This window comes from Haemorhous mexicanus, chromosome 1 (genome assembly GCF_027477595.1).
Source record: "Haemorhous mexicanus isolate bHaeMex1 chromosome 1, bHaeMex1.pri, whole genome shotgun sequence".
In the NCBI taxonomy this organism is placed as follows: Eukaryota; Metazoa; Chordata; class Aves; order Passeriformes; family Fringillidae; genus Haemorhous; species Haemorhous mexicanus.
The window spans coordinates 18,371,807-18,435,175 of record NC_082341.1 but is presented as its reverse complement, the minus strand read 5'-3'; the positions used below and the strand labels follow the sequence as shown (position 1 = coordinate 18,435,175).

General features: G+C 41.9%; 1 protein-coding gene across 1 annotated transcript; it reads left to right on the top strand.

Annotated features, from left to right (window-relative positions):
* The first annotated feature begins 2,864 nt into the window (after positions 1 to 2,864).
* Positions 2,865 to 39,703, top strand: SPAG6 (sperm associated antigen 6). The gene is made up of 11 exons (XM_059841874.1): positions 2,865 to 2,983; positions 3,076 to 3,171; positions 13,850 to 14,016; positions 17,460 to 17,643; positions 24,300 to 24,505; positions 25,361 to 25,534; positions 27,889 to 28,041; positions 30,169 to 30,360; positions 31,513 to 31,629; positions 34,367 to 34,512; positions 36,706 to 39,703. Exons 1-11 carry the CDS (start codon positions 2,959 to 2,961, stop codon positions 36,770 to 36,772), a joined length of 1,527 nt encoding a protein of 508 aa, XP_059697857.1. The 5' UTR covers positions 2,865 to 2,958; the 3' UTR covers positions 36,773 to 39,703.
* Positions 39,704 to 63,369: the final 23,666 nt, after the last annotated feature.

Below are 63,369 nucleotides of genomic sequence, written 5' to 3'. Positions count from 1 at the left end.
CAAAGTCTGAGATTAAAGAACACCCACCAGAAAGCGAAGGCACATTATTCATTTAGGTAACTGTTGCCTATTCCCCTGGTCTCCGCTTTATTTTTTAAGCTGACGTGTGCGGTAACGCAGTCATTACTAACGCCACCCGCTTAAGGATACAGGTTTCCTACTAATGAGCACCCCAGCAGTAGGCAATGAAGTCTCACAACTACGTCATTTCCATAAATGATTTTCCGTCTTCAGTACTTTTGCGAGAACCGGTGACATTTCCGTAGACCGCATTTGCATGGTGTTTATTCCTCATTATTATTATTAACCATGAGAACAGACTTAGTATCAAGCAACGAAGTGTAACAGCAAGTCTTGGTGGCACTCAGGGTGCGTTTTGTTGTTCCTTATCTAAACATTAGATTTAATTAGACAGATAAATCAATTTATCTGTAATCGACACATCTGCTTTTTTTTTTTTTTAAGAACCTCTGGAAGTAATTAATCACCATTTGTTTATTTTTTATTTAACTTAGGAACAGAAATAAGTATAAAGAAATGTGTTTAACAGCTGTTCCCTTCTCAAGTACACATGGTGATAATTTCCCAAAATATTTTCTGTGGCAAACGACCTTCTCACCAATCTGATTTTATTTGTCTCCTTTATTTGTAAAGAATAGCACACCACCTGTTTAATTTGTTTGCTGAAAGAGATTTTTTTTTCCCCCGCACTAAATACTCTTGGAAACACGTAGCTCATTTTAGACCATGATATTGTGTATGTTAGCTCCTCTTTTTTCAGCTGAGCAAACGCAGACAGGAGTTTTAAAAAATTCAGACGTCTCTCTTGCACTTTTCTAAACTTTAAAAAGGCAGCTGAAGTACTTTCAGCAGTCCAACTTTAAGGTATGAGACAAAACTTTATATTACCTAGCAGATAATACGTTTATATAGTGTCAGTCGTCTGATTTTTGTACATTTGCAGGTTTTCAGGACAAATAGCCCGCCTATGAAATCTTGAAGCCGCTATGCAATAATGTGTGGCTACAGAAAGAGACATTCTTTATTGACTATTAACTCTGATTTTCTGTTGTGGATCACAATTTCACTTGGAGCAGCCTGATCGATAGCAGAGCTAACTATTACCTTCGTTCACAAGTATCCTGCGTCTTGGGAATCACCCTCAAAAGATACTGGGGGAGATGTAGAGTCTATTTCTCTTCAAACCCTTACAGTACTGATTTCATTTTCCAGTCCCACCGTTTGCACTAGCTGCTATACAGACCTCCAAGGTTGTGTTTACTCGTAGATGCAACCATGTCTTTGCCAACCAGTAATGAAGAGAATTATTCGTAATTTAATCCTTATGGCCCAACCAAGATGGGAAAAAGTGGAAGGAAGTGAGCAGGTTATCTACCAGAATGATACGCTGGTGGGGGAAAAAAAAAAAATACTCCCCCCTCCCATTATAGTGCACAGGAATAACTTGTGTCTGTGCCAGGCAGAGCCAGAGGGCTGCTGCCGGAGCATCCTTCCCCACAGTGCCCCTTCTCGCGGTGCTCCCCCTGCACCGAGAGAGCGGATGCTGCTCCCGGCCACCTGAGGCCGAGCGGGGCGGGGAGCAGCCCCTGCGCGAGTGTTCCGCGGATGGGTGCGCTCGGGCACATCATTCACTGCGCTCTGCATCGTCTGAGAAAAGTCTTCCCTTCAGCGGGGCACGGCGCTTCTTCTGCCGCACTCCCGTGGCTCCCGGCGGAGGCTGTAGCCCACGGGCTCGCCCCGGCGCGTCCGCGCTGCCCACACCGCCCCGGCGCCGCCGCGCTCCGCGGCCTTGCGCGGGACAAGTTTACTCCCCATGAGGCACAAAAACCCCCTGCGTGGGTCGTCGCGGCGGCGAAGGCAAGAGCGGAGATCCCCGAGGAGGAATCGAGTCGGTGGTGAGACAGGAAAGAAAAAACTAAAATCAAAGGACACCACGAAGAATAAAGGCGCGGCGCAGGGCGAGCAGCTTCGAGCTGTCCTTATTTTTCTTATTTGGTTTTTATTTTCCCTCCGCACCCAGGGAGCGGAGGGAAGCGGAAGCCAAGCAGGTGGACCCTCTTTTTGCCGGGAGATGTGCTGGATTTCGCCAGAGCGGCGAGTCTCTCCCCGTCTGCCCGCCGAGCCCTTGGCAAGTTGCGCAGCAGCGGAGCGGGACAAGGGACGCGCCCCCGGGGGAGCAGCGCGTCCCACCGATACGCACCGGTGGGGCGGCCGCGGCGCCGCTCCCAAATGTCAGCGGGGGCGGACAGGCTCCGGTCCGGCCGTCCGACATCTCCCCGCCAGCCTCCGCTGCGCGGCACTCGGAGATGCGCGGCGGCTGTGGCCCGGACACGTTCCTGCGCTGAGCCCGGCGCCGTCCCGCGGGCGCTGCGCCTTCCCTGCCTGCCTTCCCCATCCTTCCCCGGCGCCCCCGAGAGCAGCGGCTGCCTGCCGGTGAGAGGTGAGTGCGCACAGTGGCTGTACGCGTTCTCATGTCACGTTGTGTCGATACCGTCCCTCAGGGGCTGTGCTGTGTTTGTGTTATAGACGTGACACAGCGGCACTCCCCTCTCCGCGGAGCTGCCGGTCTGCCCGCCCCCGCGAGCATCTGTAGGTGCCGATCCCCACACCTGTGCCGGCAGCGAGCAAGTGACACACGTGTGCGGGCCGCTGCCGGCCGCCGCCAGCCGGGCACAGGCCGCCGGGCACAGGCCGCCGGGCACAGGCCGCCGGGCACAGCCGCCGCTCGTCCCATCCTGTCCGGTCCGGTTCCCGCGGGCACGGCCCGAGCACAGCGCGCGGAGCCCGCGGGGCGGGGCGGGACCGGGCGCGGCGGGCGGGCGCGACAACGTCACTACCGAGGCCCCGCCCCCGGCGGCTCCGCTTCCGCCCGGTTGCCGGGGAGACGCGTCCATAGCGCGGAAATCCCCGCGGGCGCGGAGCCCGCCCGGCGCCGCCATGAGCCAGCGGCAGGTCCTGCAAGGTAGGCTGGGCCGGGGGCCGGGGCCGGGGGAGCGGGGCTGGCGCGGCGCCCGCCCGCCCGCTGACCCGGCGCCCCGGCGCTGCCGCCCGCAGTGTTCGAGCAGTACCAGCGCGCCCGGTCGCAGTTCGCGCAGGCGGTGGCCGACCTCGCCGCCCGGCCGCAGAGCATCGACACTCTCCGAAGTGCAGGTACGCGGGAGCCGGCGGGGCCGGGCCGTGCGCGGCCGCGGGGTTTTGCGCGCCCGGGGGCGGGGGCAGCGCGGGGCCGCCGCGGCCTTTCCCCGGTTTTTGTTTTATCTCCCTCCTCCCCCGCTGGCCGCTCAGTTTCCGGAGATTTTTTTTCCAGTAGGATTTGGCCCCCACCCTGCTTGCCGAGTCCCCCTCGTTGCGGTGGGAAAGTAAATTGCGCTGGTCGGCTGCGGGCGGGTGCCCTGCGTGCCTGTGCGGGGGTGGATGTCTCTGGCTGAGATCTCCAGTTTATTTCAAGGAACATTTCTCAGTATAATCCTTTTTCAAATTTACTTCCTCCCGGTTCCGATGTAGTTTTATGTAAAGTACAGAGACTGGGATTCCCGACGAAGCCAGCACTAATTTGCCAAGGAAATTCTACTTTTAGAATAAACAAATTTTTATACCGGCTTTACAAGTTGTTCCTAAATTCTTCGATGCTTTCTGCCGGCAGACTGGCTCAGTTTAGGAGGGATTTGATTTTGTTATATTGCTGTCATGGGATGTCGTGAACCAAATTGAACATTTTTAGAAAGAGGAGCTCCGGGAGCACTTCCACCAGCTGTTGTGCTGCTGGCATCTGGCAGATCCACTCCGCTCGGCCAAAGTTCCAGGGCTCAAAAGAGGAAAAAGAAGTGCCTGGTAATTGATTACCTGAACGACAGTTTGAAAATGTGCTATAGATCCGTGGTGGGTTTGCCATGTGGTATTCATGAATTGATTATGTTTTGATGTGCCTCAATTTTGTTTTAATACTTGTTTCCCGGATCTAATAAAGCTATCATTCTTTTCTCAAATGCAATGACATCTAACAAGCAAATGAAAAAGAAAACCAATGGTGTAAATATTTACAACTTTTTGTTATTATATTTACAACCGTTTATTAGAATTGCTTTATTAAAAATCTATCACTTAAATTATTGAGGAATCATATTTTCTTAATGAAACATTTCCTTTCATTATGGGAGTGGCATGTTAATACCAGGCCTTTTGTATTACCTTGCTGTGGCTCTTGAATCTTTGTTTTGTTTTCAGTCTTTTGGTGAGTTAATGACACTGCTGTAGCTTATACAAGTGATCTCTGTTTGGCAAGGGGACATCGTGGCTCTAGGAATAATTTATGCCTTAATTGTATGAAGAGGTCCCTCTGAGTCCTTTTGCAGTCCTGGTTTTAGCAGCTCCCAGAGGGAGATCCTGTATAGGCAGGCTTCTCACAGCTCAGCATTGTAAAAATGCAGAAAGTTTCTATTTTAAGAAAGCAATCAAAGTGCCAAGTTAACTTTAATTACATTGTATTTCTTTTTAAAATAACTATTTAAATGTAATCTGGTTGGCAACTTGACCTCAGAACTTATTTCTTGCTTGTGTAGAACAAATAATTGATTCATAGGCCTGAAACTTTCTTCTGCACACAGCTGGTGTTGGTCTGAAGGTTAAATTTGCAAGGATCAGGCTCTGGGTAGTAATGTGGAAATGTGCATTTGTGTAGATTATCCTACTTGGCTGTTTCTGGTCATGAGCTGCTTTTCCACAAGTTTTAGTTTTTCAGATGCTGGACAAGAGGGAAATGTCTGCAAATATGGCTGTTATAATTTATTTAGATGACCCACAAATATTTTACCATCTTTCCCACCTGTGTCTTTAAAAATACTTTGAAGTTATAAAACTGCAATGGGAGATGTTCATTATGGCCTTTTCTGAATGTGCTAGATACAAGTTTTGAAACCTCTTTGTAAATTATATGTGAATTAAGTGTTCTTCTTTAAAAACTCCCACCAAATAAAGTTGGTCCTTTTATTAAAACAAATATTTTGGGACATCACTGTCTAGCAGATAACTGGTGTGCCTTTTATCATCTTAATCTAGTGAGTGCTGGAGCAATGGTTTAAGTAAGATGCCTGTCTATACATGTATCTCTGTATAAATCTGAATTTAAAAGGGTTTGGGACTTGTTTCTTATTCTGTTGAATAAGAATTCTAGCCATCCCTTATGGAGATTGCTGTTTTAAGAAGATGAGAAAAGTCTTTGCCACTGTTATTTTATGTTAGCTATAGGAGTCAGGGGCAGCTTGCAGGGTTCTTTTGTTGGATCTCAGAAATTGTCAGGGTTTAGTATCTTTCTGGCAAAAGCAGAAGGCAAGATTACAGTGGCTTGAATTTGAACAAAATTATATCCTTAAAGTGTACTGTCAGATACTCTTGTATTAGTGGCCTCAGTTTATATTCCTGGAATAAGAATGAAAGATGAGTTCTCAAGGAATAAAGCATCTGATCCCATTTTGGAAGTCCTTTTGATAAATAGTTAACATCTTATAAAGAAAATAAATACTTGTTTGAGACCTCATTCTTGGTGGCGGTGTGTCTGGACATCATGCTAATATCATGAAAGATAGAAGTGTTGAAAAAGTAATTCTTTACTACCCTCTAAGCCCTGCTTCTGTGGTATTAAACTGGCTACAAGCAGTGGTATTGTTGGAAATTTGGAGCCTGCAGCCTGGAGGGGAGCAAGCAGCCAGGATCAAAGGCACCAGTTCCTCGTGCTGGTGTGACTGTTGAGAAACCTTAAGGTACCATTGCTGTGGAGACTCCTATGTCTGACCTGTAAGGAAAACTGGTGGGAAGCTGAAAAGAAGGTCAGAGAGGGCCAACAGGAAGCCCACGTTTTCTTAGGGCAGCTGTCTTCTGAAGCTTCTGCAGCTCATCAAGTTCTGGAGCTGCTTTTCCCACTGTGCAGGAATCTCAAAGATGCTGTAACCAGGGAACTGGAACCTGGCCCTGGGCTGCAGCATATTCGCATGGCACTGGCCCTTTCCTGGTCAAGAATGTCCTGGGGGTTAGTGCCTGGGAGCTTGACAGCTTTCTGGTGGCAAAAAAGTGCAAGGAATGTTCAGAGAGATTGTTTGGTGGGAGCTCATTCTTGTGTGTTTTCCAACTCTCTGTTTTGCTTTGATAAAGTTGTTTCTTATGATTAAATACTGCCATGAATAATTATAGTGATGAATAATTATAATGATTTGTCATTTGAATGTTTAGTTATTTGATACTTTGGGAGAAAAAGTCTGCTCCAAAACTCCTAAACCTTTTCCATTTAGTAAATATACATGTGAAACAATGACAGACATTTTATCAAATCTTGTTTCTTGAGGGCTGCTGACTAATGGGAGAAGCTACTTTGATAGTAATGACTTTAAATATACCTTTTAAATATAAATCTGTTTATTTGGTAGCTACTGCTCATGGAGTTTGGTACTGGAACACGATATTCAGCTCCACACCTCCTCATCCTTCCAAAACTGAAAATCCAAGAAACAGGCTGTTTTCAGTTATAATGACAGATGAACTTGAGCTCTTTTTCTTGCACTGAGATTTAAGCAGCTGCCTGTCTTTTAGAAGAGCTAGGTGAAAATCTGAAGTGCTTCATGTGTGGTAGTCACTGAGGGTCTAATTCTTCAGTTTTTTTCCTTGTAAAGTGCAGCTCTCTGTAAATAAACAACCCCTTTGAAATTGCTTTTTTTTTTTTTTGGAGGCATTTACAATTCAGGATTAATACATGTATCAGAATAATTACTTCTGTGTATTTGTTTTTGACTGTTTATTTGATTATTTTTAATGTATCTTGCTTTGGAACATATGGTGATAAGAATGTTGCTTTTAATATGTGAGTTATTTAAGGCTGTCATTGTGATTAAGAAACAGTTTTGTCTTGCTACTTTGACTCTGAAGATATTACAAGATCAGCTCTTTAACCCCTTTCTCGGGGCTAATTACATTCTTAAGTGTAATGACTGCAGAAGTCATGGGGAAAGCTGAGTATGGAACGTGGAAAATCATATTTCTGTGTGCAGCAGCCTATGTGCTGGGGCCCTGCACACCTGGCTTCCCTTCACATTGCTGCTGGGGTATTTTTTTATCATCTCATGCAGATAACTTCAACTGCTGCTCCTCTGCCTTGCTGCCTTGCTGGACAGTCTGCAGGATTCCAGGAAAGTTCCAAAATATCACTGTAAATGAAGATCCTCTCCCACTGAATCTCTTCCAACTCTCCCACTCCAGCAGCTCACAGCCCTGAGCCCAGGTCTCCCTTCCATTATGCCTGGTATCAAGCTGCTTCTCAGCCTTTACTGCAGTCCTGAGCCCTCTCCTCTGCTTTTACAGCTGGGTTTTTTCTCCTGTATCTGTTCCACACAACCCATGTTGGCAAGAGGCTAAAGCCTGGAGGCAGGACTTACCTGAATCAGACTAGGGCTCCACCACCAGCCCTTTTGGCGTGGCAGACTTTCCCCTGTTTTGTGGTCTGTTTTTCTGTAGGTAAAGGGTGATGTCATCAGTGTTAGCTCTTTCCTGGCTCCAGACCTATTCCACTGGTGGCAGGTTTTAAAAGCTGTACTGCCAAATCTCTGGATTGGTTTTAGGAGCCTTTATTTCTAAGAAAACACCATTCAAATTGATTTCCCTCTTCCAATTACATGGAATATTTTTACCCATGATTTTCTCAATTTTTCGTTCTGATGTGTGTATTTTAAATGTACCATTTTCCAATGGGACAGTTGGACACTTGGCCCTGAGTAATCAGAACCAGATCCTAGGATGGGATTTTAGGATATTGTTCCATATTTTATATTATATGAAAGAATGTGATTTGATAGCACTGTGCTTAATAGAAAGCCTGGGAGCACTTGGATCTTGCAAGTGGATATGCATGGACATACTCCAGTGCCCCCAGGTAGCCAGTTTCAACGCTGGAGTTTATGTACCCTCTTTTATAAAGGATGCAGACAGCTTTGGTTTTGGTTTTGTTTGTTTGGGTTTTTTTTGTTTTGTGTTTTCTAAAAAGTATTTTTATCGGGAGTTAAAAGCTTTACTGAGCTTTAGCAGCAGGAGAAGTGGGAGAGGATTAATGCAATGTGGCATAAAAGACAAAAGGTTGTCTTTGCAGTTGTAGTAGACCAGGTGTGGAGAGTGGCTTTCCCAAAGGCTTTATGACATTGTGGTGCCTGATGAAGGGAAGGAGGAGGCTGTTTTAAGGAAAGTACAAGAGAGGTGACATAGAAGGAGAAAATAAATGCAGCTGAAGCTGGAGGATTCACTTTTTCTGTAACTCAGTCAAGTGAAAGTTCAACTGTTCCTCCTCTTCTCAGTCTCCTGGCCTGTCTGGAGATTTGCAAGTAAAATGTCAAAATCAGATTTTTTTAGAAACTTCAGTCTCATCTTAACGAGTGGACATTAAAAAGAAGCAGCTCCTTGTGACCACCTTGGCTTTGGTGTGTCTGGGCACAATTGCAGGTGGCCACTAACAGCCTATAAGTGGTATTTTCAGAAATTTGTCCTCTTGTAACAGGATTAGTTCTGCTTCATTAATGCAGAAACAGGGTCTGGCATCTAAGGAGGAGAAACTTACTGTTCCTCAACCCTTCAGGAATCTTCAGTGATACTGTCAAACTGAATCTGCATTGTGTCCCACACCATCTGGTAGTTGCTGTATGAATTACTTGATCAGCCAGAGTCTCTGTTACCCAACTGTATTTATGTTCCCTTTGATCTCTGGAGGTTGGTAGCTGTGCTGTGCATGGAGCTGTGGCAGTGAGGAGTCCTTCCTTGTGGCGAGTCACACTTGAGCAGTATGTACTCGAGACCTGCATACTCTGCTGTCTCTGCAAGAGGCTGTGTCAAGATGAGTGAGTGTGAAAATTCTCACTGCTCTTCTGGGAAATTTGTTTTAAGCAGGGGATTTAAAACTCACTGCTTTGCAGTTCCTAGAAAAAGGCCATCGAAGATAGGGTGTTGGGGTGAGGCAGAAATAAATTTCTATTTTATTTCCTTGTTAAGTCAGCTGAATTTGACATAAAGAGCTCTGAAAAATCAAGCTGATATGATGAATGTTTGAGTGCTAATGTTAGCTCTGTGGATGCTCTAAATGTAACAGGTAGTTCACAAAAATGACAAGACATTATCTTGGTCCAAAGCATAAATTAGAAGAACAGCATCTGCAAGACAAGAGTGTGTCCAGGGACACCTGTAGTGTAGAATGACTTTTTTCCCACATTTTAAAACAGAAATTATTTTTCCTTTAAGGAAGGAGGATAAGATAGGAGTAGTCATCTTCAGATGCAGAAATGGAAAGAATTTCCAGTGTAGTGATTCTGTTTTGTGACTAGTCAAGTTTGACAGGGATTTGATGGGCATGGAAGGAGGGTAGAAGTATTTTGCATGAATTCCAAGTTGTTTTCCCCAAAAAATCAAAATGGCCAAGCAAAGATTGCTATCTCCAGAATAGTGACTGTTTCCTGCAGAAACTTGGAATGAAAAAAAATTGGAACCTGCTGCTACCCTGAGTGATTTTTTTGTTCGTTTTCCAGATAGGCAGCAGCCAGCGCTTGCTAGCTAAAAGAAAGTGCATCAGGCCTGTGTGTAACAGCTCCACTTGAGAAGTGTGTGCTAAGGGTGATTCAGCTTCTAAAGTGTGTCATTCTTTGAAACAAATTTGAGTGGGAAACTGAGGATAGAAAGGGGAATCGTTCCTTGCCCAATGTCAGTCAAGGTTCTGTGATGCAAGAGAGAATATTTGGCAGTAATTCTCTGTTACTCAGTTTCTGAGTGCTAGTGGGAACTCTTCCAAAATAAATCTAGTCCAATAGTCTAAATGCCTTATTTTGTAGTTTACTTTCTGTGTGGTTGCTTTTGAATTAGAGTTAATGAATTTCCTACTGCTGTCACAACAGACTTATTTAGAAGAAGACCAAAGAGTTCTAAAGTTTTCAGCAACAAGACACTGCTACTCCATGATCTGTATGGCCCTGTTCACTTGAGAGAATGGTCAAGATAAAAGGAAGTAGTTGGAAGGTTCTCGCCTATTTTCCTGCTCTAAGTAACATTAAATACATTTGAATTTAATTAAAAATGCTGATAGGGATCCTGGCTTGGACCTCTTTGGAGGAGTAGACTTTGCTGTAAAGAGGAGAGATGAAAGGGAGAGATCAAATAGAGGAGGTCACCAAATCCAGCTGTCTCTGGAACAAAGAGCTGGGCTGGGCCCAGTGCAGGAAAGCCTCATCCTGTGCCAGGCACATCTGTCCTTCACAGCACTGTGTTCAAAAGCCACAGAAGGAAAGGTTGGATATCTTGGCTTCCTATAGGTGTTTTAGTGGAGACTGTAGGATCTCTATCTAGCTGTTTTCACACTTTCAGAATTATTTTTTTAAGTGCTGTTAAGAAAGACATACTAGGTTTACTGAAGATACAGAAATGATGACAGTGGTGAAAGCTCCTCAAGCAGTTGGTCTTGCAGAGTAATTGGAGGTGATGGAAAGCATCTTGACACAGAGAAAGAAAGTGGTTTTAAGAGAAGGTGGAAAGTAGAGGTAAAAGCTTTTAATTATGTCCAATGCATAGGCATGGTCTAGGCCTGTATATACTTCTCTCAATTCTCAGTTTATTTGATGTGAATATAAGGCTTGTACAGCACCAGGAATTGTTTTTAATTTGTCTTGTTTCTCCAAAACTTGTTCCATTGTAATTATTTGTCCACTGTCTCTTCTTACATTCAAACATGACTTTAGGAAAATACAGTCTCCTTGAGGAGCAGCACAGTTGCTATTATTTCTAAACTTGTTTTTTTTTTTTTTTAATCTAAGTGTGTTGTAACATTTTGTGTCCTTTCTTCAAATAGTAATTTCATTTTTCATCTCTTTCCTTATTATAAGTTGTACCAGTTAAAGTAATTTGAAGTAGAACATTTTGTGCTGATGCTTAAATGTCATCACCAAACTTTACATGGTTTACACTGTCATGGAATGAAAGGCATTGGTCATGGGGAGGCATGCTGCTTGGAAGCATTTTCAGATTGAAGGCTTTTTAGGCTGTTCCAAAAGTGAAAGCTGTATAAGCTAATCTTGAAAATACAAAAGATATAAATCTTACATTTGGAACAACTCAAATCATGTATATTTGCAAACCTTGTTAAATGTGGTTTTACATTTTGCCATGCCTTGTTATGTCATAAAGGTCAGAAATGTGTCACATGGCCTGGACCTAGATCCTGGGTTAAGTGATTCTAGTCTCTTTAAATTTCACTGGATTTGAGAGAATTAGAATTGAATTGTCTGGCACATTCTGGTTTACTGTCCCAGCCATCAGGCTCTTGGCTTTTTTAGGGTCAGGACACTGCAGGCTGAAGTGTTCCTTTTCCTCTCCCCCAACCGCTTCTGAGAGGCTCTTTTATATTAGCAAAATAATTTCCCCCCCTTTCTTTTTTTTCCTATTTATTAAATAATCTTGTTTTCTTATTATCTCAAGTCAAGAGCTCAAATGTAATATCTGTACCGTAAATGCAAGTGAACTACTTGTAAGTGTTCCTGCTTCACCGAAATACCTTCAGTGTAGATCATAAGAACAGTGTGAGGTCCCCTTAGGAATTTCAGCAGCAGTTTGACCATGCAACTGATGTTAGAGGGAAGGACAAAAACCACCCTCCCACAGAGGGTGTAGATGACTGGCTAGAAGATAACAGATGATACATGGCATTGGCCCCAACTTGTATGTTTGCTTTTACTTCTAATTTGTCATATAAAGTATTTAGTGGTTTTTGATATGAAGCACAGCTTGTTAATGACACTATATCTGCTATGTAGAGTTCATGAGAAGATGTCAGTGATGACCACATTCTGAAGTAGTGATTTCTGCAAGTGCTAAATGAATTCACATTGATCTTACAATACTGGAGGATCTATCTTTTGTCATTTGATACCCAGGAGACCTCTTTCAGTTCCCAGTGGCTTTAAGAGAAGGGTGAGCAAACCCCAGCTACACTACAGACCTGTTTCCATAGGTTCAGTTTACTTGTTTTTGTTATGTGTCACCCTGAAACCTGTGTTATTTTGTCTTGTGAACATGCTGGGAGGCTGTACCTCTCATGGTAGCAAAGCTTTTGTCTAGAGTATTTACCTTCCTAAAAAATTTTTAGTGGATAGCATGGCCTTCATGGTTAGTTTTTTGTGTCCTTCTTCTAGCTCCTTCAGAGCCATGTATAGATGATTCAGCTATTTTCTTCTTGCTGGGAGCAATTCGGTTTTGTTGTAAAATAAATGTGAGACTTTCACTGCTTCTCTACTTACTTTTTAGGGAAAGAAGTGTGCTACAGGTGTAACTTGTTATAGCCTGCATCCCTTTGGACTATTCCTTGCTCTGTGGTCCTCAGCTTTTCCTTGTCATGCAGTACCTGGTGAACACTTGGGTGTTTGTTGCTTGCCATTAGGCAGTCATCCCCCTGTTTTGGCACTGTCACACCAAAAGGCCTTTGTTCAGTGCTAATAACCATAGGAGCCCTGGAGAAAGCAAGTCTTGCTTTCTTTCACTGTTGCTCAACTAGATCTTTATATTTGTAAAAAAAATTAGTGGAAAGGACTGAGAGAGCTGATATGAAGAGACCTGTAGCTCTGAGTGTTTGTTGCTGTGTTGTAACACATCTCCATTTTCAGAGACCTCTGCTTTCTGGCTAAGGTCTAAAGCTCCAAAATGTTAATTCATGGAGCTGGCTGCTACAGGGACAGCACATTCTAGGGATCACAATACAAGTAATGTTCCCTTCCCAGACCTTACGAGTCACATTCTTTACATAACCATTTGGATCTCATTTCTATCCCTACTGAAGAGTCCTTGTTTAACAGGAAGAGCTTCCACATACAGATTGGTCATTGATCATCCTTGTTCCCTTTCACAGAACTTTTTTCAGTTCTTCTTTAGTGGAGGGTATTAAATGTAGGATAGTGATGACCCCTGCTTTAGCCTCTACCCCTTTCCCAATAATCCTGAGCACTCTTGTATACTTCTGCAGGTAAAGTTTCTCCTCTACTACTGAGCAAGAGCTGGGATCTCTGTGGAACTGTCTGTTCTAACATTGAGATTTTTCTCCTGGTTGGTAGTAATCTGTTTGGAATCCATCACTGCATATGTGAGGTCGGAGTTGGGTTCCCTGCATGAGCTCCATTTCATTTTCCATTTTGTTATCCAGTCATTCAGTCTGTAACTTTTTATAGTTTCCCTTGCTGCTACTTTAATATTTTTTATGCTTAGCTGATATACTGTGAACTCATCAGTGAAAACACATCATAAATAATAACATGATAAAATCTACAACTCTTCTATCTGGAGTGTAATGTATTATGGATATTGGTCTTCAAGTCAGTCATTGCTTACAACAGATGAAATGTAATTTGGTGTAATTCAATGTAGAGGTTCTACTGGCATGATGAATGAGGGACATGCCAGTGTCTTCTCACCAGGATCTCCAGATGGAGTTTCCCGTGCACATGGTAACAGATGCTTTTAATGTATGTTTGAATATAACTTCATTTCTTGTGTAAACTTTAAGATGTATTTTATAGATATTTGAATACAAATTATTTCTACATGTGCCCTTTTTTTTGATTTCAGAATTGTTTTGTACCTATGAAAAGTGGACAGAAACATTGCTATACATCAGCAGTGCTATCCAAGCGCCAACTTCATTTCAGCAGAACACCTGGATTTCCTACATGCTCTTATTACCTGGAAGAGTAATTTAGTAGGTTTTTATGAGTAAAGGGAAATGTTTAGAAAGACTTATGCTTACCAAATTGGCTTTTGTCTTCCTACTGCAACTCAGATGTGGTGTGTTTGCTGAGACCTCTTTTGCTGGATGTCGTCCCGAGTATTCGACAGATCGCTGCCTTGGCTCTTGGGAGACTTGCTGATTATGATGTGGAGCTGGCAGAGGCGGTCGTGAAGGCAGGAATTGTTCCACAGCTCATAGGTTCACTGCCTGAGGAGAATGTAAGGCATGATTGTTCTCTTAAGTAATATTTTTTTAAAATTATTATACAGGGAAAGGGAAATCTTTCTGTGTCAGCATCTGGTGTTATCCTAATAGGACATTAAATGTACTGAAGTCAGAGCAGCATGCATGTTTGAACCCCTGAGAGATCTCTGTGTACTGTATGCTGAGGTCTGACTTCAAATAAGCTTGACTTTAAAATATTGTATTGCCGTTTAATGCACTATAGGAAACACATTCATTGCACTGTAACGTTTTTAAAATGTTGAGTGATGCTTTGTAAAAGTCCCTCTTCAAAAAGGAGACAATTGGGAAGCTGTGGTGATAATTGACTAGGTTTTGTCCGTAATACCAGACACGTATAAAATACATCTAAAACCCCTGAACTTCTGTAATGAAATACTTTGTATCTCCAAACACAGGCCTTTGGAAATCTGTAGTGTGAGAAACAACAAACCTCTGACACAGGAAAATATACAGAAAGGTTTTCATCTTCATATTTGTCAAAACCAAACAAAGTACAGTCACAATTGCAATTCAAATAAATCTGTTGGTCTCTTCCACTCCCTTCCTCACATTTTTCTTCAAGCTCTGTGTCTCTTTCAGCTTTGATTTTTTCAATGATGGTAACCTAGATTAACAGAAATACTTTCAAGTAAGGTTCCTAGCAGCTGGAAACTGACAGTTGAAGGGTTAAGTGCCCTTATATCACAACCACACTTATGTTGCAGCTTTGATTTATGAAAAGTAGGTTTTCAATGGAAGTATAATTTGGAAAACCATCTACTTTCATTTTCAATCTTTTGAGGAAAACAAAGATGTAAATGTACGCATTGCATACATTTTGTGCATATAGAATCATTGCCTATACAATTAAAATTGAAAAAGACAACACTAAAAAAAACTTTGATGGCGAGATACTGGTATAGTATGAAAAGAAAGTAAAGATTTTAATTAGACAAGGTTATAAGCATTTTGGTTATTTTATTTCTATTTTTAAGGGAATATGTGGAACAAAACTCTCCCCACTGCTGGTTAGGAAACTGCCCCCTGCTACAACTTGAAACCCTCACTAAATTAGCTCAAGTACCCTGAGATAGAGTAGTTAGGGGAAGCAACAGCAACACTTGTGTGAGGTCATGGAAAGCCTGCTGTGCCTTGGTGACTGAGGGCAAGAGGAGGAAACTCATCCAGTTCATGCAGAGTTTAGCAAGCAGACAGTTTGTCATTTCCCATAGACGAAGAAACCTTTTCCATTCCACTCACTTTTAGTGTATCAACATCTGTATTTAAGGATGAGATTCTTTGAGCACACAATGAATACTGTTTCTACTGATTTATGGGGAACAGTCACAGGGTAACATCCCAGATCAATGTTTTATCAATTAAACTGAGCAAAATTCAGTTTTACAGCATATTCTGGCTATGCCTGTGAATACGGTTTGTTTCTAAAGAATGTGTTTTGAATAATGAAAACAAAGAAGTGTTTTTCTTTGCCAGGAGCATAATTACTTAACAGAAACAACATACCCATATTTGTACAGACTTATGTAAACAAATATGGCTCCACTGAGTTCAGCGAAACTTGCAGTAACTTACATTATCTGGGGATTGGACCATTTGTCTTTACTGTTTCCCTAACTTCTGTTCCTCCTAAATGAGGTTTAATGCTTTGTCTGTTAATTTATGTTTAATGTACCTGCTTGTAGACCTTAACTTAGAAAACTGGATTTTTGGCATCAAGGAATTATATCAGTACTGGTAAACTAAGGAAGGTAAGGGCATGTGTTGGAGCACTGAAAGATGACTGTGCTTGTTAATCAGTAGCTCATTAATCATGCTCTCTGATGTGGTTTTGGCCAACGCCAGCCATCAAACTACTCAACAATGCTCGGACATGGTTTAAGGGATAGCACAAGGCAGGAACAGTTTCCAGTAGCATAGATGAGGCCAATGTGCTTTGAGGAAAGAGTTTAGGTGCACGGATGTGTTATGCTGTGTCACCTTCTTTTAGGGCCAGGGTGTGTTTTATTTCCGGGGGGGCCATTGCAGATACTGTTCTGTTGCCATATCTTAGTGCTTTAGATCAGGCTTTTGAAGGTGTTTGGGTACCCCACAGGATGCACAAAAGCACTCACGTGGTTCTTTGTTTTTCTGGACTTGATCCAGAAGGGATGTGGGCTTCACATTGTTTAAATTTTGGGTGCCTTGACAGGAGGACTATCTCTGCCAAGTGCCCAGACTGCCTGTGCAGAGCAGGGGAGAATCAAGCATGTTGGGATGAGCTCAAAGGCAGTTGGCATAAGGAGAGAGAGCCCTCTAGAGCTTGTCCATAGGGATCATCTGTCAATGCCCAGGCTGGAGGGCATACTCCAGGCACACAGATGTAGCAGCAGGTTACTTGTGTCCCCGTGAATCTTGCCCTTCGTGAGGGAGGGGAACGACCTGTCTTTCTGACAACATGGTTTTCTCTGGCCAGAGTGCTTTAACTGGGCTCTGGATTTTGAAAATGTAAGGCAGTAGAAGAAACTTCAGCTTCCATATCCTAATGGTGGCTATAAAATTGCAGGAGGAGACTGAGATGTGACTTTTGGAGGGAAGACTTAACTGTGCTTTTGGAAGAAGTCACTGCTGCAGTTTACATGGGAACCCCATGCTGTGTGCAGTGTCATGCATTATATATACATACTGAAACCATTATTTGGTCCAGCACTGAGGGAGATGGGCAGAATTGAGACAAGAGCTTAGACTTCTTGTGGCTTATGAAAAAACGGCCAGGTACTTACTCCTGTTCAAAGTGAGCTTTTTCTGGACACAGGCAGGAGTAAAATTGCAGTTTGCTTGATCAAAATTGGGGGTTATTCAGTATTGGGTATTGGTGGGATGGGTTTTCAGTCTCCTAACTGTGGGGTTTAGGCAGTATTTAGGAATTTCAGGATTTGGATCTTAAACTCTTTTTTTGGATCTAATTCTCTCTGTTTCACTTTCCTGTTTGCAAATGTAACTAGTGTTTTCTCATAGTGAGGGTATCTATTTTAAAAAGTAGAAAACCTTGTGTTACAGATGGGTAGAATTATTTTAGGAGCTTGCCCTGCATAACCTGTGTAATCTGGTTAAATATGTTAAGAGTTATTGTTTTTGTAGCTCTTGTTCTTCACCACTCAGTTAAACAAACAGACTTACCTAGACTACTGTGTTTTTCCCATATCCTCTTAGCTCTTTCATTTTTTTCTGTTTGTTTATGCACTTGCTGCAGATTTTATATCATGAGCTGTCCCAAAGAACTGTAGGTTCATTGTTTGTGTGATGTCCAGTGGTCCTGATTTGGATCTATATGAGATATTGCTGCTACTAAAAAAGTCTAATTTAGGCATGTCTGTACTATATTATGCTTCAAACTTCTTAATGTTAGTGAAGGTTTGTTTGTTTCTGATTTGTCTAGCGTTACTACAAGAAAGCAGCTGCATTTGTGCTAAGAGCAATTGCTAAACATTCTCCACAGCTAGCTAATGCAATAGTTCAGTGTGGAGCACTGAATATGCTGGTGATTTGCTTGGAAGATTTTGACCCTGGTGTCAAAGAAGGTGCATCTTGGGCGCTTGGATACATTGCCCGACACAATCCAGGTAACAAATTTCATGTGTGTTATCATTTAGCTTAATGTCATGTGATAACAATAATAAATTGTGTTATTTTGGTAAATATAAAAATATGCTTTTTCTTCTCTACAGTTGCTAAATTTTAAATTTGGGATGAAACCCTAGTGTAGCTGTACCATTCCAACAGTGCTGTACCTTTTTGTGGGAAACTGGCATACCTGACACCAGCAGTGCCCAGTTATGAGAGGTGCTTTAAGAGAAGATGTTTGGGGCCTGTAGTCAGAAAAGGACACTCTGCTTTATTCCTCTTCATGAACAGATTTCTGAATCTTTATATATTGTGTAGGTGTTACTGCAGAACCAGGTTTCTTTTGCTGGACATTACTTCTTCTTTGAGATACACAGTTGAATGGAGAAGCCTAGGGAGAAGCAAGTTTCATTCATTCATTACAGCAGTGTTTGCAGGATAAATAGGCCAAATTTATTGCACTATGTTATCATTAGCCAGTGGACCACACTAGTCTCTGGGAGTCAGGAACAAATCCTAGGGATCCAATATTGAGCAGTTTGCTGCTGTCTCACAGGCAGTTGTATAACTCACTGGTGGTGTCATGTTCCTATTTAAACACTGATCCACGTGGTTGATAGTTCTTCTACCAGCTATTTATATAGTTCAAGTAAAAGTTTAGACTGTGAATGAAAGAACTGAGGGAAGAAACTGCCAGCTGGAAGGGGTGGGAGAAATGGTTAGTGGTCGTATTGTTCAAAGTTAAACTAATTATAGGATCATAACATTAACTCATGGTTTTATATTTGGTTTTGGCTCCAAAACATACATAGACTGATTTTGAAAGTGTTTTTCTTTGTTTTTTAATCAATACAGAATGTTGGACTGCAGAAGGCCTGGGGGATTCCCCTTCCCACTTAGCGGGTTAGCTTACTGGGACAGTCTCCAAAGTTGTTAGCACCTTTCTAACAGACTGCATTTTCTGGGGAACAAATTAATTCTTGGGACACCTCTCTGGTAATGATCTTTTATCATTTGGTCATCAGGATTGAATTCCCCCTTTGATGGAAAATAATTGTTCCTTCCATCTGAAAGATATTTATTTAAATATCAAAAGTGTTCATTTGTGTAAATGTGTGTAGTATGAGTGTGTCTGCACTACTGTTAGCATAAACATTTCTGCAGTTTTGTTATGTCACTAAATCAATATTGACTCACTTCAATTGCCCTTCATGCTATTCACTGCATGAATGCTGATGGAGCTTTAGGGTGATCCAGTTCACTCTGTGACAGCATAGTCTGCAAAGATGTAGGTGATGGGGGGTACTGAAGACAAAAAAAATTCCTAGTACAAATTTTTATTCCACGGTTATGAATAATTTATTTGCTGATGGTGAATGAGTGCATACCTTATGTCAATTTGCAATGACAGTAAGAACAGAAATTAGGTTGAAATGGTGAGTGCTACCAAGCTGCAAGCATTAGGACATAGACAGATCACGAGATGTAATCAGTAAAAGAGCCCCGAATGCCAACAGAAGCCCACCAAAACACCCCTGAAAAAATTGCCCAGCTACAGCCAATTTAGGGGATTTGCCTGCCTCTATAACAGTCACAGGATGTCTCTAAAATGATTATGGAAAGTAGAGGAGTTATACTGAGAAAAGATCACTCTGTGCATCATATGTTTCTTACACTGCTATGAGCATGCCTTGGCAACATGATATTGCTGGAGATGGGACCCAGAGAAATGGGATACAGAGACTTTCTCTTTATCAAAAGCTGGTGTTTACTGTTCAAGAAACTCTGGATTAGACTGACAGGCTCCTGGTGACAAAATTTGGTGGTTATGATTTTCTGTCATTGACTGTCTGTGGACACATAATGCAGTTTTAACTTCAAAAATAGACCAGGGTGTGAAATGGTTCCCCCCCACTCACAGAAGGTTTTTCAGTTTCAAAAATTTTTGTAGTTTTGAACTGGGACAATATTGAGACAAGACTTTTTCTCTCTCCTGAAAAGATTGGGGGTTAGGGAGATCTGTTTGCCCCAGTAAAAAAAGTTCAATAATTAGGGCATCTCTCTGGGATTAAAGTCCTGATCTGTTTTAGGCAGGATGTGAACCTCTGTCTTTGTGAGTGCAGTCAAAGCCTCCTGGCATTCAGTGATAACTGTTTGCAATGGTGAGGGTCTCTCTGCTTTTGATCAGAAATTGCATCCATGACCCAGTAAAGCTACTAAGAACTGCAGTGTATGTTCCCATGAAAAGACTTCCATTTTCAGAAATTGAGGCTTCCCCCCCAACAATGAAAACACTTTTTGCTTAGCAAGTTCTATACTGACTTCATACAAAAATCTCTTAAAATGCAGTTCTTCTGGGAACAGATGTTTCCAGAAGGCATGTGAGATTTTAGTAAAGACAAATGTCTCATGAGGTTTCAAGATGTTAGAAATCTTGCCAGGTCAGATTCCAAAATTTAGAAACTGCTCGTGCAGTTCTGCTCTTTCTTTACCTTTGAGCTGAATTTCAGATACTGATTTTACTCCAAAGTGTACAAATCAATGTGCTGTGATTTTGCCATTCATTATTTTTACTGTTTGGGTTTAAAAAGAAGTGTAAAGTGTTTCAAATACCATAGATACCATCAGGTCCATGAAAAATATTTCATAACAATTTACTTACACCATATTCAGTTAAAATGCAAAATTTTTTTCTTTGAAGTTTGCAAATAATTTGGCTTTCCATTTTCTTTGTCTGCATTAAAGGTGTAATTTATTCATTGTCTCATGCTTCAGTATATTGTAAATTGTGGTAGGGAAACAAAAATAAACAACACTGTGGATACTGAAGCTTATTGCTTAGAGCAGAATTTTGCTCATTTTCTGTCATACAGTAGACCATAGCTCAGCTCAGAAGGGACCTTGGCAGCTCTCTAGTCCAGTTTCCTGCTCAAAGCAGCATCAGCTACAGGAGGCAGTTCCTCAGCTCTTCAGTGATTTGAGTCTAACTTCCAACCTCCTGGTGAAAGGTTTCCCACTGGTTCCAGTGGAGTCTTTAGCACTGTGGTTGTAGAGACCTGCATAAACCTCTGATTTTGAAGTGCAGCCTTTGGGCTGCTTGTGGGAATTAGAGTTTTTCTGCGTGGCCATAACATGATGACACAATCCTCAGAAAAATACAATATTGGTGGTTGTTTTGGTCAAAACCTGTTTTTTCCTGTGGATGCACCTGCTGCCACAGCAAGGTCTGTTTGAGAGCCCTGGCCTGAACTGAAACTTGCATTTCCTTCCAACCAGGGGTGTTGCTGCTGCTCTGCTATGGGGATATAATATTGTTTATTGTCAATACAATATTGAGCTGATTTTCTTTCTCTGGGGAAAACCTGGACATTCACTTTCTCACCTCCATCTTTTTTATCCTCATCTGGTTTTTATAATCCATGATATTATTGCCAATGTGAAAATAGTAGTAGAGGTTTTCTTTTAGCACCTCAAACTAGTTTAGAATAATCCCATAAGACTTCCCATTGTTTTCAGTGGGTATGTAGGTAGGATCTTGGCTCCACTTTGTTGGCTTTCCCCTCTTCCTGATCACATAAACTCATTACAAGTCTTCAACCTACTTTGCATTAGTTTCTTCATCCCTGATGAGTAGTTTTGTATTGAGACAAACCAGCGCAACTCTACTACAACTTCTAGTTGTACTAGAACTGGTGGCATCTCAGATTCCAAAATCTGTCTTTCTTCTACATCCACTTGTCTGCAGTATCTCCACTTGCTAAAATCTTCCTTATGTAGATCTGGATGAAAGTGATTAATTTTTGGTCCATTTTGAGCCATAGTTCTCTTGTGTCTGAACAAACAGACTTCAATTTCCTACTTTCACGCACATAGGAAGAAGTTCAACTTTATCATCACATAGGTGGACAAGTTTTTTGAGTTGTACTCCAATGTGAGTTCCACGCCTGTGGTTTTCATAACCTTCTGTGGAATTAAATCAGGTTCATACATTAGCTTTTCTATGCTGTCTATCCCCTCTGCAGCTATGGGTCTTGTCTTTGCCCTTATAATACAGCCTTGGCGTAGTATTTGGAAGAGTATTTTTGTAATTTGTTTTAGTTATTTTAATTTTTTCTGAGTGAACATTTGGTTTAAAAAATTTCTTATTGCCAAGTTTGTTTTCCCCTCTAAATCCTTCTCAGTCTAAATTTTTTCCCACCTCTGTGTTTCTAAATGGATAGCAAAGTTTCATGAATCCTTTGGTGTATAATCTGGATTAAAGATGTTCTACAAGTAGGAAGATTAATTGAGCCTTTTCTTGAGGGGAAAAAAAAAAAAGAATTACAATTTATAATAGAATCATTAATACTTAGAATTGTAATTTTGAGCTGAATTTGCAGGGAAACAAGATGGGAAGTACTGTATTTCCTTTCTTCCCTACCTCAGCTTTTCTGTTTTTCTGACAGTCCATTTACGACTTGTCTGTCTTGACACATGGTCCAGCCCTCCATGTGGTAAGTTATTAGCCATGAACCTTATAAACACCACTGGAAGAAAAACCATTTAATTACCCATGACCAACAGTAACCATCAGTATTTAAATGATATCAGACTTCTAGCAGCAAGAGCTGATCTAAATTGAATCAGATTTAGTTTGCTCTTTTGAAATAACTTCTATGGTTACTCTTGCACGCCTGAGTGTAGCTGTGACCTGAAAGTATTGCTCTTTCTCTCACTGCTTGGACTTCATGATTTTAGCTCCTAAGACATCAAAGAAGCCCATTCTTCTACCACCATGGCCCTCTTGACATCAGATTCTTGATTTTAGCATTTCCCAGCAGACTGTGGGCAGTGGAGCTCTGGTTGGTCTGAAGTTCTGAGGCACAATTGGAGGGATTAATCTGGGCTGTGGGTCAGCAGATCACCATGAATTCCACTTGGTCAGTGTACAGCAGCAAAACACAATCTGAGGAAACTGGGCATGGCTTTTCCCACCAAAAGCTGACTGTAATTTATATTGATTAGCTCCTTTTCAGATTTGTTTTAACATATATTTCAGGTATATTTCACATCAGATTTTTAAAACACAACATTTGAGTTTGTTGAAATCTTATGATTTGTGTATTTGGAGGATGCATGCACTACATTTTCAGTCAAATATTTACGTGGAAAATGAACTTTGTAGAGTTAATTTTACAGATTCACAGAATGTTCTGAATTGGAAGGGACCCACAAGGATCATCAAGCCCAACTCTTAAGTAAATGGCCTGTACAGGGGTTGAACCCACAACTTTGCCATTATTAGCACTCTGCTCTAGCCAACTAAGCTAATTTCAGGGTATTGTATTAGTTTAAAAATTATTGCATTATTTAATTTTTGATGTAATATTTATATTTTCTTTAAAATATAGTATCATAAAATAACATACAGTGTAAGTATATGACTTATCACATGTATTACAGTGTGTGGCTATAAGTCACTAATTGAAAACAAATCTGGTCTGGAACATTATTTGGATATTAACAACGTAATGATGACATGACGTACAGATTTCATGAAAAACTATATTAGTCTATGTATATTTAATGAAGTATGCTGTATTTTTCTTAGTATGAAAATCTCTTTATGGATGGACTATAAATCAAAAGCTAAGTTAGAGTCTTGAAATACAACAGCCATATGTTGCCATGGTACTGTAAGTCAAGATAAATGTTAAAGATAATAATGGATATGCATAATAAGGTGTAGCAAAACTGAACGAAGAACCTAATAGATTATTGAATCCCCTATGGTTTTTACCACTTTTTCAACACTATTTTAAAATAGCACAGCTTGGTTATAATATAAATTTTGCTTCTGATACCCAGTAATTCTCATTTTAGGACTGTGATTAATGCTGCATACACAGAGAGAGCTAATGAATTTCTAATAGTGTAATTTTTGTCCATGTCAGCTAATCACATGCTCTGATTTTTTTTTTTTTTTCATTTAAGGTGCAGTTAGTTAAGGATATTGTGCTAATCTCAGACACACAATATCACTGATGATATTTCTCATTTGTCTAATTGTGTATGATAACATTTTCTTGTCATTAAAGTACAAATTCTGTCTCATCCCACGTATGATAGCAAAGACTAGTTTTGATCACCAAGTTCCATTTTTGCAATCTTTTATGTAAGATAAATCTTTTATGTATGTTTTTTGTATTTTTGTTTTTGGCATTTGATCTATGCTAATATCTGCTTATCATTTAAAGAGGGTAAAATGCTCTCTAATTAGCCGGTTGATAAAATTTTGGTACTTTGGCTTTCTGTGTTGTTGTTAGCCATGCATAAAATGCTTTCCTATTGATCAGTGCAGAATAGCCAGGGTTTAAACAGCTGACATCTGCTTACTTTAAAAAAAGAAAAAGAAAACAGAATAACAAACCATTTCAGCCTAATCTACCTCAAATGTGTGCATGTAAATGGGGGTCCATCTATTGACCTGCATTCTTTTCAGTTGTGGATTGGTCCACACGGTTTATGAAACCAGGAGGGCTGATTTGAAATGCAGATGTCGAGACAGTGAACTACACCCTCCCCTTTTTCCTTTGCTGTATCTGTCAGGGTGAAAAATGGCTTGCACAAGGGTCAGTCACCCATACTCACTTAATTACTTTCCTTGGACCTACAGAACTGTCACAAGCTGTGGTGGATGCAGGCGCTGTTCCTCTTTTAGTGCTCTGTATCCAGGAGCCCGAAATTGCTTTGAAAAGGATTGCTGCTTCAACTCTCAGTGATATTTCAAAGCATTCTCCAGAGTTAGCACAGACAGTAGTGGATGCAGGAGCTATCGCTTACTTAGCTCAGATGATCCCGAACCCTGATGCTAAACTGAAGGTACATTTATTATTTTTTTTAATCTCCATTATACCAGTCATTACTTGAGATTGAATCAAAGACATGGATGTGCATATTTATTTAGAAGCTCTTGGTTTGGGTGTTAACAAAATGTAACTATGTAGTTAGTGACAAAGAGTTCTGCACATTTTTACAAATTTAGCTACTGGATATAAACTGCAGCTCCGTGAGGAACAGCTAAACTAATCTTTAAAGTGAGAAGTATGGGGTTTTTTTAGAAATATACAGTATATGAAGAATGCAACAGATACTTTTAATAGGTAAGATTTGCACATTTCAGTTACAAAAAAGGTTTTGCATACTAAAGATTATACGATAAGCCAGTTAATAGTGAACTTATTGTATTTTAGAATGTACTATCTGAAGGGAATAGCTGTTATCAAAGGTTTAAGCACTAGTGTTTAATTGACAAAAAAAATTGTTTCTTATAAATTTTCTGTCTTACTCTACCAAACAGAAGGCAACATAAAAATGCCACAAGAATTTCTTAATATAAGATCTGACAGATCCAATTTATGTAAATAAAAATATTTTCTATAGATTTTAGTAAATTTTAAATTACAGTTTTAAATGGTGTGTATATATATCTTTTTTTTTTAATACATATAAATTTGAATGGGATAAAACAAAAGAGAAACTTTTATTCAGGAACCAGTGAATGTTCAGTGCCATTATATTTGTGCATGAATTGACTCAGTGAATTGTAAAATAGCTGTAATTGTTTTCCCTATCCTGCTTTGTTTTCCTTGATGCAATAGATTTTTGTGTGCAGGGGGAGTGTGTGTTGTGGGATGTTTGTATACTATTGATTTTATAACAATTTTTATTTACTAGCGTCAGGTGCTGTCAGCTCTAAGCCAAATAGCAAAGCATTCAGTGGTTCTTGCACAGTTGGTGGCTGAAGCAGAAATTTTCCCAGTTGTGCTCACATGCCTGAAGAACTCAGATGAATATGTCAAGAAAAATGGTGCAACTTTAATTAGAGAGATAGCAAAGCATACGCCTGAGGTAAAACCTTGAAAATGCAAATACAAGGTCATATCATTAGATTTTACACTTTAAATAAAATACAGGATTATTCTGTCATTTGCTTTTTGAAAGGGAGGGCAAATGGCTGTTTGGTATGTTCATTGGAAAATATGGAAATGCTGATATTATGGGATGTGTATTGAATATGAATTGGGCTAGGAAACTGGGAATCATAAAATGTATACCTAGCTACTTCATTCTATGAGATATCAGCACAGAGAGGGAGCTCTTGGCTGACAGTACTGTCAGTCCTAGATATTAAAAACATTATGAGAAAAGCCTCACAGAAGTCATGATACCAGCTAATAAATTGCAAGATCATCCTTTAACAATAATAGGCAGTGAGTGTCTTTTTAAAAATCTTCAGGGGTGCTGGGATCACATTTTAATTATTTTTCCAATGACAGCGAAGGTCAAAATTTCTCTTATTTATTATTAACCTGATAGTAACTTGAGTTTGTAATTTGAGTTTGAGCATTTACAGTGTTTTTGCCCATAGGAAGGTGGGGATGTTTGGCAAAGTCAATACAGAATAAATAGGAAAACCATATAATTATAACTATGGTAATCTGTCAGACCACAGAGATAATTAAAAGGCTCTAAATATGACTTTGGAATGAAATATAAGCCATGTATTTGTGGAACCCACTAATGCTGAGCATAGTAATTTCAAAATCATGATGCTAACTTAACAACTGAGAAGTGTTTAAACATGAATGTTGTGCAGCTTCCTCAGCCTGCCAGTCTTTAAGCTGGTGATAAAAGTTTACAGTCTTGGCACATTTCCCGCTTTCTCTCTGTACCTCATGGGCCATGCAACTTCACTTCCTCAAAAAAGTAAAGAAATTATCATTATCAAAAGGGGGCTCTAGAGTCAGAAGCGGAGACCAAACTCAGGATTGCAGGTGAAGCCAGAAGAGCTTCTGGCACCAGATCCTCCATGCAAGAGGAATTGCCCATGCTAGCAGCTCTCCAAAGGAGCACTGGAAGGCATCTTGGTGACTCCCAATGGGAAGGCACAATCCATGTCTGACTTAAAGTGACAGAGATGACTGTCCAGCTCTGGGAACTCTATTCAAGCAATGCATGTTGCAGTGGAGACAGGCTGGCAAATGGTGTTTCTAGAGGACTTGGCTGTGTCATTTGAGACTCATGGCTTTTAGATCTCAACTCTCTAGCTGCAGATGCAGTAAAATTCATGTGAAGGTCAGCAGCAGAGGGACTTGGGGCGAGGGCTGAGGGACATGGCAGGAGCTCTGCACATCCAGGTGCACATGGCTGTGTCCAGATGTAGGACTTGGTTGCCACTGGCTGTAATTCACAATCATGTGAACAGATTTTCCTAAGTACTAACTGAAAGTTTCATCTGGCTGTTTCATGAAGAAAACAATCCCCTTTTAAAGACTCTAAGACAAAGGTGGATTTCATATTTATAGAAATCAACTGGATTGAGAATTAATGTGCCTCCATTTTATTAATTTAATTTTGACTTTTAAGAACATGTTCCTTTTGCTTTGGAATCTGTAGGGAGAATGGGGTATACCTAAAAACGTGGAAGAAAATGATAATAATAAGAAGAAATAATTTTGATTTCAATGCATTATTGATATCATCCATATTCTACTGCTGTCCCTCAAGTGATGTGACAAGTTTGCTTTCGGTAGAAATCCATGTTGCATTGCTTGATTATTATTTATAAGCAAGGCTATGTCATTTGGCATTCTGGGGCAGACTCCATTACCCATCAAGTGTGCTCCCTGGACACTTCCCTCAGAGCATGCTAACGTGGCAGAATGGTGCAGCCCAAGTCAGTTTTGCACATCCAGAACAGTTGTCCTTGGCTTCAAGCCTCGGCGTGAGGATCCGCAAAGGATTTTATGCCACAGAGGCAATTTAGAATGCAGGTGAGAGGAGGAATGGGCCTTTGCCTCTGTCACTGCACAGAACAGAGGATGTTAGTTTGGGAATGAGGGACCACTAGGATGAAACAGTATCTGGCTCATTACATGCATCTTCAGGATCAGCCCTGTGATAGGCTGTCATTTGCACATTTCTCCGGTGTGTGATGATGGAGTTGAGAATATGTCATTCCATGCTATAAAACATCAAGGATTCAGAGCCCTGATTTCCTTGCAGTAAACTCAGTCAAAAACACAGCAGCAAATCAGCCTCATTCCTGAAAACTTGATTCTGCTCTTAGTTCCCAACAGTCTGTATGATACATCACTTTTATTTCGTAAAACAGGAGCAATACATTAAAAGGCTTCTCTGATGTGCTTCTTTATGCCTGTTGATACTTCAGAGTATCTAATCTCCTCTGTTTATCTTTTCAGCTTTCACAGTATGTAGTAAATTCAGGTGGAGTTGCTGCTGTGATTGATTGTATTGGCAGCTGCAGAGGGACTGTCAGACTGCCTGGCATCATGACACTTGGCTATGTGGCGGCTCATTCGGAGAACCTGTCAATGGCAGTGATTGTCTCCAAGGTTAGCTATCACTTTGTTGTCTTCCTGTAGTTCTTCAGCAGTATTCTTTGGTACAGAAACAAATTAACATAGGCAGAGAATGTATTTTGTGACAGGATTATATACTTGCTCTCCATGAATGCACTTTCTCCTAGTATTGCTGCTTTCTATGACTGAAATTCTGTGGCAACCTGATAAAACAGTGCCTTTGTGGCGTTGAACCTTTTACAGAACATTGTGGATTAGCTGGTATTACAGTGCGTGATTTTTCTGTGTTGCAATTGCGTGGGGACAGAAAATAAGTCACTGAATTTCTGTTGCCTGCTTCCTCTTAAAATGTGTATTTGTGGCTGCATCAAAAGCTCCTTTGGAACAGATGTGTTTAAAGGTGTGTTCTTCATTGTACAAGCGTGGCTCTGCTAGTGCTGCTGGAGTATGTTGCAAGAGCCACCTTCAGACTTGAAAAGACCTCAGTTTCTTATGTAATGTGGTTTGATTCAGTTCTGCAAGGGACATTTCAAATGAGTTAAGTTACACCTTTGCAGATTTAAATAAATTCTACTGAGCAATGATATAGAAGAGGGAGAATTTGCAATGTTTGCAATAAGTGAAATTAGTGCCTGGCCTAGCAGTCTGTGAATAATGCTAACTAATGACAGAAGGAAGGAAATGTTCACTAACATTTTTGACCCTTTTTCACACTATGTCAGTCATTCAAAGCGTATGTGTGAATGGAGCAACAAATAATAGAAATAAAGAAACAGAAATCTTCTAGTAGAAATGTAAGTTGAAAAATGGAAGTTGCTACAACATAATACAGTATGCAGGAAAAGCAGGGATGATAAAAAAATGCTCTTCTGTATCATAACTGAATGGAACTGCTGTGAGAGCTTTGTAGGGATCTGGGCAAACTTTGATGAACTTAAATGTGGTAATGAATGAGCTACAAAAGAAATAATAATAAACTTCAATAAACCCAAAACCCATTAAAGAAAAAAAAAAAATGTTCAGGGGAAATTAAATTGTGGAGTGGTACATAGTGCTGAGGATGGGGCTTGGTAAGCTGGAACCATTTGAAAGAAATGCACTGTGGTATAACCATATACAGTTAGACACTGATGATGTTATGATGTAAAGTGATAGCTCCATTCCATGCTACTCTAACCTGGAGAGGATGAATTTTGAACAATGATTTCTGGGATCATACTGGGACAAACACTTCATTGTGGTCTTCTGCTAAAAGGCAGTGGCAAAACCCCCCACAATTTAGTTCTTTGTGGTATGAAAGAGTAGGAGATGAAGCATTATTGGAAAAGAGAAGTTAATCTGTTTTAGTAATATATATATAGTTCTACTGTCTGTATTTGAAAAGTATCTTGGGGAAAAAACCCAAAACAACAAAGCAGAAAACTGTGCAGAAAAGAGTAAAGAAGGATTCGTGGGATGGAGAAAAAGGTTTTTTTGGACAGAGGTTTAGTAGCCTTGCCTTACCTAAAGCAGCATGAAATGTTTCCTGTTGGAGTGTTTTGGCATAAAATACCAGCTACTAAGTAGTTGTGGAAAAAGTATAAAGACCCTGAACCAGAACAACTTTAGTAACAGCTGGATGTGAGATCTCCACCTCTTGATGTCTGCAAATCAAAAGTTGAAGCCCTTCTTGAAGTGATTGGGTGAGTCAAACATGAACTAGTGGGCTCAAGAAGAGGTTGATAAGTTGAAATTTAGTGCTGTGGAAAGTAAAAAAAGAAAGACTCAGTGATTGAGCCCTTCTGGTCTTAAACTGATTTCATAGAATCATAAGCGCTCAAATTCTTTTATTTTCAGTCTGAGAAAAACTGCCATCTTTACTCAGTACAGCCTGAATTATGCTGTGTATTCTTTTTACACCTTAAATTTGCATGTTTGTTCAAAGTGCTCTCTGACTTAGAATGTTGAATCTGTTTCTTTTTAACCATATTTATTAATATTTATTTAAAATTCTTGCTAGTCACAATGCTGTAAAACTATGACACTGCTAGCATGCATTCTCTTACAGCTTTTTTCAGAAGAGTGTAAATAGAGAAACATTTTCTAACTATCTGTATCTGTTTCGCGTTGTCGTTCCCTGGTCTACATTTGTAAAGGTTGTGCTTTTGATTAATGCTACAGGGAATACCACCACTGTGCCTCTGCTTGGTAGAAGAACATGAAGATCATATTAAGGCAGCAGCTGCTTGGGCCTTGGGACAGATTGGAAGACACACTACTGAGCATGCACGTCATGTTGCAGTAGCAAACGTGCTGCCCACACTGCTCGATATCTTTATGGACCCGCGCAGCTCAGAAGATCTAAAAACAAAAGCAAGTAGATTTGTAGTATTTGCAGTATGGTATATTCATTGTAATCAAGAGGTTTAAGTGCTTAAAAACTACTAAGTTATGTGGTTTTATTGATGCTCACTGAGTCACAGCTTTCCTGGGTGCAGTGTCTGGAGGCTGTGGCACTTATTAGGGGACTGGCTGGTCCTAATGCATGTGCATATGGTGTATACCCAATCATATGCTACAGCCACCACAGTCTAATCCCTTATTTTTTTCCCAGTTTAGATCAGAGTTGCATAGACCCATATTGCTGTAATTTCTTGTGACTCATTTCTAATTATCCACTTCTTTTTTTGCAAGTATAAGCTCTTGTAGAAAATATTACAGTCCTTGTAATAATTTTGCCTACATTTTTATTATTATAATAAAACTGTAACAGCTAATCAAGGCTCTGCTCTTTAAAACATGCAACTGCCCATATTTAGGGCCTTTCCTTGAGTGGGAGCCAGTTTAGTAAAGTGTATTTCTGAGCAACAGTAAGAGTGCAATAGGACAGGATATGATCTCCCATGTTGCACTATGCTTCTGTATGTTCCACTGAAATACCACATTCCATGTAAAGTACCTTTTATGTAGAAATTTCCAGTAGTCCCAAAAACAATGAAGCCAAATTAGCTGTACCTGTGATCCTGCCCGAGAAGGTTACTTCTGCTTGTATCAGTCAACACTGAAATATGCACCAATGCACAATTGTTTCACTCTCTCTTTTCCCCCCTTGCCTGGACCGTACTGCGCTTTGCTACCCCAGACCAGCAGCCTCTCCTAGTAAGCCACTTCTAAAATACAATCTTTTAAAATATGTTTTGATTTAACTTTCTTATTATATTAGAGTACTTCAATTTACCTTAAAGGGTCTACTCCAGCTTTCATTATAGTCAAAGGAAAATTGCCATTACTTTGACCGTAGATAACATAATAATAATATGATGCACTGTAGGTTTTGAGGTTTAATAAATCTAAGTAGAGAATTGATTCTTCATTAAGTGACCTGATACCATAGTTTCTATTCAGAAATTGCTCATTGAAAATTCTGATCAATTTGCTTTTTTGATCAGACTTCAGTGATATATATGAATTCTTGTTGTTGTCGTTGATATCTTACTACAGAAAGTTTATTTTGTATTTCAATAGACTAAGAACGCCTTAGAGAACATTCTTCAGAAATGCACGTATCTTCCAGCACTTGAACCCCTGCTTCATGAGGCCCCTCTCAGTATTATGCATCATATTATTGCGCAGTTTAGTAAGGTAAGAAAAGGTTCTTCTTGGTGAGTAATATGTTAATTGCTAATTGTTTCCCATTTAGCCACGCTAAAGGTGTCGTTGTTTTCTCAGGATCCTCAAGCATCCCCTTCCAAAGCAGTTTGGATCCTGTTCTTTTGTCTTATATAGCTGGATACTGTTTCATTTGGAATCTGCCATAATTCATCCTAAGACTGGGAAAACAGTTTCTTATAAGCAAGGTGTTTTTTTCTTCCTTGCCTCTTGAGATTAAGTGGAATATTAACTCACGTGCAAATATTTTCTCTGAGCCAATGTATCACATAAATCCCAGTCACATCTGTTTTAGATAAACTACAAGCTGTCTGTACAGCAGTGACTTAAGTCAGATATTTTACAATAATATAAAGGCTTCACTCCTTTTATCCTGATTAATTTTCAGTCTCAAATAAGTGTAAAAATTTCAAATCTTTTCTCATCCCTCTCAAAATTTTGAAACTTAGTTGTTAAATACATTGTTGATTTGAATGCAGCATGTAAAAGTGATACAATTTATTGAAAATATTTAAAATTTGTAAGTAATTGCAAACTAACTGGGAGACTTGCAGTGTCTGTCATGTTCAGCTCATGCTGGGGATCCTGTTCAACTACAGACCATGTATTGTGCAATACTCTGCAGTGTAACCTGTTAGCAGGGTGTACCGAGCTCTGTGGGTGAGATGCTCTTTCTGGAAATGGCCAGGTAAAACACTCTTGATACTCAGTTCTGATTATGACAGATCTGGAAGCACTGCTGTTGGTAGTACAGATTCCTGATTACGTTGCCACAGTTTCATTTCTCCTGCCTTCTTGCTAAGGCTGTTTAAAGACTGGAGATTTACACAGAATCCAGTCCCTTTTGCTTCTCTGTTCTGACTGGAGCTATTAATGAGCCAAGTGCACAGCGATTGGTTTTCCAGTGTATATTTGAACATTGCTTGCTATTGAAATGGTTTTGTGCCCTTCATATCGGCTGATATTTTGTTTTGTTTCAATTTTCTCCTTTGCCTATACATTATTAAACTGTACTTGTCTGGCATTTGCTCTTCTGAAGTATACTCTTAATTTTAAGTTCTCTGTAGTAAACGCATTTTTCTCTCCTGTACCACAGCTTGGGAATTTCCTATTCTTACAGCTGTGGTCTGTTACTTCTGAGGGCTTATTTATGGCACAACAAAAGCCTTATTTCCAAGCTGTGCTTCAAAATGGGGTGCTATTTGTTTTTTGTGCTGGACTGTGCATTAGCGTTTTCAGAGTTTGTGCAGTTCTGTGCTGTCCCAGGTTGGACTGGGGGAAGAGACTGTGTCTCAGAGGTTCTCTCTCTTTAGGGCCCCTTCCCAGAGAGTTTTCTGTTGTCTTATCCAGCCTGGAAGTCACAGTGTGGAGGAGGAAGGCAGGGAAAGGGCCATATCCTGTCTCCTTGCTAGTTTCTCCTTGGCAGTTCTTGTTGTGGGAGAGATGTGAAAACAGACGTCTGTTCAGTTCCCACAACGAAAAAATCACAGTTGTTCCTGACACTTGTGTGGAGCACAGAATAGAGAGAAGTCTTTGTGCTCTCCTGCTTTTTCTTTACCTGTCTGTTGATTTTGTACAGCCCAGAGGAAACACAGAAATGAAGGTTGTTTGCCTGTATGCATGGAAGAAATTTTGTTATTTTTCTTCATCCTTTTAGGCATTCCCTTCCTCATTTGAAGCTCTTGTTTTACACTGAAATACAGTCAAATTTATGGCTTAATGTCTGACCAGTGTGGAAGCTTACAAAATGCTTTTTGCCCTCATAATCTGTAACTCTCAGAGTTGGTTTTGAACGCATCTGGTTTTGCTGTAGATGCAGCTGACATCTTGCATTATCTTTGTGTCTTTTTCTCTCTATTTTTTTTTTTTTTTTAATAATATTGCAGCCCTATGGGGCTATGGACTACATGCTGTCATTCTCCCTCGCCTGGCCCAGCCCCCACCTCCCTCCCTTCATTCCTCCCTCCCTCCCTGCCTCCCTCCTCCCCCCCTGCCGTCCTCTGGACAGAGCTGCGTATTGGCATCACTCAGGGAGCACAGAATGTTATTGTCTGATCATTTCTGCTTCTCATCCCCTTTGGCTGCAGAAACTTCACGTTTTTGCTTTGTGTGTGTGTTTGTAAAAGGCTTCCATGGCTACACAGTGTGTTAAAGGATTTTAATATCTAGGAATTTAATAGTAGCATGTAATGCTTCAAGGCTGTATTGTTCACTTGCAACAATTCTCAGTATTGTTTTCATGCACTAATCTATACTAGATCATTATAATGATATAAAATTCAGCTCTACAATTAAACTGTGGGAATTGACATAAAAGACCTGAATAACTTGGTTTAAGTGGAACAGATGCTGTTGTTACTCCATGTTAGTGTTCTGTTTTGATTATCTATCTATTCTTCACAATCTTATTGTCTCTGTAGGAATAATTCAAGAAATATTATTTATGTAAGGATAGATATTAAATCCATTATTTTATATATGTTATGTATTAAAGTACATGATAAATTATGTTGTAATCATAAAGGGCTGGTTTCTGGAGTTTTTTCCCTATACAGCTGGGTGTTATAATACAGTAGTCATTACAGATGTTGTTTCTCTGATTTTCCATTTTATCTCTCCTCTGAATTAAAAACAAATAAGCAATATTTGAGCCTAGTGGCATGCAGATTAATTCAAAAGAATTTTTTTTAATGTACTATTCTGTGTGTAGGTGTTACCACATGACAATAAAGCACGTCGTCTCTTTGTAACAACTGGTGGACTTAAAAAGGTTCAGGAAATAAAAGCAGAATCTGGGTCACTTCTTCAGGAATATATCAACACTATTAACAATTGCTATCCAGAGGAAATAGTAAGGTAGGGAAAATGAAATTTAAAGAATTCATACTTGTAATGTTGTTTGATGTTTTCACAGGAACAACACAAAGGAAGGATTTTAAATAGTGATTTAACTCTTGTGTGAATTTTGGTTTTAATAAAACCAAAACGTAACATTTGGTTAATTGCCCCAGTGGTAACACAACCTCTGGACATATACATTAGAATGCTTTCTCTTTTTGTATTTGGAATCAAATTTCTTTGTCTGTCAACAAAGCCCAAATAATCAGGCCCTTGCAGGAAAGTGTGATGAAAAGTGAGTCCTGCACTGCCCAGATGGACTCTGAGTCTTCAGTATACCCACTCATATTTATGAATGTCTGTGGGAAATTTATTTTGGTAACTTATTTGTGGATTACCTAGGCTCCAAAAATACAGGTATTGGTGAATCTTTGGTTGCATCCTTGACTTTCATAATGGTGTGTCTGAACTAGAGGCTCCTTTGAAACTTCCTCTGATGTACAGAGGGTCCAGAGGCTCTCCTGCACAGTTAGTCTGCCCACAGCTGCCCTTCCTCCCTGAGCCTCATCACAAGGCTTAAGTGTTATATAAAAGGACCATACACCAGCTGTCTGCACCAAGTTGAACTTTGCCCTTAATGAATACAGAAACACTATTAAATAGCTTACAGTCAAAGTGTCACCATCCTAAATTGTAATAATGAGAGAAATGCCCTCCTAGATTCTAGATATCCATTTACCAGTCCTTCACTCCATCAACACATCAGAAGGATGTTGTACTCATGTACTCCCTCTACAGGCTCTGAAAATCCGCATCATCAATTTTAATTATAGCAGCAGAGTTCTTCAGCTAATAGTAGCTAGAAACTAAGTCTCACAAAAGGAAGCCCAGTTTGTCTCTACAAAGAAAAGCCAGTGGCTGACAAATGGGTAAAAGCAAAGTCATAAAGAAATTTTATTCTGCAGCTAGTACTTCAGAGGGAAAGAGGAATTTGTTTATGCTTTTCTGGATATTAATAATGTTTCTTTGTTATAGCTGTTTTTCCCCCTGTAAATGAAAAAAGGTTACTGATCTAGCCTGGGATGTAATAAAGGAAAAGGCTCCTCTGAGCATCTCTTGCTTGCCTGTCTGTGCTTCTGCCTGATGTTGGTTGTGCTGCCTGAGGCACAGCAGCTGTGATAGAATCCAGCTCTGGGTTTGTCCTGGAGACCTGTTATTTTGGGCTGTTTGCAGACTGAATATAGTAATGCATTGGAAAGTTAGCTTTACAAGTCACAGAACTAATAGGAGATTTAAAAAGAGTTTAATTATGCAGAAATTATTCAGAAAAATGAAAATTAACAAGGTAAATAGATTTTTCTTCAAGAGAAAGCATTGGGGATTTTTTGGAGTATATTTTAGGCCTACATCACATAGAAGTGTGTTCCTGTCTCTTTGTAGTTGAAGCTTTCAGGGCTCAGAGGTGGCAATTCACATGCCTACAAAGCTAGAAATGTACTGAGATGTATGTTTTTAGAATAATACAGTATTAAATTTGAGATACTCTAAACCTGGAAAACAAGAACTAAATGCAGCTTTGATGCTTGCATATTGAATGCATGTCATTGGTCCATTGGGGAAAACCAGTTGAATGACAGCAGGACAATAATGGGACCATAGAGTCCTACTCTAATGAAAGCCTCCTGGATAGTGTCCATCCTTGAGTGGCATTAGAGAGAGAAGGTCACTGCAGCAATTTTTTTTGTTCCAGAACCAGTGTCCCTCTCATGAATGTAGACTACATGTGAGTTTTGGAGTGTGTGCTTATGTCTGACAAGCAGCAGCAGACTATTGTCATTTGCAGCTGACAGTTGTGTGTAAACTCATGCTTTTTTGTTAAAGGCCAAAATTTTAAAAGAAGCCAGCACCTACATTTCTTAGTAAAGACAATGCTTATGGCAGCTGGACCTATCTATCTAAAACATAGCTGCTTACCTACATGCTCTAAAAGAAGCTAAATATATTTTAAAAAACCTGACTTCCAAGTATAAATGGTAATGTAAGTTGAAAAGTAGTTTGTTAAAACATTGTAGAGGAGTAACTGTAGAATTCCTTGACCAGTGTTTAATGCTAGGATTTTTCCCTGATCTGTAGAAATTTGCATAGTGTTTCATTACTTTGCACAGAAGATACCTTGTGGTCTAACACACAAACAAAATGTTTCTCTTTCAGGTATTATTCCCCTGGATATTCTGAGACGCTCCTGGAAAGGGTGGAAAATTACCAACCAGTTTTATAAACTTCAGTGTTTTATTAGAGCTGCATTTCACATTTATGTCTTTATGACTGTAATACAAATACAGCTGTTGAAAGCCTTGCTTGATTCTCAAATCTCTTTCTACTTTTTGAACTACTGAAAAAGCTCAGCAATTTTGTTCTTTATAAACTTGTTTGTTGCTAAGTTTTTGTTCCTTTTTGGTTTACTTTAACATTACTACCAGATATTGCCACATATATGAATAGAATTTCATTCAGGGATGATGATTTATCACAGAAGCTTTTTTAGAAGCATTTCCTTTTCCTTCTGCAAGAAAAGTTTGTTATCTCATTCAAATTTTAGCCCTCTCAGTACTATCACCCTTTTCTCCTTTTGCCTTTGTATATTGTTTAAAGCTTCCCAGGCTTGATAAGGGGAAAAAAGCTGGCCCCTGTGCTTTTTCTAATTATGGAATTCTTTCTGCACTGAGATATCTCCTACTGCTACCTTTGAGGAAGTAAAGTGTTGTGATTTTACATCTCCAAACATGTTAGTAGCAGCTAAACAAAGAAATAATCAGAGATGAAGATGATACAAGGGCTGAATTCTTCATTATATGGTAGTGTGGTGATCCTGGCCTGGTAGATAATACATCTTTTGCAAAAGTCCTCCTAATTAAGGCAGGATTTGCTGTGGAGGAAAGGAGCAATACACTGTTTGGTCTGTGCATGGTTGTTCCTCTTGAGAAGGACAGAGCAGAACTTCCATGGACACGAAGGGAAGGACCCTGGGAGGTTTGGTTTGCAGGGGTCAGCAGCACATTGGTGTGGCTCAGAAGAGAGGAGGTTTGCTTGGCTGCAGGAACACTGATAGCAAAGTTCTGAGCACATTCAGAGGGAATCTGAGGACACTTAGGTTGCACTGATTGGACTGATGGGACGGAGGTGGCTTAGGATTTATCCTTCAAGAGCTGAAATAGCTGAAGAGTTAAAACGCATTTGGAACTTAAGTCTTAAAGCTGCAAGATCACATCGACCTAGAGGTATAAGCTCTTTCCCACCTGAAGAACATCCTGCAACTATTTTTACCTTCTTTTGGAGAGTGAAAAGACTTTTACATTCTGCTTACTCCTCTGGTGTACCATACAGCAAACAACCCTCTAATCTTCCCTAATATGTAATTGTCATTTACCATTTTTTGTTCTAACCATTTTTCTTTTTCTCATTTGCAGCATTTTGGGGGAGTGTTTGTTGTTTTATTTTGTTGGGGGTTTTTGTTGGTTGTTTTTTTGTTTGTTTGGGTTTTTATTTTGGTGGTGGTTTTTTTTTTTTTTGGTTTTGTTTTGTTTTGTTTTTTTGTTTGGTTTGGTTTGGTTTTTTAAAAATTTTTCCTGAAGGCTCTTAAACAGTGTTTCTGGAATGGGATGTGGAAATACTGGCAGCCACAAGGAAAGACAGTATTTGAAACCTTCACTGGAGAGAAACTTACCTACTTTCTTAAACATAATGGGTTTATAAAAGAAGGATTGTCTCATCTATTATCTGTAATGCAGGAGCAAAGACTGATTGCAGTTGGAAATTATTTAGGGTAGCTTTTCTTTGCCAAATTCTGAATTACTATTTTTTAATTCTTGCCAGCATATTTTTCAAGAGTTCACAAAAATATTGGTGGGCTATCCTATGTTAAAATTTATTTCTACAGAGAGCTGTGCTCCTGCTGTGAGGTACTTGGTGCTCTCAGACTCTGCTTTTCAGGAGGAGCAGGGGATGCACAGTACCTTACTGTATGGAGACTGAGACAGAAACTGTTGGAGTCATGAATGTTGGTATAGAAACCACAGCAGATGGGTTCTTTCCTTAGCCCACAGCTAAGTGAAAACCCTTGGAACTGACCAGCTTCTACCAAATGCCGTTTTGATTTTAGTGTTTATATTCTGACATTAATGCTAGGATATTCTGGCACTATTAATGCTAGTGGAAAAACTTTGAGACTCTTAACAAGATTGTTGTTAAGAGTCAATAATTTTAAGTCAATACTCAATAATTTTTTCACGTGCATTATGGATATTTCAAAATCAAATCTTGTACAACCTCTGAAACCAAATGCAATGGAAAGGCTTCAAGACAGTCTTGAAGCCTCTGTTTTCCCTACCAGAGCAGAAGTGGTGCCGAGGGCTGTGGGCAGATGGGAGGCAGCAGAGGCATGGAGCTGTGTCCCACCGCTGCCTCGTGTGCTCGGGAGCACCCCCACCCCACACAATGCTAATGTATATGTTTTGTGCAGAGAGAGCAAAGAGGCTTCAGTCCCCTGACAAATGTGCTCCTGCTGTGTCACACTGTGCTACACTGTAAGGATTCCACAGGGTTAAATTTCAATGCCTAAACAATTTGTTCACAGTCTTTTCACAGTCTTTTTCTGATTCCTGACAAAGGAAATGATTGCACAAGGCAAACCTTCAAAGCGATCTGATTGTGTAGAGCACAATCTAAATCAGACCTAGCATAAATACATCTTTACATCCCTGGGCAGCTCTGGCCTAGGCCAGTGGCTGTTTGGCCCCTTGTTGCAGGATTCCTGGACGATGCCACATCCCATTAGGCTGTGGCAGTGCAAAGTCCTCTCCCGCGTAGTTTGAGACCCGGCAGTTGTTCTTTGCTGGCAGCTGCTTCTCTGCCTTCACAAACACCTTGTGGCTGGAGGCTTCCCTGGAGGTACACGTCTACACAAAACAGATCTAGCCCTTTACAGCAGAATTATTGCTAATTTGTATTTTACTAATGGAACTATGGCAAGAGTTGCTTTTTTCCTGTAGTGTTTCAAAAGGTGTTTCTTCAGTGTTTCTATTCCATCCTCTCATTTGGTTTAAGTCATAATCTAAAACTATATTAATGTTTGTAATAGCTGCTCTGGCAGGCTTCAAGTGTGTGTCATTTGTCTCAATTTCATATAATAAAACGTAAATTTGCATTTTAATTCGTTCAAATGCTGTTTTCATGCAAGTGTGAGACTGTGGTGCTAGAGAAGATGAACAACAGGCTCATTTTGCAGCTTGGCCCCTACACTGCCTTTGGATGTTTGTCTCAGCTTACCACTCAGCAGTGCCTACTTTGGAGCTTAGGACATACAGGCATTTCAAATAAGAGTCCCTCTCACAGAGGTGGCTTATTGAGACACACAAAGATAATTAAGCCAGTGCTTTGGCAGAAATAAATATAAGCCCTTAAATCATTTTGCCTGTTCCTTCGACTGTGGCATTGGGACTTTTCAACTCAAGTCTCTAAAGATCTTCTCTGGGGGCCTGAGCCGTGATTTCTGTCTGCATTACTACAGTTCTTATTAGATCTACAGATGTAAACCAGGGCCTTGACAGAACTTGTGGATGTGTAGAACTTGTACCATATTTCATTCAGCAGATGGATTAACTGGCCTACAAAAGCTCCTTTCTTTATCTGAATGACTGGTAACCTAGAGGATCTGAAAAGGGGAAATTCAAGGAGTTCAACTCTTGTGCATATAATATGTTCTGCGTGTCCAGAGGGATTTACCAAGGGATTGCTTTGTCTCATCTGAAGTGATCAAGCTGCTGGAGATCTGCATCTTAACAAACAAATGAACAAAATGTTGAAGGAGTTGAATGGAACTGGTGGAGGAAATGAAACTCATATTGTGACATAAAGCATAAAGTTACTGTAATTAGGAAGTGGATGGAGTGTGAGTAGATCTTCAAGTGTTCTTGATTTGGTCTAGGGGGTTGTGAATTGGCCTGGCCCAAGGGGAGTTTTAAGCATGGAAAATGCCAGGGGATGCTTTCAACTTTATTATAAATTGGAGTCCTCTGAGTTCTGGATATGAAGGGGAGACAGACAATTGTCTCACCATGTGAGGAATCTGTGAAAGCATGCTTGCCTCGATTTCTTCCCTAATGGCTGCTTGGTTTCCAGTATCCTGGCTGTTGGAATTTTAGATCTCCCTTTGTGACCAGCGGGGGAAGGAAATATGGAGTAGGACTGGATTGCAAAGCCAGTGGTTCCACTTCTCACACTGACATAGGATTGCTTTTATGGTCTTGGATAATTATTACAAATCCCTATGATTCATCATCTTCATCTGTGAAGTATCTGTTCTACTCCTTTGTTAACTTACAGAAGTGCTGGGAAAATTAAATTCATATGAGAGATTGATGCAGCAGAACTGAAGTTCTTTATAACTAATACCATATTCAGAAAGAATTATTGTTCAAGAACCTACAAAAATTTACCTAGACTTTTAGAACTGGAGTTGAACTAAGAGTCAGTGGATCTTGTGAGTTTCCTCATCTGATAAAATTTAAAGGGATCAGATACAGAGAAAGAAGAAATTATTAGATCTTGTGACTATACTAAAACTATTGATGTTATTTTTGTATAATACTGATAATATTGATGCTACTGTTCTTTATTCTGCAGCCAGCTCTGTAATTTAGCTAGTGAAAATACTAATTACCTTATTACCGCTGTACTGTATTTCTAGATACAGCACAAAAGACTGAGTTAGAAAATATGTATAAGCAACACTAACACATATTTTGATGATGAGAATGCCTATTAAACCAGGAAATGGTTTTGTGCTGCCTTTCAGGAGAAGTTCCTCCTGCTTGGGTTAAGCACGTTGATGGCCGTGTCCCCCTTGCCCGGAGGTCGCGTCACGAGCTCCGAGTGCTGAGGGACTGGAGCTGCTGTCCGTAGCAGAAACTGGTTGTGTTCACTCTCATGCATCAGCAAGCCATGGAGAGGAACAGTGCAAAGCTGCTAATGTCATCCATTTAGCACATTTCCACAGAGATTTTGAAGGCTTGCTTTTTCTTCATAAATATATGCTTGTCCGACTCCAAACTGAGTTAAATTATAGGTACCCAGATTAACAATAGCTGTTCTGTATTTTATTCCTTTTGTTACAAAAGTTCAACTTCAAGAGGCGAGAAAAGTGTTTTAATCTATTTCTTTAAAACAAAGCCTTTGATTACTTGTCTGTGTCAAATTTAGCAGCAGAACTCTTCATAATCTTATTATGAGATCTGTGCCCTTTGCTCTCAAGGAAAGTTTTGTGGTCACTGATGCAGACTAGTGATGTGTTTTATCCCTGTTGTCCTATTTATAATTAGGTCTGATGCCCTCTGAACACGTTCACCTTTCAATATTAGGTCAGTGTTAAAGCCATTATCAACCTAAAAGGTTGGATTGCTATCAGGATCCAGCCTTTGTTGCCCCACAGTGCTATAAATTATATTACAATCTATTGTTAAAAATTAATAATATGCAACATAGAGGTCTGATGGAATCATGTTAATGAGAACACTGAAGCTTCATTGACTTGCAATATCATTAGAGCTCTGAGACAGGTTTATAGCCTTGTGCAAACTATATTTGTGTTGGTTTACACACAGTATTTATTTGGGCACACCCAGCCAAATGTTTCCTTACTAAATTAAAGTAAATGCTGGTTAGTTCAATGAACTACAAAGATGTATAGTATAATTTCAGGTTCTCAAGTCACAGAAAATAAGCCTTAACAATGGAAATCAGCAGAGAATCAGAAATGACGGATATACTAGAGTGAATATGAACAAAGAGGGAAGGGAGTTCACTGGGCTGGGTGCAGTTAATATTTTGTGACTCAAGTAATATGTAAAATTTGGAAATAACAGCTCCCATTTGTAGTCTGCCCTGGTCTTTATATAACTCCTCCCTGTATAGACATATGTACACACCTGCAAGCATAGTCAACCAAAATGTATTCAAAATTACATCTGCTTTCACAAGACTTGCCTCTGTAAAGCATCTTCAGGGGCTGGTGGGTAGCTCCTGTGCTCACTAATGCCAGCTTTATGGTACTAATTTCCATCCAGGCCAGCAGCACACATCTGATTTCCATTGCAATGAGAATCAGGCACTAGATCTTCATCACCCGTGCTCTGAACAGCTCTGCTTTTTACTGGAAGCAAAGCAGAAGCAAGAAAATGACTTCCCTGCTTTCTTCTCCAGCAGTGCTTCAAATGAGGGAATGACAGGAAAATCTTTCTAGAACTGGGGGATGGCTCGTGCTCTGTGGTGGAAACATCACCTGCAGCCATGCAAAGCAAGAGATGGAAAGGGAGGTCGAGGAATCAGTAACATGCAGATGTCTCAGCTCTTACCTGCTTTGGGAAATGGATGTTAAGGAGGCTTCAAGTTCACCATCTCCTTTCATGGGTAACACCTCCTTGCTGTAGCTGTCCCTGAGTTTGGTCATGGGGCTCTGCCTCCTGCTCTGGGGACAGGTGATTGCTTCAGTGACACTGTGGCAGTGCTGCTCATGCCAGCCAAGCATTGGATCATGATTGATACAGACATTTTTATTTTATGGAAATGGAAAGGAGGATAATTTAAGCGATTTATAAGCAGTTTAACAATATGAAACTTTCTTGCTTTCAGTCACTCCAGAGCAAATCCTCTACCAGCTTATCTATGAAGGATACGAGGTCCTGGAGCACACAAGAGACAGGGAAATTTGGCAGGGGGAGGCTGAAGAGGGTGAAAAGAGAGTGAGCCTTGTGCTAGTGCTGCTTGTATGTTGTCACAGCTAGTGGGTGGAACTGAAATTGCTCTGTCCTTAATTGCATGGGTCAAGACCCCCGCCCTGCCTTGGACAGAGCTACCACACCCAGAGCATATGCCTGCAGGGTTGAGAGATTACAGAGTCTTCTCCCTGCCTCCATCCCATGTCCATTTGGAATCAGTGCACCCACCTTACCTGGCTCTGGCACAGGGAGGACTTCCAGCTCCTCAGGATGTCCCAGGGGTGATGTTCATAATGCTTTGAAGCTGAAAACTGCCATGAGTGCCACGTGCTGGTACCATTCATCAGTGCCATCAATGTGTAGCTGACCATAACTCATTTTCCTGTGATAATTCCCTTGGTTGAACTGAAGCAAATGAACTGTTTTGATGACAATGTTTTAAGAAGCTGCCATTTCAGAAGCTATAGCTATGCCTGTGATGTATCACCTTGACCCACAGCAAGAGCAGAAACTTGGCTTTCCCTCTGAAGTGTGGAGATCCAGTTTGGACCACCCCCCCCTTATTTTTGTATTTTTTTTAATATCAGACATGACCTACTAGTAATAAAATCTGTCAAATTTTTTGCCATGAACTCGAATTATCACAAGGTCATGAATGACTACTTTAGGCCTAGCCCTCCCCCTCCAAAGTTTTTTTAAAATCCAGATTTGTGTTTATTCTAATGTAGTCGTGCAATGCGAATGTTTGGTAAAATTGCCATTTAATTTACAATAGAAGACTGCTTCAGCAGCTGTTTTATAGCAGTTTAACTACTCTGACCTAAATGACTGTTCTTAAGAGATTGAAAAGTAATTGAAAATGTAAAAAAGTCCAGGACCATCCTTTTTTTTCTGAAACATCTTTCAAATGGCTTACAAACAACTTGGATTCCTCTGCAGAATTCAGATTAGAGAGGAAAGAATGTCAGTTTACTGGGAATTGTTCTCTGACCACCTGAGAAAAATGAGTTTTTCATCCCCTTGAACATCATCTGGAGCTATAATAAAACATGCTCTCAGCTGGATTCCTTCTGTGTGAAAATAGACAGAGCTACATCATTGCACACCTAAAGGAAGCACACAGGACTATAAAAGCAATCTAAAATCTGGATTTTTTTTTCTTCTTCTCTGAGGCCACAAGTAATTTTCTGTAATTTCAATGAATATTATTTAAATCTTGAAAGAAGGATATACCTCTTCCTTCCCCTCAACGTGAGCAGTCCAAATGCACAGAGCTAGACATATTTTATAAAGAGTTAAGTCACCTGTCAGGATCATAGTGTGAAAACCCTTAAGCAATAGCTATTGAAGGAACTGGAAAAATCCACAAAACTAAAAGGTAAGTTGTGAAAATCCACAAGTAAGTTAATGAAACTTCAGCTGAATGTTCATTCCAATCTGTAGCAGATGAATGAAATGTGGTGCTAGTGGTGTTGGAATCCTGTGGTGATAAACACATGAAGAATAGATAAAAGATGGTTGTTCGTTAGCTAATGGTGCAGACAGGCCATCCTACTTGTCTGGGGAGCTGGTCCTGAAAACCCTCAGCCAGGCAAAAGCTTTTGTTGATCTGAGGGTGACTGTGCACTGAGGGAACGTTCTGGGCTGGGGCATATGGCACTCAGATGGCAGTGGTGCAGCTCTCATGATGTTCTCTGGACTGGTGGGATGGTTGGATGACAAAACTCTGCAACTTCACACAAGTGCGGTGTAATCTGAAGCTGTTCTGCAGGAAAACCATAGGCAGCAAGTACCATTTCTAAGCCTGATATAAACTCCATCCTGTTTAACTTCTACTGCTGCAGATGAGCAAACCAAGTACAAAAGAAAGCAGTGGAGGGAATTTGTCTGGCTTCATACTGCAGTTGAAAACTCTCCATTAGAAGAGCGTTTGCCATATCTCCAAAAGCACAGAACTCAGGTCTTTGCTGTTGTCTGTGCCATGCTGCTGTGCCCTAAGTGGGCAGCTGGTCCCTTTGCTTCCTTCCCTTTCTCCTGCTGAGTGAAATAGTTGGTCAATCACTGTCTTCTGGATTTCCTTCACCTCTTCTCTGTCTCTATTTTCTTTTCCCTTTCATTTCTTTAACTGAAATTCAGTGATGCACATATCTCTTACATGATTTTTTTTTCCTGTGGGACAAATGCAGGAATCTCAACTTTAGCTCACTCCAATATTTTCCCAGTCCTCACGCACTCCCTCTGTTCCTTGATTCCAAGTCATGATGCGCTTAAATAATTTGTCCCCTGTTTTTGTTTATTTGGCTAATTACTTTTCACATCTCCTTCAGCCCTTCTGAATTACCACTCCACACATTGCTTGTCATAGTTCACACTCCTTTTGTTTGACGTTGCTTTATCCAAAGCTAGTTACTGAGTGTTGGCAGAATTGTTACAGCATCTCACAAACAGATGTTTTTTGCTGTGACAATAGGCTGATGTATGCTGCAGAGTGAACACACAGCCTGCATATTAAATACTTACAGTGTTGTGACAAGCACAACCAAGTTTTTAAATACTTTAAAAAAAAATTAAGATGGAGATTCAAAATAGGAAATAATTGAAAAGAAACAATCACAAACTGAGAGGCAAGCATGCTGAGATGAGACACTCAGTATCAGCTGTCAGATAAATCTCAAATAAGATCTCTTGCAGTAAAAGACTTTGAGAGAAAAACACCATGGGCCCCACGATGTCCTGTGCATAGGCAATGCAGCGTGTGGATGCCTGCACGGTTTCTGCCGGATTGTATCTGAGTAAAGAGATCATAGAGCAAATGCAGCTCTACTTCCCCAGCAGGAGAGGATGTTCCTATTTTACAGAACTGATTTATTTCTTCAAATAAACTTTTATCAGACAACTACGTCACGGTCACACTGAGATGATCTTTTAATGACTGCTTTGGTTTAAAGCTGTGGGGAGTACACTGCTGCTCTCATCCTTCTCTCTCCTCTTTCCTCCACCTTTCCGTTACTTCTCCCCATTAATGTTCGATGCACGCTCTAAGGTATGTCTGTCGGTGGGTATTACTTTCACCAGCCCTTCCTTGCAGTAGTGTGTCTATAAATGGCAGACAGCATCATTCCTAATTACATGTTGCCCCCAGATGCTCCGAGGGTGATGCTGATGGATTGCTGTGTGGGTGGTGTTGAAGGGGCTGGGGGAGGGGAGCTGGGATGCAGCTCCTCTAAGTGGTAGCAGAAATCTCTCTTCGGGCTGGGCTCATCAGTCCTCCCCCGGTAAAGTGAGCTCAAGAACCCCCGAGATCATGGAACCGGGCACTGGAAAGGGGGACGCAAGGCAGGGAAGGCTTCAGAGTCCAGCCCAAACAACCGGGGAAGAGGGAGGAACTGGGAGAGACAGAGAATTCACCTTTACCTATCCGTGCAGGCGGCACACAGCACGGCGGGCTGGCACAGTACACAAGCTGCTACATCTCGCTTGCCTGACGCCGTTTCCCAGCCCCGAGTTCCGCGCCGGGCGCGGCTGCCCCGCGGCTCGGCTCCGTCCTTAGAGGTGTTCCGGACACCAGGCACCTGCTGCGGGGCTCAGAGACCATTGGCGTGGCAGAAGGCAGGCTGGGCTTTGGAACGGACTCAGGCCGAGCTCGGCTGCCAAGAGTGTGGCTAAGGCCGAGCGGCTGCCTCCCAGCAGCTCCGCAGGCACAGCCCCGGCAGCCTCTGCCCACGGAGAGCACCGCCCTCCCCGGCCCGGGGACGGGCATTCCTGCCGCGGCAGGCTGAGGAGGGAAAACGGGGTGGTGAGTCATACTGGACATTAAAAGTATGCTCACCAAACCCCCGAGAAATCCAGGGAACGGTGAGGAGGTGAAAGCTGGGATCTCCAGTCAAGTGCTTGTCGGTTTTGAGCAGACCTTTGCTCTGCAAGGTCTGATAATGGGGAAGGAGGAAGTGAGAGAATGCACGTGTGCAAAGCACAGCTGCAAGGTCTGTTTCCTTCTCTAACTGTTCTGTGGTCCTTGAAGGGTTTATATTTAGTGTGCCTGGCAGGTCAGCCTGCCAGCCCGGCAGCTACAGGAAGACACGGATGGAATAGGCAGTACTGGCTGCAGTACTGGACTGCAGCAATGGACTGCATGGGTTTTACATCTCAGCCTCGGTGCCAGGCTGGGGCTGTGCTCCATCACAGTGTGCACTGAAAGCGGGAAGTGTCTGGGAATGGTGTGCAGAAGCACATTTAAGAATGTAAGGCATCAACTGCTTTGTCAGATCAGTGGTCCATTCAGCCCTGAGTCTGACAGTGCTGCCTACAGAGAGCGGGTGAGCCCTTCCTCTGCACGCCCCCAGCACCCCCAGTGCCCGGGTTTGGGGGGTAGAGGCTCATCACTGCCTCAGCCTGCTAGCGTCTGCTTATAGAGCCATTGCCAGCTCACCCAGTTTTGTGAAGTCCTCCTAGAGTTACTTGCCTGAAAGAACTGTGTGACATACAAACTTAAGGACTTCACTGTACATTCCCTGTTCAGGTACTCAATGAAAATGTCGAGTAAAGCCAGTCCCACCATCAATCCCACAGTGTGGAGATCTTGTTGATGCCTGTTTTCCACCCTGAAAAGTGGCTTTTGAGCCTCATATTTTGCTTCATGTCCTGCCTCCAATTTTCTGTCTGTAAAGAGTATTTTCATCATGTGGTGAGTTAATTTCTCTGTAATGATTACTTTATTATAGAACCTAATCAGAAGTGTTTTCAGAATTGGACAGTTCTGTGTCTGCTGCACCCACTCCCTGTCTTTTCTGGTGCACTCTGAGGGCTATGGTGGGTTGGTGAGTCAGGGTTTCTCTCTGCAAAGACCACACTGCCTTGCTCCCAAGAGACCATGTTTATCCTTGTCTACAGTGACTTTATTTTTTCAGACTCTACTGCCATTAGTAAGGATGGATGGCAAATTTCCTGGTCTGCAGTTCCCAGGGCTCCTTCTGAAGTCCTTTTATTGGCTCTGAGTTGCAATGGCAGGTTGCCAGCCTGCTGACAGCCTGGGCTGCACTCCCCATCCCTGCAGCCTGAGACTGAGGGGTGTGGATGGGTGGTACTCAGGGGCAAGGTGGAGCTCTACTCAGGAATGGAAACCACCATCCAGAGGAGTGTCAGTAACTAATTTATTTCAGCTTCAAAACACATTTGCTGAACTTCTGAAGAGAGTACTCAGGTACCAGTTATCTCTCCCCCTCTTCCCTCCAGAGGGACAAGGCATTTTACATGGCTCCTCATACAAAGGTCAGTGAAATACAGAGTTGTGTAGAGATTAGGTGGAACACAACTTCTGTCATGGGTCTCGTACCCGCTGCTGATATATAATTGGTACTTGGTGGGATATTCCCTACAGTGTGGTGGAAATATCTGTATTGGCAGTGTATTGGAGGGAAGGGGGAGGGGAGGGACTGTACTCTCAAATCATCCAGATCAGGATTTAACAGAAGGCATGGGCACCAAACTGAATAACATAGCTAAATAAAAATCCTTTGGGCTACAGAAACACCACAATGGAAAGTTTTTAATACTCAGGTATTAAAGCAGGTGTCTTATATGACACCTGATGAGGGACAAGTGCTTCTATGGAGCCTCTGAGAGGATCCAGCTTGTAAAAGAGACTGTAAGGTAGCAATGCACTTTTGCAGATAATGCTCTTTCCTGATCATCACCAAAATAGGAAAATACAAAAGCAAAAAAGAAATAGCAAACAGTAAGTAAAACCACACGAGGCAGAAGTAAAATGTCAAATTTTTGTTGTCCTTGATGCGACTGCCAAGGAGTTTTGTTCTGGGAAGAGAAAGTGCCACAGCAGGATGGGAATGCTTGCATTGGATGGGTTGTCATATCTGTCATCATTATAAACATGGACAGATGATGATGATCTCTCCATTCTGTTTCTAGTTTTTAGTCTCCAGAGATGCTCATCCAGCTGTTTTCACCAGAAAATTTATTCAGCTAATTTGTCCACTTTCTTTTCTTTCTTTCTTATAGTGCTTCTTTCCTCCATCAAGCTGGTAACATCTTCTCTGTGCTCACTGCTGCTTTAAGCCCTTCTTGTTCCTGGAAACGCTGACTGCTTTCCAGTGCCTGGAGGTGTGTTAGTCTTCCTCCTTCAGTGATTTTTCTGCACAATGTGGCATTCCACGCTGCTTGAGGAGGGGGCAAGGTGGGAGAAGAGAAACAGGAGTGACTGGTGCTCTTGAAGCAGGTCACTTCTCATAGATACAGGTTCCCTCCTCTCCTCTTACGCACACATCCCTCACTACTGACCTCACGTTTATTTTCTAGCCTGCAGCAACAGTGTGTCAAAACCCAGGCAGCCAACAGCACAGCTTGAGAGCTCAACTACTGCTGTAAGATTTTGAAGACAAGCAGGTTTTACAAGGCTGCAGCTTAAAGGAAGGTATTTCTAGAAGCCAGTTCCTCTCCAGAGTTTTCAGAGAAGGTGTGTATGGTCACTGATACTTCCCAGTCTTGGTTTTTGGTAAGTGAGGTGAAGAAAGGTACTCTAGGTGTGTTTCTTCTTTTTTTATTCCCAAATGATAACTAGGATATAACAATCCTTCCTAGTTATGTAGTTCTCCTCTCCCTGAGCTTGTCACAGCCTGTGTCTGAGGAGGACCTCTTTGAATGAGATTTATGTGCATTTGGTATAATTTGAAACAGACTGAAACTTAATGTCAGGGCATTTCGTGACATGCAGAGCCTTAAAATTATGATGGAAGTCATCTGGGGACCTGCATTGGCAGTGTACAGCCCTTCTCACTGGAGTTATTCCTACCTGCTTACCACAGCCTGCAGAACAAACAGCCACCCATGCAATGGCAGTGTGGAGAAAAGGCCACGGTGATGGATGATGTCCAGGTGTGACCTTTCACCTGCTACGGTAGCCAAAAATCTTTGTGGGAAGAGTGCATGATGGAAAATTGCAGGATAATAAAATAAAAAAAAGTCAGTCGGGTGTAGAATTCTGTTGTTAAAAAAAGTATTAACTATTTTTGAAATATCCAACCACCTGACAGGCCAGGCCACACCTGAAAGGGTGACTGGTAAAGCCCCGGTTGGCTGAAGCAGTTCAGTCCAAAGGGCAGCTACTGCTGGCAGGGGCAGAGCATATCTTCAGTGAGCTGCTGCAATGCATGCAAGAAACTGAGCACACAATCTATTATCAAATGCATGGTGGAAACTTGACATTTCAGCAATGTAATGTGCTTGTTTTTCCAGTAGAATGAGACTAATATGCTCCTTTTCTGTGCTTGATGCAGCGTCATTCACATCTGAGCAAAATAAATGGGGAAGAAGACAATTTTGGTATCTATTCTAGGTATTGCTAATTTTAGTGCCACTAAGGATAGGGATCCCCCCCCCCCCCCTTTTTTTCCTTTTTTAAAAAAGAAAATATAACATGAATATATATAAAGCACATGAATGTCAGAATAAAAATAATTTTGAAGGGCAGCATCTTTGCTGGTTCTTTGACACTGGCACCTTGGTAGCTGCAGTACATCTCTTATGTTTTCTGGAATGAAAACCAGCCATCAAACTCTGACACAGAGGAGTTATGAAGTGTTGCTTGCTTCTCTGAGCTCCCCGAAGCAAACCTGTGCTTGTGTAGCTGAAATAAATAGAGAATCACCATGAATGAAACCTTCTTAATTCAGTGCCATCAATACAGAAGATTATATCTCTAGCCTGTGTGCAAGAGGTTTTGAATCCCAATTTTTGAATCAATCACCTGTCTCTCTTTTGCAGCTCCTCCTTTTACCATTGTGGTAGTTCACAAAAAACCACATCTGCGTATCGAAGGAAAACGGTGGAGAAAGGCTTGTGCTTGGCCTAGCTTCTTTGAAATGCATGCAGACATATTTATTTCCCCTATGATATAGCTCCTATTATGTGCTTTGCATCTTTAAATGTGTGAAGCATCATGCCTGCCTGGCAGGACCCTGAGATTCAAATGGAAGAGAGACAGGCTTTGTTTTCTCTCTCACAGAGGTTTTGCTTTTGGTCTTTCTTTACCATTATGTTGGCTTGTTGAGAGAGTTAGTAAAAAACCCTATCATGTTTTCCCAGTGTCTTTACATTTTCTGTGCACAAAGAGCAAAACGCACATTTTTCCCCTGCACAGGGAAATGCTAGGAAAAGAAAATGTGCAAAACCTCAGTGCAAGAAGCAGTGTCTCCTCTGATGCAGAGCCTTCTCACAGCAGACAGGCAGGCTGCATGCTCACACTGGAAACTGCAAAACAAAGAGGAGAAACTCACAGCACACATTCTGGAGTGCCTGAGGACTATTTCTGTGCCTGCCAACCTGCTCCCAGCCTGGACAATAATGAAGGCATGCTGGTGTGGGAGACCCCATCCATGCCACCACGTTTTGCAGATGGAGCATTTGCCTTTGCAATTTTAGATCCTTTAATTTTTCTGCCTGGTTCATCCATATTCTAGAGTACAAGAAAGTAAGAATATTGTGGAAGTAAATCTTCACCTGTGGTAGATTACTAGTTAGACTGGTTAAGCCCTGGTCTGATTTTGTAAGTTGTTCCACATGACCAAGCAGAGGGGCTGCAGCCAGCAGGGAGCGAGGCTTGACTGCATCCGGTGGGGGTGGCTTTCCTGCAGGGTGACAGTCTGAGCCCAGAGTTTTTCAAAACAAGTTTCCTTCTCCCCATTTGTGTATGGGCTTCAGAAGCTGCATGGTGGCTGCTTTCTGAGAGGAGGTGAGTCTAAAGCAAGCCAAAGTGAGTGAAGCCACATTAGCATTAGGGTTTGTTTGTATGGTCAGAGGCTTAACCATGCTGTCAGTCCTGATGAGTTCATGGAGAAGTTGTGGCAATTTGTGGGGAGGCCTCCAGGCTTTTGCATGAGGTGTGGACTGACTGTGGTTGGAGCTGCATTCTTTCTTCCCCCTGTATGAGTGACCTCCTTGGAAAATAAGCCCCAGCACTTATGTCAGAGGAGCGTTCTGCATGCACTGAATGGTTCTGCACACGGCGGTGGTGTGTGTAGCTGTGTGTGTACATGGAAGAGCAGTGCTCATACCAACATCCTCCCTCAAGAATCCTGCTGCGGGAGGACAGTTATAAATAACTCTTTGGCCACTATAATTGTTCTGCCAGTACAGGCTGCCAGAGAAACACATTGACTCATCACATGCCTGAGCAAGGTCCTCTCCCAGGTAGCGCCTCCCACGGTACGAACGTCCCTGCAAAGCCCTGGAGGTGCCTGGTGGGGCAGTGAGCCCCATCTGGCTGCTGCTGCACGCTGCCATGAGCCAGTGCTGAATCGAATTAATGTTTGTAAAACATGCTGAGGACAAAAAAAGCATTGCTTAGGCACTAGTTGATCTTATATCAGTGCCCCCAGTAACAGTTCTGTTATTGCAGGAACTGCAGGTGCCTTTCCATGCAGTGGTAGCTCTGGGTGTTCTCAGTGGAAAAATGAACGTTCTTCTGCCACTCTCACAGAGCTGCACTGGTCTTTACCCAGCCAGGGAAGATGGCCTGGCATGTGCTCACTGCCAGGAGGAACAAAATTGTCCTTCATGCAAATGTTTTTAACATCTACTGCTGCAATGGTTTTATGCCTCTTCTGGCTGCCACAGTCTTACCAAAGACAGCTCCCTGGCCCTGTACCAGGTAGGAGGCTACAGTCAAATTTTCTTGCTGTTGTTCCTGAAACTATATGAATTCTTTTTGATAATTACATGATAATTCTTTTTCTTATTTTAAAAATTGCTTTCAAAATAGTAATTAGGAAGCTGTCATTGTTCATTCCTTCAAAGCAGGTTCTACATGGAGTAATCATTATTCATTCCTTCAAAGCAGGTTCTACATGGAGTAAAGAACCTAGAAATGTGATTTACTTTTTGTCACTTGGAGTACAAAAATGGCTATAAATGAATCCAAATTTAATTTTCCTGGGAAAATAATTCCTCTGTTATATAGGCCCTTTTTGCTATACATTTCAGGGCCTGTTTTACCAGTGTAATTTGAAATTATTCAGAAGAAATTCCTGACTTTTTTGTTTGTGCAAGTATCAATTCGCCATTTTTTATTCTGCTAATTCTGTCTTGGAGACTGCTTTTTTATTAATGTCTAAAAGTAATTGCAAACTCTAACTTTCCAAGAACCTATTTGAATGTACACAATGAGTTCCCTTGAAGGCATGACTCCATTTAAACCAGCACAATTACTTGGAGGTACACAGGTCTACTGAGGTGTTATTCTTACATTGCTGTATCTGTTTCCTGAAATGTTGATGCATCATGCCTTTATGTGAGTAAAATCACATGTACAGTGAATATTTTACCAGTATAATAAAATAAAATCATACCCAGTCTAATTATAATGAAAACACCCAGGGTGTTGACCAAGACTCACCTGTTAATTCTTTATTACAGTACGTTTCCAGCTGCAACAGAATTTAAATACCATATTTTTTCTTGTGGCTTATTTGAATTTTTTTCCTTAATGTCACGGATTTATTATTTCTGAATGCAATTACAACATCAGTCACAATGGGAACATTTTTATCTTTGCCCTGTGTCCCATAGAGACAAACCTTGGGAAGTCAAACTGTAAGCTTTCAAAAATGAGCTTATCTGTGAGGTTAAACAAGGTGTGGCAACCCTGACATGGGGCTCCTGCATCAAGAAAATGTCATTTTTCTGGCCCCTTGTAGTGGTCCTCATTCTGCAATGTGAAAATAGTTTTATAGATGTGTATTTACATATTTTTAGCACTCTCATATACTGTGTTTTCAATGGAGATGTTATATTTAGAAGTTTCTCAAAATGTGGAGCATGTGTTAAGTTTTTTTTGCGTAATCCATCAAGACTAATTTGATTTGAGACCGGTGCCTTTTTTTTCCCCCATCTGTTTGGAAAAGTGCAGTTGTAGAGACATCAGTCATGTAACACTTTCTACAAAACAGCTTTACTGACAGTTGGGAGTTGTCAGTAACCATGTGGATTTCAAGCTCTCAGTCTGGCTCTGACGAGAAAAACCCTCTGACACAAAATTTCTGCAGAGCCACAGAATCTGAGGCTGGAAAGACCCAGAGTGCTCATCTAGCTGACCTCCCACCTAGACAACGCAGAGGTACGTCATGTTTCAGGACTAATAGCTGCAGAAAACACCAGCTTTTGGGACAAACATACACTCAGTTTAACAGCATTTACTCACCAATCACCACTGATTTCATTTTGTATATATGTTGTGTACATAACTGAGGCTTGTTTCCTGTTTCAGCTGATCTAATTTCAACTTCCAGCCTTTGGGAAAGCTTTGAGAGATTCTGAGTCTGTGCTCCCTGTCTAAATATGTGGAGACCAAACTCTGTATTGGGTGAGGGTAGAATAGGCAGATGCTCCAGGAAAGCAAATTCCTGCAAGCAGGAGAAGAGTTCTGCAGAGGTAGAACCATGTCCCTGCTGTCCATGCCCACAGTCCACTGAGTTTGCTCTGGGGCAGAGGCAGGAGCAGGGGCTTGCAGGGCTTGGCACAGACTTGGTGGGCTTGACATGGGCTTGCAGGGCTCTGCCTTTGTGTAGGAGATGGAGGAAAACACTTCAAAATGCCCATAAAGGCTCTTTTCTTTTCAACTAAGAAGCAGCAAAACTCAGTTTTGCCCCTGTGTCGTTGAGAAATGTGGGATTGTCTCTTCAGACCAGTGCAGCATTCTCCACTGTGTTCACCTTTGAAAAGATACCATTCTGAAATGTTTCCATCTCTCACTGTAAGGTGTTTTGTAGCCTCCAGGACTCTCTCCTGTTCATTTGTGTCCCACTCAGGAGGTGGGACATGAAGGCCAGTGTCAGAGGTGACATAATGTACTGCATCATACTTGGCCTGTATCCTTGTCTTTTCCCTAACCCTGGCTGATGAGCATGGGCTCTCTTCTGCTGTGAGTCTTTCAACCTTCTATGTGTCTGAGCTTGCTTTTGGCTGCATTGGAAAGATTATGGTTTGCCCATGCAAATGATCAAGCTGACTATTTGGGTTAGAATCTTTCCTCTTTGTTGCATACTGTTATACTGATTTTGGAGTTTTTAACATCTTACTCAGGAATCACTGTCCCACATATTTTGTGCAGTGCAAAAATAAGAAATTGTGCTTATTCAGCTACCTTCTTGCAAATTGGAAATGAATTCACTTAATCTTATTTATAATAATATTTTTCTATCATTTAATATTGTTATAATTCTATTTAGTTACTTCTAGAATCAAGGAGTTCATCTAGGTCAACATCCTGCTTGAAATGGGGCTGTGACCAATAGTGGATGAGGTCAGCCACACTACAGCTGAATCTTGAAACACCTTCAGGAGCAGAAGTTGCACAGGCTCTCTGGGCAGCCTGTGTCAGGGTTACCCTGCCCTCCCAGTGAACGTGTCCTGTCCAGACCTCAGCATGTGCAGCCTTTAGCACGAAGAAGACAAGTTTGACTCTCTTCTGTATAGCCACCCTGTTCCAGCAGCCCTTAGCCTTCCCTTGATCAGATTAAACAGGCTCAGCTCCCTCAGCCCCTCTCATGTTGCTCCAGGCCTCTGATGGTCTCAGCAGCTCTTTACTGGACCCTTTCCAAACTGACACTTCTGGCTTTATGCCCTCTGCAATCCCCAACTCTTTTTAACCAGGATGGCTCCTCAGCGAGGTGCTTCCCAGCCTGGAGCAGATCATGTTTCCTTGTTGAACATCATGGGGTGTCTGTTGGCCCAGATCTCAAGTATATAAAGGAGCCTCTGCGTGGAAGCTTTGCTGTTTGCCAGTGCAGGCAGCTTAAGTCATCAACAAATCTGTGTCACCATCAAGGTATCTGATGAAGATGCTGAACAGTGTGGATTTTGGTACTGACCCCATGGGTGCACCTCTGGTTGCTGGTGACCTGTCAGGCATGACCAGACAGTTTTAAGTCCCTCTTCCAACCTGTTTTTTAGCCTACACCCTCTAAGCTTCCAAATGATATTGTGTGGAGTGGGGTCAAAACCTTACAGAGCACAGTACAGCCAGCACTTTCATCTCCACACGTTCAGCAATTTCATCTTAGAAAGCAGGCTGGTCAGTCAAATTCAGTTTGCCATAAGTAAGTCCATGCTACTTGTTCCCAAATAAGTTTTTGTCCTTTATGGCCTTCAGTGTGGACCCCAAGAGGGACACCCTCCCTGATCTTCTAGTGATTGAGATGATGGTGATCAGCAGGCAGTTCCCCAGTTTCCTTTCCTGGCTTTCTAAAGATACATGAGGTGTTAGAGTTTTTCCAGACACTGGGGACTTCCCCAGTCTAGACAGCTGTCACAGACTGGTGTTACAATCCCACTGGCCAGTTCTTTCTGGAAATGTCTGCTGTGCCTCGTGTCAGTCTCTTGTATGTTCCCTTTTTGCATCTGGTTTCATCAACAAGATGCTTCTGTAGCCAATTAAATATTCTGCTGAAATTCCTTCTTCCTGCACAACAGGATCATTTTTTGCTGAGCTGCTCAGTAAGTTGTCTTTAAATATCATTCAGAACTTCTGGGCACATTTCCATTCCATGGTTGCATCTCAAGGGATTTTATTTAGCAACTCTGTGAGTAAACTGAAGTTTCTTCTTCTGAAATCCAGAGTAATTATTCTGTAGCTTACCTTCCCAGCCTTGTTCTGGAACCTGAATTTAATAATGGTGACAGAAGATAAATCCAGACTGATACTGTGGCCGTGCTCACCACTGGAAGTCAAGTGTAATCCCTAGCTGTCCCCTCCAGCATTCAGATGATGGAATTATCACTTGTGCTGTCAAAGGAGCTCCTGGATTGCCTGGTCATTGCTGTGTTACCCTTCCAGCAGATGCCTGGTTTGAAATGCTTTGTAAGAATTAGACTAGGAGACATTTCTGCCAGTTTTCTGTAGGAAGCCCTGTTCACAGGCTCCTCCTGGCTGGACATGCTGTGAGAGGCTGCCCTGTTCCCAGCAGGTCTGTCCCCTCTGCTCCTCACCCAGAGGTTCATTCCAGTCTCAGCTTTCCTGCTGGAGCTTGGTACAGTCAGGGAACTCTTTAACATGGAGCACAACTCATATTGTTCATTTTTTATTCACTGTGATACACATCTTCTTGATTAATTTTGAATCTCTTGATTCATATCATTCTTGTTTCCTAATCAAGATGTCACTGATCTCTAACCTTACAGTATAATACAGTCAAAGATAAGAAATCTAATTCCTTTTCTTATTATCTGGGCTTGGTATAGAACTGTAATAATAATAATTACATATATATTGCTTTATCCTCAAGCTCTTTGAACCTGACCTGCACAGAATTTAGTGTTCTCCAAGTCAAGCCATAGGCACATGATGACATCAGAAGATGAAGTTCTGTTTACTGTAGAGAACTGCATTTGCACCCTAGAATGCTGCAGCTGTGAAGGTGGAAGGTATTAGAGGGGCATGTGAGCAAATCTCTGTACTAATGAAAGTACTGCACCAACATTAACATCAGGCTGAACAAGCAGAATTTTTTCTTTATTGGTTAATACCCCAAAGCCCCAAACAATCATGAGAAGAATAGACTCTTTTGAATGAAAGTCACACATTAACTTTATGTTTTATATTTTCTCCCACACCAGTTGAAGTTTTTTTTTTTTTTTTCTTTTCCCATTCATTCATTTGATGAGTTTTTTTGTGTAAAAGAACTGAAGTAAAGTTGGTGGGGGTTTTTTTGTTTGTTTGTTTGTTTTTGTGGGGTTTTTGTGGGTGTGATTTTGTTTTGGGGTTTTTTTTGGGGTTTCTTTTTTTGTAAGCAGAAAGCTTGATGCAGATCTTGGGCTGTTCCTGTAGCCAGAAGGTGCAGCAGCCTGGCTGCTCGGTGACTCATGGCCCCGTGCCACATCGCAAATAATGCTCTTATTAATCTCTCCAGGCTTTGTTCTGGCCCCCCTCCTGGTGGTGTCTGATTTCATGGTGTGGCATAGCCAAAGGTCAGATAAACTACATGATGGCCAGAGCTGCTACTGCAGAGGGAAATCGGAAATGCCTCTCCCCGCAGTTTCAGCAATGAGAATGGAGAGAAAAATAATTTCTTTTAGTACTAACCTGCCTGATGTGTCATCTTGTGTTGCTGTTTCAGTAGAGGAAAGCTGTGGTACAGCAGTAACCCAGGGAAGCAGCCAAGCCCAGCTGTGTTGCAAATGCTTCTGGATCTGCTTGGCTCAGTACATTTTTCAGCAAATATGTTCTTTCTTTAGGTGTTTGATCATTTGCAACAAATGACAGTCCCAAGCTAGAAGAGATACCGTGCTTTGTCCCTAACTGAGCTGGTGTCATTGACTGATTCATTAATTACCCACTTTTCCCCAGATTAGATTCAACATACTGTTCACAAAGAGATAACCAGTCACAAATTAGTCAAGCTGAAGTTAGATGTGCTTGGCTACAGGGCCATTTTTTTGTTACCAGTTTCAGATGAGTGATTACTCTTGTGAAACTAACTAGTGCTTCTTGCAAGTTGTTTCTTTTCCTCCATGGCTACCCGAAGTGTTTTTATTCAAATGAAATGGAGCCCATACGCAGTGGGCTGGGCGCTTTGTGAGCAGCTAGCACAGCCAGATCAAACACGTATGCTTGCTGTAAACTGGTGCATGGTTTTCCTTGCTCTCCTTTGAACCAAGCTATCTGTGGTTTCTGGTGACTGCTGTCTCCGTGCTATAGGCTATGGCTAATGCTGACACTTAGAGGACTTATCTGGAAAAAAGAGTGGGGAGAACAAGACAGCATCACTTCCTGCACACACAGTCCTGGCCATTTCTATCAAAGGTTGAGACCTCACTGAAGCTCTTTCCAAGAGAAGCTTCCTGAGTCACATTTAAATGGTTTTGGGGGCGACAGAACCTGCTGTTGGCTAGACAGATGCAGGAGAGCAGTAAGATTTTTCTTCTAAAACATCATAATTTCATGGACGGGCATTGCAATACCAGCCTCATATTATGACTTATAAAATCACATTAGTGCAAGTCTGCAGTGTGTGGGGCTCTGTTTTTCTGTCACCTAGGGACACGCTGGCCCTGCCCTCCATTGCTGTGCTTGGGCTTTCCCTGGCAGCTGGACTCCCACCGCCCGTGTAGGCACAGGGCTCTGTTGGCCGCAGCCAGCAGTCATGCGTTCCCATCTGGAGCAAATGCCAGGGACTGCATGAAGCACAGGAAAGGGGAGAGACTGATCCAAGTGATCTGTGTTAAACCTGGCCTCCAGGACCATCGGGGGCTTTGCACTGAGCAGGTTTGGGGCTCATCAGTCTGTGGGCTGCTTCCGAGGGGAGCAGCCCCATCTCTTACCCTGTGCTCCGGCCGCCGGCAGCCGCCCTGGCCGAGGCCCCGTGGGCCCCAGAGCTCGCCCTGCTTCTGCACCTCAGCTCCCTTGCAGGACCGTGGGCCATGGCAGGGACTGAGGAGGTGACAGCCAGGGCCAGCCCTCCTGCCTCAGCGTCCAACGTCCCCTTTGTCACTGCCAGCCCCGCCTGGTCTCACATTAACCTGATGGTGGTGGCAATTTGGCTGGTGGCAAATTGTGCGGGAGCCCTGCCCTCTTTGGCTCGTTTAGCCAGGGGGGTTTGTTTTGCGGAGCGTGGTTATTACTGCTCTGCTTTTGTTCTTCGTCGTCAGTCCTGCCTTATTCTTATGTGCATTAACTGTTAATAATAATGTGAATCGTTTGGCAGCCAGCTGAGCTCTGCACAAATCCGAGCACGACACGGCCGCTGGCACCGGGCTGCTCGCTCCACGGAGCGCTCGGTTTGGCGACCGACGGGTCCGGGCAGTCCTGACGTCCTGAGCAGGCAGCGCAGCTGCGAGGGCAGCCCGGCGCACGGCGGAACAGGGCTCAGCACTGGCCTGGCTCCCCTCCAGCCCGGGCTTCTCCCAGCACTGCCCCTTGTGCTCCTTCCCACTCTGCCGGGCTCCCCGTCATCCCTCAGGAAGGCGGCGGGAGGAGGGAGGAGCAGAGGGATAGATGAGAGCTGGCTTTACACACAGATGCTGCTGCTGCTGCAGAGGGAGGCACCACCACGGGAATGTAGACGGACAGGCAGAGGTGATTAATAGTGATACATATTATTTTAATTGAGTCATGTTTGGCCTCTTGCTTTGCCAGTACTCAATTTTTTTTTTTTTTTTTTTTTTTTTTTTTTTTTTTTTTTTTTTTTTGCTGTTGCTGTGGTGTGAACTTGGAATGAATGTAAAGTATAATAAGAATCCCTCACCTGGCAAATGCAGGCAAGACTGAAAATTGAAATGCTATGTAAATCTCACAAGATTAGGGCATAAACTGCAGCAGGTAATGCAATGGCTGAAGCTTCAAGAAGCTGGAAAAGCCTCTCTCCACATTATTCCTGTTAATACAAAATCAATTTACATTGAGTGCATTTTTTCCAAATAACTATCCACCACATTCTAGTTGATATTACTAATGAGATATTACTAATGAATGCAGAAATTGGATCCTAATACATTCCAGGGAAATATTCTGCAGAGGTTTTATTAGTTCTAAAAATATTTGGTGGCATCGCAGTACTTTGTCATTAAAATTGCCAGGTTCTGAGATACAGATATTGTGGAATTGTAATGAGAATGCTGCGGCGCTGGCAGTGGCAGCATTTTGTTTTGAAACCCCAGGTCCTTTTTGAGGGTTTTGGAGCACCGTGTATGAGACGCTGCCACCCCCTGCTTCCAGCTCTGTCACAGCTGAGAGCTCGGCAGCAGTGAGGCAGGGTGGGGATGGTGCGGGGGGCACGGAGGTGTCAGCCAGACTCACGGACAGCTCTGATCTCACACACACGGCTCTACCTCGGAGCTGCTGCCTTGTCTTCCCCTGAAGAAAAGGCAACAACAAACAATCGCATGAGTTTCTCCCGGCTGGGATGCGGCGGAGGCTCAGGCTTGCGCGGTCCCACCGTAGCAGAAGCCGCTCACTTCGTGCTTTGGGGGGCTGCAGGGGCAGCAGGAGCTGCTTGAGGCTGCTTCTCCCAGGAATCCCAGCAAACCCCTTCCAAAGGAAGGCATCCAGCATGTGGAAGACGGGAAATCCCAAAGAGCCGGACTAGGAGGTGAGACCTCCAGCCCTGCAGCGCACCCTGGGCTCACCATTCCTCTCCGCACCTGGATGGCTGCTGAGGTTGCCTGGATGGCTGCCGAGGTTGCCTGGATGGCTGCCGAGGTTGCCTGGATGGCTGCTGAGGTTGCCTGGATGGCTGCCGAGGTTGCCGGGGGCTGGCGCTGCGGCTGGATGGCCCCGGGGCTGGGCACACCGCTGCCGAGCCCCCTGCGCCGAGGGCACCGCTCCGATCTGCCTCCGGCTGGGAGGAGGTGGAAGTCCCCTGCCTTGGCTGTTGCTTGGAGCTCCATCTGCAGCACTGATGAGGAAAATATCATTCCTCTTGCGCGGAAGCCATTAATTCCCAGCTGCGGGAGAGTGATCCGGCATGGGGCAGAGCCCAAGCCTTTGCCTGGAAGAAGGTGCTGCGGAGAGCGGGCCTGGGGCTCCCGGCAGGTCTGTGTCACCACACGCTATTTCTGACCTGCCCCAAAGTGCTGCTTATCTCGGCAGATTAAGGGCAGCCCGAGCTCGGGGCTCCCCTGCAGCCCCTCCCCTCCCCTGGCTCAGCTTCCTCACCTCGGGAATCTGGATAATAATATCTGCCCGTGGGAGCTTCATCGCTTACAGCCGGTGGCTAAAATTGTCAAACCAAGTGAGAGAAAAGGGCCGTGCCTTGTTAGGTTTCCCATGAAGATTTCCACCCTCCCCACCCCCACCTTCTATTGGTAAAAAAATTACATGAATTGAAAATGAGACACCTGGAAAAGAAATAGAACCCTATGGAATCTAAATAAGACTGTTTGTGTGAGGCTTCCTACTGTCTTTAACTATTCTGTTGTGCACAGAGAGAACCAGGCAGCTCTGGCCCAGAAGAGGATGAACATCCCCAAAATGAGAGCTGTTGGAGGCGAAGTGGAGAGATGAGCTACAACAACAGCATTAATACTATTTTTCACACCCTTTTCAGACATGGTTGCAGCTCCCATTTATTCTGCTACTGATTAATTTGATCAAACATTGTGAACAAATAATTTGTATTAAAAATTGTGCGACTTCCACCCTTCCTGTAGTTGGCTTCAGGCAGGTATTTATTGGATAACATAGTCTCAGACTAGTGAATGTTGACATTTAATTAATATGGAAGCTTAGCATTGTGAATATGAAGAACAGAAAAAAAGGCCCAAGAAAATCCTGTGATAATGAAAGGAGATGACAACCAGGTTCTGGTAGTCAGGCATTTCTGTTGACATTGAAGGGTCAAATGTAGATATCTGGTGGAGGGCTGCAAATAACACCGTGGGTCAGGGTTTGCATGTACAAATAGTTCCACACGATGCCTGACTTGTACTCGAGCTGCTTGCACTCACACTGGCAGTGCTAGGCTGGATATTTTTGTCATGACTATACTAGGAAGATGCTACCAAAATAGGGAGAGTGGTGTGACGTACCAGTACAGTCCTACAGCTGTGAATGCCCACCATGCAACCACAGGATTGCTTTCTGCAGAATTTAGAGGTTAAAACCCCCCAAAATTAGGCTAGTAAAATTGAATCTATGTTAGGGGATTAGGTACTGTGAGCAAAAAAAGAGTAAAATTAGGCTAGTAAAACTGCATTTATGTTAGGGGATTAGCCACCATGACCTACATGCCTATGCCAGCAGAACTCTGGAGTATCTCAAAAGTACTTGTGTCCTGTCTAACTTGTGACGGGTAACATCCGTGCCCAGGAAAAGCAAACAGACTGCAAAGAACATGATTGTAATAAAAAGAGAGTGTTTTATCATAGAAATGTATGGGAAGTGTTTCTCTTGTCATGCATAAATCAGGTTGCCTGAATTTTCCATTCCATTAACTCTGCACTTTTTGAGTTGAGATGAAAATAGCTGGAGAAAGGAAATATTCTCTGCTGTACAGCGGGGATATCACAAGGCATGTTAAATTGCCGTGTTACTTTGCTGGGCATTAGCCTGCTACTAACTTCTGTTTATTATGTGGTTTACCTTACAAAGTAATTGTGTTCA

What these genes read in the sequence shown, in the direction of transcription:
- SPAG6 (XM_059841874.1), top strand. Translation starts at nt 2,959, where the DNA reads ATGAGCCAGCGGCAGGTCCTGCAAG. An exon ending in CATTGCCCGACACAATCCAG is followed by an intron (nt 17,644 to 24,299) that starts GTAACAAATTTC and finishes TTGGACCTACAG; the next exon opens with AACTGTCACAAGCTGTGGTG. An exon ending in TTATTGCGCAGTTTAGTAAG is followed by an intron (nt 31,630 to 34,366) that starts GTAAGAAAAGGT and finishes TTCTGTGTGTAG; the next exon opens with GTGTTACCACATGACAATAA.